The 71367-nt window shown below is 40.2% G+C and overlaps 2 protein-coding genes across 4 annotated transcripts in view; both read right to left on the bottom strand.

Moving 5' to 3' along the window:
* Nucleotides 1-570: 570 nt before the first annotated feature.
* Nucleotides 571-23321, bottom strand: LOC120236152 (cytochrome P450 2U1). Its single transcript, XM_039238781.1, has 5 exons — nucleotides 22823-23321; nucleotides 6505-7140; nucleotides 4390-4551; nucleotides 2198-2365; nucleotides 571-1456 (listed from the first exon to the last, which is right to left on the bottom strand). The coding sequence occupies exons 1-5, from the start codon at nucleotides 23310-23312 to the stop codon at nucleotides 1278-1280; spliced, it is 1635 nt and encodes a 544-aa protein (XP_039094712.1). The 5' UTR covers nucleotides 23313-23321; the 3' UTR covers nucleotides 571-1277.
* A 19742-nt stretch (nucleotides 23322-43063) lies between these two features.
* The window catches only part of SGMS2 (sphingomyelin synthase 2), an 85036-nt gene continuing 56732 nt past the window's right edge, over nucleotides 43064-71367 (bottom strand). The window contains exons 1-6 of one of the 3 annotated variants that reach the window (XM_039238793.1): nucleotides 65553-65717; nucleotides 63017-63706; nucleotides 59185-59302; nucleotides 54068-54221; nucleotides 49112-49278; nucleotides 43064-47568 (exon numbers count right to left, since the gene is read on the bottom strand). In XM_039238793.1, the coding sequence (XP_039094724.1) occupies nucleotides 47365-47568; nucleotides 49112-49278; nucleotides 54068-54221; nucleotides 59185-59302; nucleotides 63017-63471 (1098 nt within the window). In that variant the 5' untranslated portion in view covers nucleotides 63472-63706; nucleotides 65553-65717 and the 3' untranslated portion in view covers nucleotides 43064-47364. Of the gene's footprint in view, nucleotides 47569-49111; nucleotides 49279-54067; nucleotides 54222-59184; nucleotides 59303-63016; nucleotides 63707-63804; nucleotides 63939-65552; nucleotides 65718-71367 lie in introns of those variants that run through there. The other 2 variants (XM_039238795.1, XM_039238794.1) reach the window with 2 other exon arrangements.

The following is a 71367-nucleotide window of genomic DNA, read 5'->3' on the forward strand; positions in this document are numbered from 1 at the left end:
GTAGGAATTCTGTAAGTATACCAGTAAAGCGTTAAGTATGGGGCCAGCATGAGGGAAGGCTCAAAACAGTGGATGCTCATATTATCATGATTGCTTCTATATAAGGAGTACTATGGAAGAATCGAGGAAAGGGCTGGTCATTCTATGGAGCATATCCTCACTGGGGGAAATAACTGGCATACTAGGCAGGATTATGCCTCACTGTACACGTCTGCCCGGACATTCAGCATCCTGGCCACATGGCAAGGCCAATAACACCCTCATCATTGTGACACCCAAAGATGCACTTACACATTTCCAAACACCCCCTGAAAGGAGTCATTACCTTTTTTGAGCACTGCTCTTCTAGTGGGACTGTCTTTATTAAGAAGCAATGTGGTTCTTGTGGCACCTGGATGGCTCAGTTGGTTAAGCGACTGACTCTTGATTTTGGCTCAGGTCATGATCTTATGGTTTGTGAGATCAAGCCCCACACTGGGCTCTGTGCTGTCAGCACCGAGCCTGCTTGGGATTCTCTGTCTCTCGTTCTCTCTCTACCCCTCCCCTGCTAGTAAGCATGTGCACATGCACTCTCTCTCTCAAAAAATAGATAGACAAACATTTAAAAAAATTGTCTCTCTGTCTTTGAGAGTACTGAAAGAGGAGACATATTAAGCCCAGTGGAAGAGAGAACAGAAAAGGGATGTTCAGCACAGGTTGAATCTTTCCCTGATGAATCCCAGTATCAAAATGCCCAAGCTTACTCTTCAGGGCTCAAGTCAAAAGGCAGAGGCTACCTCTCTGCAAGTAGCTCAGCAGAAAGGAGCTCTGCCTTGAAGCCACCTCTTCAGCCAGGCTCATGGTTCCTATAGTTGAAAAAGAAGGTAGAGATATGGGGTGACTGCACAGCTCAGTCAGTTAAGCATCTGACTCTTGCTTTTGGCTCAAGTCATGATCTTGAGGTTCATGGGATCGGAATTTTCTTAACCTCATTTTACACATGGAATGACTGAGGCACTGAGAGCTGAGAAGAAACGTTCATTGGTGGGAGCCACTGGGAATCAACTGCAGATCCCTTCTTCCAGATCCAGCCCTTTGGCCCCCGACCTGTGAGTCACAGATGCACATTATAAAATGACGAACGTAGGCTATTGAAGAATCAAGCTCTACCCTCCTTCCAGGCTCACTCTCATCTGAGCCTGACCTGGACCCACTGCATTGCTGGGTCTGCTGTCAACTGCAGAGGAAGCATCTGCTTAGAAGGAAATGGATTTACATCCTCTTCTTGGGCATGTTCTTTATCGCTTTGAAATGATTATATTAAATGGATGTGGGGCTAACGTTAGACCATATCTTCCAGTCAGGATGGGCTTCTTGGAATCCTTCGGTAAAGCAAATGTGAAACTCTGCATTAGGCTCACAAACATCAGAAATAATTCCATCTTTGCCAGTTGTTCTCCCATACACACCCGCTTCCCTAAAAATGAGATCAGAAAAGAAAGTTGGGGTTATAAATACCACCCCTTTTCCTATCTCAAGAAGGGCAATTGGCAATAGTATATGAAATATCTCAATTCAGTGTTTTAAATGCAGATGTAGAGAGTTTTAAAATAAAATGGCCACATACACCTCATGGCCTCCCAAAGTACATCCTGGTGAGAATTTTTACACACTAAGTTCACATTTTAACTCCTGCTCATGAAAACTTATCCTCATTCTAGGCAGGAACTAGAGGCAGATCTAGGTGACCTTGTACCTTCCTCTGGCTTTCCTTTGCTCTTGACTGGAAGATTGAAGAGAGAATGAGTCAATAAGAATGGAGCATTCCTTTCTATAGAAAGAGCCCTACATGCACTCATCCAGGCTTCTAAAAGAGGGACTGGTGAGATTAGAGAACCCAGCCTCTCAGCCACCAGACAGCAGAAGGTCACAAGTTGCTCTTAATTCCAACAATTTCCTGGGCCTCAAACAATCCACTGGGTGGCTCAGAAAGGAAAATGTCCAGTCCTGTCTCAGGATTTAAAACCAACTGCTTTCACCTTGTTTTTAAAATCTGAAATAAACACAGGGGAGCTGCATTTACTCTAGATCATTTATCTCTTCTCTTATGTTTGCTTGCCAAGAAATAAATGTTTTTAAAAGTGTCATGAAATAATAAAAGATTCTTTTAGTCCTACCTCTTTAATTATGCCAATTAGAAAATAAAAGTTTAACTGACCTATCCCAAAAGGAATAAATGTTTCTTTTTTAATAAGGTGTCCCTGATCATCCAGAAATCGATTAGGGTAGAATTCATCTGGTTTCTCCCAAATGGCTGGGTCTCTGTGTACTGACCACAAGTTGGGTAATACCACTGTGCCTTTAGGAATGGTATATCCTTGGAGCACTAAAACAAACAGACAAACAAAGAACAGTGTCATTCAACATGTTCTTACTAATAGTTCTCTGTAAACATCACTATCTGGAAAAAAAATCTGGCTACATATCTAGCTACTTAATTTGTGCAGACTAATCACTGAGGTACTTGAAGGTACTGGCAATACCCTATTAACACCATCTCAGCACACAGCCCGAGGCAAGGCACAGGAATCGCTTTAATAGATGTTGAGTTCATGAAATAAATCAAGCAATTAAAACGTTACAATTAAGAGAAAACACTGAAACACAAATCATAGGACATTCCGGGTAAACTTTTCAGAGAATTACAAATTCCTAATATAGTTGACCGTTGAATCATGTGGGGGTTAGGGGTACTGAGCCCCTGCGTAGGTAAAGATCTGCATATGACTTTTGATTCCCCAAAACTTAACTCCTAATACCCTACTGTTGACTGGAAGCCTTACCAATAACATAGTTGATTAACAAATATTTTTGTATTATTTACTGCATTTTTATAATAAATAAAATAAGCTAGAAAAAAGAAAATGTTACTAAAAGATCGTAAGAGAGAAGTGCCTGTCTGGCTCGGTCAATAGAACATATGACTCTTGATCTAGGAGTTGGAGTTTGAATCCCACGTTGGGTAGAGATATTACTTAAAAATAAAAGTCCTTAAAATAAAAAAAAATTAGAAAATAAAACCTTATTTTTAAAGGTCATAAAATACAATTATAGTACTGCACTGTAAAAAATCTGCCTATAAGAGGACCCATGCAGTTCAAACCTGTATTGTTCAATGGTCAACTGTATTTTATGGCAGTAAATGATAAAATAAGTTAGAATCTACATATGTTTTTCATGCATTCATGATATAACTAACTTTTTCTTATTTCCTTCCATATTTCTAGGCTATGCAGTTCATTCATGAATTTTTTCAAACTGTCTCAAAACTTTAAAACTATTTCCAATACACTATTTTTTTAAAAATTTATTACATTTATGAGAGCACGAGCAGGGGAGGGGCAGAGAGAGAAGGAGACACAGAATCCGAAGCAGGCTCCAGGCTCTGAGCAAGCATTCAGCACAGAGCCCAACATGGGGCTTGAACCCACGAACCGTGAGGTCAGGACTTGAGCCGAAGTCAGACACTTAACCAACTGAGCCACCCAGGCGCCCCTCCAATACATTTACTGAGAAAAGTTCTTGTATAAGTGGACCTACTGTAGTTCAAACCCATGTTGTCCAAGGGTCAACTGTACAGAGAAGTCAACACTTGTCAGCTCTTACCACTGACAAGTTCATGTGCAATTTAAACAATGCCCATAAGATATTGCACAGTGTATCTAATTAGCACCCAAAAACCCCATGAAGTGATCCAATATCATTTATAAGTTCTTGCATCCCACAACTGTCTTATAACCATAGTTAAGCTCATTACATCATGGGCTGTCTCCAGAGGAGGTAAGTTCCTTGTTCGGAGGAATTTCACATAGAGTCTGAGGGCTTGCACGTCAAAGACATGACCACAAATGGAGACATTTCAGTGTTGGTGTGAAGTTGACCCAGGTGCCTTAGAATCGGATGGGCTCTTCTAATTCTTTAACATTTATGCTTCAGTTGTAGAACTCTAAGAGGTAAAGTGGGATGGTTCCCAGTTAAAATGCTTAATTTCATTTTCAGACTAGCTCTTCTGACCTCAAGAAGACTGAGAGGTGCCTTTGTTAATTCTGGAGTTTTTTCTGCCAATACAGCCATCTTACATGGCAGTGTAATTTGTTTGACAGTGTAAGTGTGCATGCTCTGAAGTCTAGAGAGCTATTTATAACATAAGCTGTGCTGGAATGCCAGGATGTAATAATGGACAACTGAGGGCTGAAGCATTCACTGGATATTTCATTATCCACAATACAACATTACACCATCAGAAGGGTCAAGCTGGGCAATGATCATCAGGCCCTCACCTCAACTCCTTTGGATTAGAAGGCTGGGCCTCCCTCAAGGGCATTCAGAGGAGAAAGACACTGGACTTGCCTGTTTTCTCTGAGGTCATATGAGGAATGGCAAGTGGCACCACCACAGTCAGCCGCTGCACCTCCATGATGGTGGCTTCTGTGTAGGGCATCTGGGCCTTGTCAGTGAGGGAAGGGACTCTGTTGGCACCAATGACCCTTTCGATTTCTTCATGAACCTTTTCTATGAAAAAAAATTAAAAAGGAAAGAATAACAAAGGATAAACCAGAAGATAAGCCAGAAGAGTTGAGACTGCCCTCCTGTGTATACTCCCCATCGAGTCGTCCACACAACTGGTAAGTTGGCAGCTCAGACCTGATTCAGCCTCAGAGCAGTAAAGCATTGGTTATATATTCCAAGAAGAGGCAGTGAGTCCCAGGGACTCTGTACCACCCTGTGATTCTGAAGGATAGCAGAACAGAAAGAAGGGTAAAGGAGAAAGCATTCTAGATTCAGGAGTACTCTCAATGATTCTTCATATGAACATTAATTTGATCTGTAAGCTTGTATGCGACAACATGAAGTAGCCCAACATGGCCCCCAATGATCCCTGCCTCTTGGTGTTCACATCCTTGTACAGTCCCCTTCCACTCTGTAACAAGTTGATCTGTGTGACCAACAGAATAAAGGAGAAGAGACCCCATGTCAGTCCTGAGCTTAGATTATAAAAGACACTGTGGTTCCTGTCTTGGTACTTGCTCTCATTCGGGGGGATGGCCGCTGCCTCCCCAAGCAGCCTTGAGGAGAAGTCCAAGCGGGGAGGCCTGCAGCCAATAGTCAAGTGGACGGGCCATCTTGGAAGTGGATCCTTCAGTCTCAGTCATTCCTGCAGATGACTGCAGCTCCAGCCAACATCTTGACTACAACTTCATGAGGAATCCTAAGCCAGACCAGCTGCGCTAAGCTGTTCCTGGATTCTTGATCCTCAGAAACTATGTGAGATTGCAAATGGTGGTTGTTTTAAGCTGCTAAATGTTGGGACAATTTGTTATTCAAACGTGAACTAATGCAGTCAGCATAATCTCATTTACTGTAGACAGAAAATGGCCCCTCAAAGATGTCCACACCCTAACCCCCGGAATCTATGAATATTCTACTTTATGTGGCAAAAAGACCTCACAGCTGTGATCAGATTAAAGGCCTTGGGAGGGGGGGATTACCCTGGATTTTCTAGGTGTGCACTAATTACTTGGGTTTTCAAATTGGAGAACTTTCCCCGGTTGCATTTAGAGTCAGAGGAAGATGTGACTAAAAGAAAATGGTCACAGTGCTACAACATCGCTGGATTTGAAGATGGACAAGTGGGGCCAGGAGCCAAGGCAGCTGGAAATGGATTCTCTTTTAGAGCCTCAAGAAAGGAATGCACACTTGCCAATATCTTCATTTTAGGCCAGTGAGACCCAGAAGTTTAAGATAACACATTTGTGTTGATTTAAGTCACTAAGTTTGTGGTTATCTGTTATATAATTGTCCTCTTTTGTATTCTTCTACTATGAACCACCAGACACTCTCTACCTACTGGTATTGACGTGGTGGAGCTAGCTCTGTGATCTTATGAAAGTTGCAGAACTTCTTTGGGTCTCTGTTCTCCAGTTTCAAAACAAGATGACTGCGTTCAGATAATCATGATTCCCTTCAGCTCTAACTTTTCCTTCTTCTCTAAGATTCTTCCTTTATATATATTTCACAGAGAATCAGACCTGTAGAGATTTAAAGCAGGGGCAAGCGAGTATGACATTGGTCTCACTAGGAGTTTCACTATTAATACCTTACCAACTCCCTATGAGATTCAAGGATTTCTATTTTGTTTTCCAGCCTGAAAACATGGTTTGGTGCTAGGAGCCACAGGATCACCAAAGTTGCTGATACTGACTTAAATAGTCTGGCTTTGGGGCACCTGGGTGGCTCAGTTGGTTAAGCGTCTGACTTTGGCTCAGCTCATGATCTCTCAGTTCATGAGTTGAAACCCCATGCTGGGCTCTGTGCTGACAGCTCAGAGCCTGGAGCCTGCTTCAGATTCTGTTTTCCCTCTCTCTCTGCCCGTTCCCTGCTCACTCTCTCTCTCTCAAAAATAAACATTAAAAAAATTTTAAATAGCCTGGCTTTACCTGAATAAAGGAGACATCTGTTAATTACCTTGTATGTTGGGGTTCAGTGACATATACAGAAGGCACCAAAGCAAGGAGTTAGTTGTGGTATCAGTTCCAGCAATGAAGAGATCCCCAATGATATAAAATAAATAATCTTCGTTAAAGCTACTATTGCTATTATTTTTTCTCTCCTCGTCCACGTGGAGAAGGTACATGTCTATGAAATCCTGAGGATTCTCCACATCCAGAGACTCTTGATGGTCTTTGATGATTTTTTTAAGGAAAGTGGTAATATCCTTTTCAATCTGTCTTAATTCTTTAAATGGTCCAAAGGGAAGATAATACAGCCAGGAGCATATATTGACCAGGAGGAGCTGGGTGTTCAGACAGATTTCTAACGCTCGTGACATAAGATTGAGCATTTTCTTAAATTCACTATTGGTGTAATCAAAACGCTGGCCAAAGCACAGGGAGCAAATGATGTTGGAGACAGCGTTGTTGAGAATGGGGAAGGGGCTGAAGGGGTCTTCTCCATGCTTCTGCATTTCCTCTTTCACATATTTAAACTCTTCAATAATCTTGGGTTCCAAGCTAAGTTTTCCCAAGCCAAAATGACGAAGAGTTGAATGAGAGAACTTCCTCTGTTGTCTCCAGACTGGACCATAATGTGCAAATACAATCCCTGCAAAAGGACACCAAGAAAAGGTAAGAATGAACAATGCCTGATAACACTTAAAAGGACTTAGAATGAAGTGTGTTTTGTGTTTGTCAAGTCACGTGTGCAAAGTTCATCGACAGGTAGAGATCACCAGTCAAGAAGAATGATTAGCAAAATTTAATTATCAAGATAGTATATGTTTCTAATAACAAAAATCCTATCCAATAAAGCTTATAGATAGGAACCCCCAGTGAAATGAAAAGCAATGAATTTCAATTTTTAGAGTTAGCATAAATTTTACTTATTTTAGTTCTTAAAATTTTTTACAACAATTATTTATTTAAATTCAAGTTAGTTAACATATAGCATAGTATTGATTTCAGAAGTAGAACTCAATGATTTATCACTTACATACAACACCAAGTACTCATCCCAACAAGTGTCCTCCCTAATGGTCATCATCCATTTAACCCATCTCTGCACCCACCTCCTGCCCAGCATTTTATTAATTTGTTTGTTTTACTGTTTATTTATTTTAGTATTATTTATTTAGTACGTATTTAATATTATTTATTTTAGTATTTTATTATTATTATGTAATTTACCCCCAAGGTAGTTAACAAATAGTGTGATAATGATTTCAGGAATAGAATTTAGTGATTCATCACTTACATGTAACACCCAGTGCTCATCTCAACAAGTGTCCCCCTTAATGCCCCTTGCCCATTTAGCCCATCCCCTTACCCCAAATCCCTCCAGCACCCCTCAGTTTGTTCTCTGTGTTTAGGAGTCTCTTATGGTTTGTCTCCTTCCCTGTTTTTATCTTAGTTTTGCTTCCCTTCCTTTATGTTCATCTGTTTTGTAACTTAAATTCCACATATGAGTGAAGTCATTTGACATTTGTCTTTCTGATTTATTTCACTTAGCATAATATACTCTAATTCCATCCATGTGTTGCAAATGGCAAGATTTCCCATTCTTTTTAATCACCAATAATATTCCATAATATATATAAACCACATCTTTTTTACCCATTCATCAGTCGATGGGCATTTGGGCTCTTTCCATATGTTGGCTATTGTCGATAGCGCTGCTATAAACATCAGGATGCATTGCACCTTTTGAATTAGCACTCCTGCATCCTTGGGATAAATAGCTAGTAGTGCAATTCCTGGGGCATGGAGTAGTTCTATTTTTAATTTTTTGAGGAACCTTCATACTGCTTTCCAGAGTGGCTGCACCAGTTTGCATTTTCACCAGCAGTGCAAAAGGGTTCCTCTTTCTCTAGCATAAATTTCTGAATCTTATGTTTCAGAAGAGTAAATCTAGGCTTAAAAAATATCAGGCTGGGGGGTACCTGGCTGGCTCAGTTGGTTAAGCATCTGGCTTCAGCTCAGGTCATGATATCATGGTTCATGGGTTCAAGTTCTGCGTGGGGCTCTGTGCTGATGGCTCAGAGCCTGGATCCTGCTTCAGATTCTCCCTCCCCCACTTGTACTCTGTCTCTCTCAAAAATAAATAAACATTAAAAAAAAGTTTTCAGGCTGGATATACCCATATTCTAAAGATTCTGAATAGAAGGAGGGCAAGCACAGTACCTGATGGTGCTGACTATTAAAATCCCAGCTTCTGGCATCATTTTGAGTACACGGGAGGAACTTGTTAAATATTAGTCAAATAAACCCACCATCTCACTGGATTCTAACACCCGGCATCAGTTTAGAACCAAATAGCTGGCAGGTAATCTAAAATGTCTGTTGCTGGCAACAGCCTTAATTTACAAACATCTGAACTCAAAGTCATCCACAACTATACCTCATTTGATTCTCACTTATGTTATACATCTCCCACCATTGAATGCAACAGAATTGTTCCCAGACGTCGTATCAATTTGTTTTCAAGTATTCCTTGTTTCCTGTCACCTACTTCAGGCTTTTATTTTCCATAGTGCTCTTTATTGTTCCAGCTGGTTCTCCATTGCCGTTTTTAATCTATTTCATTTCTGCTATCTTCGAGGACATGCATCACTTACTTAACAAATATTTCTGAAGGCCGACTCTGTACCAGATAAGGGAATGCTCTGAATCCAGCTGAGGATGAAATACAGACCTTTCTCTGTGGTTAAATCTTCTCACAGTCTTTAATACCTCTACAAAATGCCTCACCATGTAAACATCCATGTGGTCAAATGAATCAGACAATTTACCAGCTCTGCTTTTCTTCTTGGACCCTGCCACGCATCTGCTCAAATCGGCTGCTTTTAGGCCTTCTTTTAGGTGTGATGCCACAGAAGTCATGTGGGGCACCATTTAGGAATTACCTTAGATTCTCCTGTGTTGAACCCATTTCCAGGAATTCTACTTCTTCTTTCGTTTCCTTCCCTTCTTTTGCTAAAGCAAGAATGTATGGGTGGCAAATTTTGAAAGATTATTTTTAGAAAATGTATTCATTCTACTTTTTCTACTTCCTCAGAATTTTGAAGAAACTGCTAAAAGTGGATTGATGAGTCATAAAATACGTACTTTGGCAATGTGACTAGACTTGCCAAGTTACTCTCCAAAGTGCTTAAAGTGCATTGTCTTAATTACTGTTACTCTATGACATAGAAATAGACTTTACGGTGAGTCTTAACATCTAATAGGGAAGTCCCCCTCCTTGTTCTCTTTCAAAATTGTTTTTTGAAATTATTCTTGGCTCTTCACTCTTTTATAAAACTTTAGAATCAGCTTGTCAAATTCTATAAAAAAACACTTTTGAGATTTTCATTGGAACTGCATTTAATTTCTAGGTTTGAAACTGTCTTCTTTCTGGTAATTGAACCTGCTTGTAATAAAAAAATGAATCCAATTTTGGTTAAATAGTGTTTTTATATATTTTTTTAATTGATGGATTTGGTTCCCTAGTATTTTTTTTAATTCATATTCATAAATGAAAATGGCCAATACATTTGCTTTTTCCTCATAATGTACTTGTCTGGATATCTTGGCTTTCTAAACTAAGCCAGGGTATATTCTTTCTCTCTGGAAGAATTTGTGTAAAATTATAATATGTTCCTCTTTTTTCTTTTGAGTTTATGCTTTTATTCTTTTCCAGATATATAAAGTTGGCCATCTAACTTATTACTTTTCAGACTTTTATCCTAATACATAACTTAAGGCTCTACATTTGCCCCTGGGTACCATGTTAGCTGCACTCCACAAGTACTGTTTGCATGTGTTATCACTATAATCTTAAATTAAAATATTTTTTCTATTATGATTTTTTGTCACCTAATTTGTCTTATAGTGATTTTTGACATTAATGAGGCTTGCTAGTAGGTGATCAATTTTAATAAAATTTCCAATAAAATTTAGAGAATTTTTATCAAATCAATTGTTGGGTACAGGGTTCTCTATATGTTCAATATGAAAAGCCTGATAACCGTTAGGATCAAATCGTTTCTATCCTTAGCACATTTTGATCTTCTTGCTGTCTCGATTATTCAAATGCTTATGTTAAAATACTTTGCTAAAATGGTACATTTATTGATTTCTCTTTGCGATTCTGTAAGTTTTACTATAGAATTTTGCAATGTAGCTGCTTGTATCTATTCACTTATCTTTGCTGTTAGATACCTATATGTGCTAGAGAACACTGTTAGGTACATGCACGTTTCAAATTATTATATCTTCCTTGTCCTCTTCTCATCATGTAATTCATTAATTCTTTTTTTTTTTAAATGTTTTATTTATTTCTAGGAGAGAGAGAGACAGCGTGAGCAGGGGAAGGTCAGAGAGAGAGGGAGTCACAGACTGAAACAGGCTCCAGGCTCTGAGCTGGCAGTCAGCACAGAGCCTGACGCGAGGCTCGAACCCACGAACCGCGAGATCATGACCTAAGCGAAAGTCGGACGTTTAACCGACTAAGCCACCCAGGCGCCCCTTAATTCATTAATTCTTAACAACGAAGTTTGACTTAAAGTATATGTTGTCAAAAAGATATCAGTTTTTTCTTTTAAAAACATTTTTTTAATGTTTATTTATTTTTGAGAGAGAGACAGTGTGAGTGGGGCTGTCAGCACAGAGCCTGACATGGGGCTCGAACTCATGAACCGCGAGATCATGACTTGAGGCAAAGTCAGACACTTAACCGACTGAGCCACCCAGGCATCCCAACAGCTTTTCTTTTTAAAGTATTGCCTTGGTATAACCTTTTCCTTTCTTTCACTTTGAATTTTAATGTACCCTTATGTTTGCGGCATTTTTCTTTTAGAGGGAGAGTATGTCTCTTTTAAAATAACATTCATTTGGGGGCACCTGGGTGGCTCAGTCAGTTGAGAACCCGACTTCGGTTTAGGTCATGATCTTACAGTTTGTGAGTTCAAGCCTCACGATGGGCTCTGTGCTGACTGCTCAGAGCCTGAAGCCTGCCTTGGATTCTATGTCTCCCTCTCTCTCTGCCTCTCCCCTGCTCACGCTCATTCTCTCTCTGTCTCTCAAAAATGAATAAATATTTTAAAAAATCAAAATAACATACATTTGGATTTTTTTAAAAAAATCCATTCTAGCAATCTATCCTTTAGCCAATTTAGTTCATTTATATGTACTATAATCACAAATTTATTCCTAACACATTATTTTGAACTTTATCCAGTTGTATCTATTCCTTTTTCTCCTTCCTTTCTTGCCTTCTTTTGCATTAGAGAAACAAAGTGAATACTCACCCTTTAACTTTTGTTTTAATTAAAAAAATTTTTTTAAATGTTTTATTTATTTCTGAGAGAGAGACAGTGTGAGCAGGGGAGGGTCAGAGAGAGAAGGAGATACAGAATCTGAAACAGGCTCCAGGCTCTGAGCTAGCTGTCAGCACAGAGCCCAACATGGGGCTCGAACCCATGAACCATCAGATCATGACCTGAGCTGGAGTCGGACGCTTAACCAACTGAGCCACCCAGGCGCCCCTCACCCTTTAACTTTTAACATAGTTACTTAAAGTCCAGATTAATGATCAGCAAGCTTTAGCCCACAGGTCAAATCCAGCCTGCTGCCTCTTTTTATATGGACAGTCAGCAAACATGAGTTTTTGCATTTTTAAATGGCTGGAAAAAAATCTAAACAATATTTCATGATATATGGAAAACATTGAAATTTCAGGGCTTATAAATAAGGCTACTAGAACACAGCAGTTAAGGAGCCACCGTAATTCATTCACATATAGTCTCTGGCAGCCTTTGTACTAAAATGGGAGGGTACTTGCAACAGGGATTGGAAGTAGCAGAGAACACTTTCTCTGCCAGGGTCCAAGCCAAGACAGACAGATTTCCTTGTTTTCTTTTGCTAGTGGCCAGGTTGGTTGGGTGTTCCTTGTCAAACTCAATCTTGAACTTAGAGTGAAGCTCTTTAAGAGTCTTCCATCTAGAGCAACTTTTACTCTTGTGTGATGGAAGATCATAGATCTTTCTGCCCTCACTCCACCTGCTTTGCATCTCTGGCCAAGAAGTCATTTAAACCCAAGATTGTTCAGAGCATCCTACTTTCTGTTTTTTGAAGAGGTGGGTATGGTGATAAGGAACAGTCTAACTATATTTTGTATGCATTTCAAACAATCACTGTTCTAGCCCACTGGTTCACACCCATCTCCTGTAACCACTGGTGTCTCCAATTCCTGAGACTTTCTGGGGTTCTTCAGGGTAAACTGTCTCACACTGCACTAGTACCTGCCCCCAGTGTAGACCAATTAGGTCATCCTCCACTCTATGAAGTCACTTGCCAATCCGATGTCTACTTTTTGTCTTCAAATGTTGTGGTGCAGGACTGTGGATTCACTTCATCCTGGACGGAGCGTGTGCTTCTGTTAAAAGTCTCTCTGGTTTGGTGTGTGATTATCAAGACAAAGAAGAAATGGAAATGTCTTAACCATTCCTGAAACTAGAACTCTCCCTTTAATAAAGCCCCATAAACTCTTTCCTAGGCAACCACATTTAACCTTGGCCAACTCTTGGTGCATTCAGCATTCAGAGGTTAAGTATTGTTGGGCCTCCTTCTTTTTCCTTACAAAGATCCAGTCTCTCACTCTAACTTCAGGATTTGATACTAATTTTAACTACCATCTAATTAAGATATCACTTATGACATCTCTGTTTTGCCTTATTTCCTAAGGATATTTTTCTTTTATTAGGTTCTTAGTCTTTTTAATCTACTCACCAACTTTTAAACTACACATATGTATTTTAGAAATATTTTACCTAGCAAAAAACCTCTTTACTATCAGCTTTTCCAATATTTATTTAGAGTCCCCCATATACCAGTTACTAAGGGAATATCAATTGAAAGAAACATGTTCCCTCTTTTTAAGATGTTAGACATTAGGGGAACTGAATCAACTAACAATCCAAATACACTATTGTATGCTAGATTGTATTGAAGTTACAGATGGTATTGAACGTTGTATATTGGATTGTACTGAGGTTGCCTGCTTGGAATGCACAGTACTGAATGTTTTATGTTGGACTGTATTGAATGTTGCATTGTTATAATGCACTGGTTGAATGTTGTACGTCAGAGGTGTACTGAAGTTGTAATGTAGACAAAGGAAGGAGCACCATGTCAGCTGAGGAAGGCAGCACTTCTCAGAAGAAAGGACAACTGAGCTGATTCTGCATTTGTAAATAAAGATGTGCGTAGGGGCGCCTGGGTGGCTCAGTCAGTTAAGCATCTGACTTCAGCTCATCGTTTGTGTTTGAGCTCCAAATGTGTTTGAGCTCCAAATCAGGTTCTCTGCTGTCAGTGCAGAGCCCGCTTCAGATCCTCTGTCTCCCTCCCTGTCCTCCCCTCCCCAGCTCATACACATGTGTGCTCTCTCTCTCTCTCTCTCAAAAATAATGTTTAAAAAAACAGTAAAAAAATTAAAGAAGTGTATAAAGGTACATTTTTGAAAAATAAGTAATTTGAGCAAAGTTAAATAGGACGTTTAGAGAAGGACTAAATTATTTTTTTTTTCTTTCTCAAGTTAGCTAATATACAGTGTAGTCTTGGCTTTAGGAGTAGATTCCAGTGATTCATCACTTACATAGAATACCCAGTGCTCATCCCAACAAGTGAAGGGCTAAACTACCTTCAGAGGGAAATCAGGTTTAGACAAGGTAAGGAAGTGGAGAGAACCTTCTCAGAAGAGGCTAATATTGGGACATCTGACAACAGGCTGGCAGGTATGAAGTGCAGGACAAAAGAGATGACCAAAGAGACAGCGTCTGAGAATGCTCGAATGAGAGGCATGGACAGAATTAATGGCCTCAAGGTTCCGAACTTAACAAAACACCTGTGTTTTGGAGCCAGAATGGCTTACGGTCTTAGGAGCCTCTGAAAGAGGTTCAGGCACATCCTACACTTGCTGACATCTCCATTCTTAGCCCTGAAAAGCAATGGTATTTGTGGATGTACACAAAGACTTCACTTCGAGGAGGATAATACCACTAAAAAATATAAATGGCTCCAAAGCAAAAATCAGGATTCTTTTTGGTGAGAATGACAAAAATATATCCTTAAGGAGGTTTGGCAAAGAGGCCAATTAGGCTGTGGAACCCAAAAAACAGGAAGAGCCAGGTGTCATCACCTCAGAGAAGACTAAATGCCACACAACTCTTTCTCGCTGCGCCCATTTTTCAAATGCTTTCTGCCTGACTTCACTTCTTCCCACTGCAAACTAGCTTTTCCAAGCCTCAGGAGGTATCTTCAGATGCCTAATCTCCCATTTTCCCCACCAGAGAGGAAAGGCCTCTATTCTTCAGGTCTAAACTTAAAAAAATGCTGGGGGAGGATTCAGATGCTTCAGTCTGGTATCCCCTGGTGATACCAATTTGGAGCACCGTAAGCTTATTTTGTGACTTCCGGACTATGCCAGGAATATAAATTCTTGAGTTCTGTGCCCAGCCTACAGACTAGCCACTGGTACAAAGAAGTAAGACATTCTGATCCAGCCACTCTTGATAAGGGCTCTAACCCTTGCCTAATCACTGTGGCCAGAGAGGGGGATTCATGTAAAGATATGACATCTCATGTTCCAACCACAGGTAGTGGGTACAAATGAGTGGTGAGGACAAACAGCTCCTTAAAAGGGAGGGCTCTACAGAGAACAGGTGTCAGACAGTTGAAACAAAAATCCACTTCAAAACAAACACAGCATAAGCTAAACCGACTGTGACAGATTCTCACAAAGGTATGTTGTACAGCTCTTGGGATCTCTGCAGGAGAATATTTAATAATATGAAAATATGTTCAGAAAATGTAAGTGATAAAAATAATTTTAAAGAGTCTAGGGGTGCCTGGGTGGCTCAGTCGGTTAAGCGTCTGACTTCGGCTCAGGTCATGATCTCACGGTTCAAGGGTTCGAGTCCTACGTCGGGCTCTGTGCTGACAGCTAGCTCAGAGCCTGGAGTTTGTTTTTTCAGATTCTGTGTCTCCCTCTCTCTCTGACCCTCTCCTGCTCATGCTGTCTCTCTCTCTCTCCGAAATAAATAAAACATTAAAAAATATTAAAAAGATTTTTTAAAGAGTCTGAATATGATTCCATTTTAAAGAAGCAAATACATTGTTTAAAAATGCATGCACATATAGAAAAAAATACTGGAAGGTTGCCACAGGCTGAACGTGCCCCCTCCCCAATCCATATGTTAAATCCTAATGCTCAATGTGATTTAAATAAATGAAGACAGAGCCTTCGTGAAGGAGATTAGTGTCCTTATATCCTTATAAAAGAGGCCCCAGACACTTGCGGGGATGAGCACTGGGTGTTATATGGAAACCAACTTGACAATAAACTATTAAAAATAATAATAAAAACAAATGAAAAATTAAAAAAATAAAGGAAAAAAATTAAAAAAATAAAAAATAAAAGAGGCCCCAGAGATCTCCCTTGCCCCACTTCTACCATGTGAGGTTAAAGATGACCATCTTTGAATTAAGAAGCAGGCCCTCAGCAGACACCAAGTCTGCTGGTGTATTGATCTCAGATTTCCCAGCCTCCAGAACTGTAAGAAATAAATTCTGTTGTTTACTAAGCCCTCTAGCCTGTGGTCCTCTATTATAGCAGCTCAAATAGGCTAAGACAAAGGCAATACATAAAAATACCAACCATGGCTATCTTAAAATAACAGTGATCCCAAATGATTTTTAATTCTTTTTGGGAAGAATTAAAAGGAATTCTTTTTTCCTTTTCCACATTTTATGTTTTACAATAATAAGCATAAAGTAAAAGTACTTAAATACATTAAATCTGATGAAATTTACATTCATCGCATAAAAGTTTTCTTCCTCCTGATGCAGAGAAGGTGCTATGTATCCACTGATTACATTTGCCCTTTCCTTCCATGGGATCATTAAAGTGATCCTTTTACTCGGAATTCAGGCCATCTTGATACTAGTACATAACTATTTCAAATATTTATCTTACTGTACTTACTACAAGATTTGGCTATCCAGTTTTTCTTTATTTGATTTCAGTTTAGTTTTGAGAGAGCAAGAGAGTGAGAGAGCGAGAGAGAGAGTGAGAGAGCGAGAGAGAGCAGGGAAGGGACAGAGAGAGAGAGAAAGAATCTTAAGTAGGCTCCACGCCCAGCACAGATGACCCTGAGATCATGACCTGAACAGAAATCAAGAGTCAGACACTCAAGTGACTGAGCCACTCAGGCACCCGTCTTCATTCATTTTTAAATTCCCCAGATGAACTTTCATTTTCTATTTTCATTTCGCATCTTCTTCCCTTTTAAAGTAGTCAGTACTAACTGATCTATACTCTGCTTTTAAATTTCTTCCTAATTTCCTTTTACGTTCCATTTTTTTAAGGCTCTGCAATTTGCTTTCACTCTTGCTCCAAGTTTCTAGCAATCTCTTCAAATTAGAAATAATCTAATTTCTAGGACGTCTGGGTGGCTCAGTCAGTTGAGTGTCAGACTCTTGATTTCAGCTCAGGCCATGATCCCAGGGTCGTGGGTTCAAGCCCTACATCAGACTCTGAGCCAAGCATGGAGCCTGCTTAGGATTCTTTCTCTCTCCCTCTACCCCTTGCTCCTGCTCACGCTCTAAGATTAAAAAAAAAAGGAAGAAGAAAGAAAAGAAAGAAAATTTAATTCCTATCAACAGAGAAATAGATGAATCAACTAACAAAAGCTGGAATAGAAATGGTACTTTAAATATATGACAAACGTAAGTTTTTAAAAAACACACTAAATGAAGTATTGAAGTATTGTTTATGAATGTGAAGCAAATCTGAATGGTAGACAAAAAAATGTATATGCTCTCTGAACTTTATATTTGAATTATTTTATAATAAAACCGTGATGTACACAAACCTTTTAGAAGAAACAGACTACACTTAGAGTAAAGCACTTTTGGGAGCCTTGGCTCTGACTTTGTAGCTTTATTTTCTATTCCTGCTCAGGAAAGAATCAGACAGACTGATGAGAATGATGGGCACAGCTACTGTAAAATACCTTTATGGCATATCTAGCTTACTAGGGTTTTTATTGGCTTAAAAAGAACATCAACGTGTCTAAGCATATTTTGAAAAATTCAAATATAATAACCTCCCACGTTCTAGAACTTTTTGGCAATGTGTTAAGTCAACTATTTCCAGCCTGTCGGTGCACATCACTGTTTATAAAACATTTCTTTCTCTGCTAGTCTCACCAAGTTTAGCACCAACGTTCTTTAAAATCTTTTTTCAAATTTATTTTTTAATTTTTTGAGAGAGCATGTGTGTGCAAGCATGAGTGGAGGAAGGGCATAGGGAAAGGAAGAGAGAATCCCAAGCAAGTTCCGTGGCAAGCACAGAGCCAGACACGGGGCTCGATCTTACCACGACTAGATCATAACCTGAGCCAAAATCAAGAGTTGGCTACTTAACTGACTGAGCCAGCCAGGTGCCCCTAAAAATATCTTGTACTAACTACTTGCTAATGTTATTGGCTTCTAATTCCTGATTCCATTTCTCTTTCTCCTATTTCTACACATTTCTTTTCTAGACAATTTCACATTTTCTAATTCTGCCATTGGAAAGAAGTAGCCAAAGGTAGCTTGAGCTCTCCTAAAGTCGTCCCAAGCAGCCTAGCCCTTGGCTCTCATGGCCTCTCTCCTTCAGGCTGATAATTTCAGGCTACCCATGTCTTGATTTGTGAAGTCTACCCAGAATTTGTCTGGTCCCTCATCCTTTGATGGGCATCTTGAAATAAACTCACGTTCTCCCCTTTTGTTCTTCACCCTTGAACCGTTTCCATTAAAAAAAACACTCATTAGCCGTCTCCATTTTCTTATCCGGATGATCTGTTCTCTACTCTAAGTTAGCCACACAAGCATCTCCTTTGTGACCCACGGTTCTTCCCTTCCCTTGGCTTGTCAACTACCTTCCCCTGTCATAGCAACTTTTCTCAGTTCACAGCACATCGCCCAACACACACCCACTAGAAAACAAGAGCAGTATCACCTAAAGAACCCTAACTGTCTCTTGGGAGAATGAATGCTTTAGTTGAGGTGCTGAAACACCCTGTTACCCCAGGCTCCCAGGCCCTTCCTACATAGAGATTTAATAATATGTTGTGATGCAACTAACACTTAGAAACTGTCTTCTTACAAGGGCAGTGAGGTGGCTCAGTTAGTTAAGTGTTGACTCAGGTCATGAGCTCAATGTCCTGAGATCGATCTCGAGTCAAGATTCGTGCTGAGCATGGAGCCTGCTTAAGATTCTCTCCCTTGCCTCACTCTGCCCCTCCCCCGCACACACACCAGCTCATGCTCTCGTGCACTCACACAGGCTCTCTCTCTCATTCAAAAACAAATAAAAGAAACTGTCTTAGATTTTTGAGCAAACCATATAGCCACCAAGAAGGACCTCAGAGAAGAAAACCTAATTCACACCTTAAAAATATCTAGAGGAAAACATTGATGTGCAAAAAAATTACAATATAATGTGTTGAGTGCATCAACAGAGGTTTGTATGCATATATGCATTCATTTTTTGATTGCCTACTCTGTGCCAATTAGTGGGGTTACAGTGGGTAACAACAGAAACCAAATCTCTGCCCTCACAGGGTTTATATTCCCTTGGTAGGTAGAGCTGGTGATAGGCTAAATATTTTCAAAGTGTTTAATGAGTGAAATATGAACGAGATAAAAATAAGTTGTCACTGGGGCGCCTGGGTGGCTTAGTTGGTTAAGCATCTGACTTTCGCTTAGGTCATGATCTCGCGGTTCCGTGGGTTTGAGCCCCGCGTCGGGCTCTGTGCTGACTGCCAGCTCGGAGCCTGGAGCCTGTTTCAGTCTGTGACTCCCTCTCTCTCTGACCCTCCCCTGCTCACGCTGTCTCTCTCTCTCTCAGAAATAAATAAAACATTAAAAAATTAAAAAAAAAATAAGTTGTCATATTGAGCAGTGTCTAAAATCGGACTGAAAGGTGACACTTAGACTGCGAGAGGATGAGGAGTCAGTCATATGAAAAGTTACTCTGGGCCAATGGACAATAAACCCAGTAGACTGAGGCAGTCACAAGCTTGGCAGGAATCCGCTTAATTTTTTTTAAAGATCAGGTTGAAATGATGAGTAACGGCAGAACGGAAAGAGAGAAAGTCAGAAAGGCAGGCGGGGTCTGGATTCTTCAGGCACACCAGGTACAGGAAGCAGTTGGAGGCAACCAGTTTCCGCTGGGGAGCAACGTGGTTTGAATCATGCGTGTGGTTTTTTTAAGTTATTTATTTATTTTGAGGGAGAGAGAGGGAGAGAGAGAGGAGAGACAGAGAGTGCAAGTGGGGGAATGGCAGAGTAGGAGAAAGAGAGAGAAAAGCCCAAGCAGGCTCTGCAATGCCAGCACACAGCCCATCATGGCACTCGAACCCTTGAACCCCGAGATCATGACCTGAGCCGAAGTCAGATGCTGACTGAGCCACCCAGGCGCCCCTGTTTCATGGTTTTTAAGAGCTCCCTTTGGCTGCTGTGTGGAAAAAAAACTGGATGCGGTGCTTGGGTGGCTCAGTCAGTTAAACGTCTGACTTCGGTTCAGGTCATGATCTCGTAGTTCCTGGGTTCAAGCCCCCCATCAGGCTCTGTGCCGACAGCTCGGAGCCTGAAGCCTCTTCATATTCTGTGTCTTCTCTCTCTGTCCCTCCCCCGCTCATGCTGTCTCTCTCTCAAAATAAATAAATATTAAGAGAAAAAAAACAACTTGTGTAGAAGCAAATAGGAAGGTAAGTGGCTTCAAGTTATCAAATGAAAAATGATGGTACCTGGCATGAAGGTGCTGACAACAGAGGCGGAAAAAAGTGGATGGATACAGAACTGTCGCTGCAGAACTGACAAGACCTGCTAACTGACTGGCAGGGGTGGGAGGGGGGTGGGAGGGAAGTGGGAGGGGAGTGGGAGGGGAGTGGGGTTTCCGTCCGAACAGTGGTACAGAGAAAGGGTAGCTCACCTCTCCCCGGTAGGAGGAAGAGTATGCTAGGGAACACATTCTCAAAGAGGTTCCACTTAAGCGGGTATGAAAAACAGAAAACAGCAAGGTGAGGATGTGGGCAGACTGGAACCTTGTTCATTGCTGGTGGGGATGTAAAATGGTGCAGACACCATGGAAAACAGTAGAGCAGTTACTCAAGAAATTAAATACAGAATTGCGATATGATCAAGCAATTCCACCTCTGGGTAACTACTCAAAATAACTGAGAAGAGGGACTAGAATGGGTATTGTACCATGTGCATAGCAGCATTTTTCACAATAGCAAAAAGGCAGAAGTATCCAAGCACCCATCAGAGAACGAATGGATAAACAAAATGTGTTATAGACATTCAACGGAGCAGTATTCAGACTTAAAAAGGCAAGCAATTCTCACGCACGCTACAACATGGAAGAACCTTAAAACATGGGGCTAAGTGAAGTGTGTCAGTTACAAAAGAACAAATATTGGACGCTACCACTTACATCAAGTACCTAGAATAGTCACATTCACAGAGTCCAAAAATAGAACGGTGGTTGCCAGGGGCTAGAGAGAGGAAGGAGGGTCTTTTCGTTTTTGTTTTAAATTTTACATAATCTCTACCCCCAACATGGGGCTCGAACTCACAACCCCAGGATGGAGAGTCACATGCTCTACGAACTGAGCCAGCCAGGTGGCCCAAGGAGGGGATTTTTTAAATGTTTGTTTCATGGGTACGAAGTTTCAGTTTTGCAAGATTAAAGATTTTCTGGAGATAGTGGTAACAGTTTCATAACAATGTGAATGACCTAATGTCACTGAACTTAACAATGGCTAAGATGGCAAATTTTATGTTATGTGTATTTCACCACAATTTGTCTAAAGAGAGAGGAAAGAAAAGAAGAGCAAGCAGGAGTTCTCTGGGCAGCCATGAGATTGGAAGAGAATTCTAGGTAGAAGCAGCAGCATGTGTGAAGGCATGGAGATGGTGGGTTATGAACTGTGACATTTGTTTTTCAGTGGGATATTTAAAGTATTATAATCATCACTGCTATTCATTTAAAATCCTGAGGGAAAACTCTGGCTTAATCAGATTTTTTTTTTTTTTTTTTTTGAGAGAGCGATAGAGACAGCATAAGCAGGGGAGGGTCAGAGAGAGAGAGGGAGACACAGAATCCGAAACAGGCTCCAGGCTGTGAGCTAGTTGTCAGCACAGAGGCCGATGCGGGGCTCGAACCCACGAACCGTGAGATCATGACTTGAGCTGAAGCCAGACGCTTAACCAACTAGGCCCCCCAGGCCCCCCTGGTTTAATCAGATTCTTAAAAGCCTGAATCTCTTTATGTCACAGTCTACGTTCTCCTAGATGTCAGTCTAGTGGTAAAGACCCACATCTAGGCCCAAAGTTACAAAATTCTGTAGCCCCAGTTTTGATAAGTGCAGCCAAAAAAGTACTTGTGCAAAGAAACTGGTTCCAAAAGGGAACTAACTTGGAGAGGGAGTGAGAAAAATCTTCCAGAAGGAAAAGACTGATGAAAGGCAATTAAATTAACATTATGAACTCAGACAAAAAGATCTGGGACCTATGCCAGCCAGTAAGACAAAAGGTAAGACTGATAAACAAAGGATGTGGAAGGATTTGAGTTAGGGAGAGGGTAAATGTGGATAATATGCTTCCCAACCATCAAAACTGCCCAACTTGGACTTCCATAAGCAGAAATCACAGAGGTTACAAGCCAGGTAGACTAGGTTTGCCACTAGGCTCCTAACACGTTTTCTGGACTTTCTATCTTCTGGGAAACTATCTTCTTAAACTCTTTCATTCAGAACACAGAAGGTGTAATGAGTATCCCCGTTTCCTTCTAACACCGCCAAAGTTTCCCCCTGGGGACTCAGCTTTGAGGATGAAGCCTTGTTCTGGAAAGGACTGGATATCCCCGGAAGCATTGAGCCTGGCTTTCACACCGTGCCTCCACCCGCGCCCCCGGCCCCATTACCCTTCCTCAACTTTCCGGTGGGTTTCCCACCCCTTATCTCGGAATGAGAACGAGTCCCCCATCCATCACAGCTCGGTGAGATCTGAAAGGCACCAGAAAAAGGAGGCGTCGCCGCCGCCGCCCTCCTGCTTTGGGCTGCCTGCAGGTGAGCCGGGCTGGGTGCGCGCGACTGCAAAGGGCACAGGAACCACAGCCCGGTGCACCTGGCGCCTCACGCGCGGCATCGCGCGTTCACACGGCCCGCGACCCTCAAGGCTCCGGCGGCCGAGGCCCGGCTCACCCTTCTCCTTGGTTACGAGGGAGACGAGCGGCACCCGCGGGCGGTCGCTGAAGATCTCGGCCTGTTGCACCAGCGCCTCGCGCACGCTTTGGAAGTCGCTGAGGACCACCACCAGGTAGTGGCCGATGAAAAAGCTGAAGACGTTGCCGTATATGTGGGCCAGATCGGCCAGGAGCAACTGCGGGCCCAGGGCCGAGGGCTCCACTCCTGCGGCCGTCGCCCGGCGATGCAGCCAGCTCTTCCGTCGGAGGAACGGTGGCAGCAGCACGAAGCCGAAGTTGCCCACCACGGGCCAGGGCGTGGGCCCCGGGGGGATGCCCCGCGCCCGGTGCCGCCACAGCCAGCTCCAGCGGAGCAGCGCCGCGAGGCCGAGCAGCAGCAGCGCGCCGCCGACGGGGTCCAGCCGCGGCAGCTCGAGAGGCGCGTGCGGCAGGCGCAGAGGCCAGCGCCAGCCCTCGGCTGGGGGCTGCGGCGGCCTCGCGGAGCCCATGGCCTGCGCGCCTGCGTCCCCAGCCTCGGCTCCTTCCGCTCTCCGTCGGCCGACCCTTGGGAGAGCGCAAGCGGACAACCCCGGATTCAGACCGCAGCCGGCTAACTCCGCGGGAGGAGTGGGGCGGGGAGAAGAGCGGCAGAGGGCGCCCCGGATTGGCTACGCCCACCGCCATCCCCACCCCGTCTCCAATCAGCGAGCCCCAGCAGAAACGGGGACGCGCTCGCGCCGCTGCCAAAGCGGTCGACGGATAGGCCCGGCGAGCGCCCTGAAAGTTTGACCCCGGAGTCCTGTTGCGCCTCTTCGCCGGGTCGGGCTTGGCATTTACTGTCCAGGACACAAAGATGCTTGCGGCATCACACTTGCGTCCTGATTGGCTGTCAGATTCCCTCATGTCACCCATGTGTCATTTGAGGGTTAAACCGTGTCTCGTGAACGGCCCCCTGAGGACAGCCTCCACACCAGCACACCTGCCCTAAGGTGGGAGAGTGGGGTCCCCGCCCCGCCTCCGTTCCAAAAAACGGAATTCGGAGGAAGAAGGGATCCTTTCCTCCGCTCACAGACAGGAGGTTGATGGGAAAGCAAAGTGCAGAATTTGCCAGTGCAGGAGGCTAACGCTGCGGGAAGGATGGGCGGGTGTGGCGTTGGGTGAGGTGGGGGCAGTAAAGCTCTCAGAACTTGCCACCGGCAGGAAAAACCTTTTTATTCGGAGAGTGAAAGCTCAGCGTTTATTTTAGCAGGTAGCCTGGGTAGCGCAGCAGGCCTAATCCAGGAATAGATAAAAAATAATATGCTTGGAAGATTAAATTAGCTAATAATATAAAAAGGAAATTAATTGGGTGAAGAGGGATGACAATATTATTATTGGTATGGGACCAAACCGGAAATGCTGAGGTTGAGATATTAAGTATGAATTGTATAATACTTTTAAGACATAGTCCTTTAATCTTCCATGATAATGGCTCCTAAGAGCTTACCTTTCTATCTTCTGTAGGCCGACTCCTCTGGTTTCTTTTTAATGTTAGGTTGACATATAGAATTGTCAATATCAGACCCATAACTCATATGCTCTATAATTTCCCATTGTTAGTTTAGTTTTATCATTTTTTGAATTTAGAGAATTTTTAAAAATTAAACTGCTTGTTTGTAGATATGATCTTCAGCATATCCTGATTCTCTTCATGGCCTTGGTCTCTGAAATAGTAGCCACTTGACATCTTTCCATACGACCAACTTAAGTTCACAAATGATTTTAAAATAGTTAAAATGTGACTAACTTAACAGCTTAACAAACACCCTCTTGCCCAGGATATAATTGCATTTATAGACTTTTCCTAAATATTCTCTAATTTTATTAGGTTAACAGCTCCTGTGATGCACATGGGAAGTGTCATGGGCTGAACTGTGTTCCTTCAGAATTCATAGATTGAAATCCTAAACTCCAGAACCTCAGAAAATGAGTGTATTTGAAACAGGGTTTTAAAAGAGGTAATGAAAATAAAATGAGGTCATATGAGTGGACCCTAATCTGGTATGACTGGTGTCCTTTGTTAAGGGATTAGGACACAGACACAGGAGGAAGACCATGTGAAAACATGGAGAGAAGATGACTACCTAAAGTCAAGGAGAGAGGCCTCAGAAGAGACCAACCCTGCCAACACCTTGATTTTGGACTTGTAGCCTCTAGAATTGTGAGACAATATGTTTCTGTGGTTTATATACCCAGTGTATAGTACTTTGTTATGGCAGCCCTCACAAAGTAATACAGGAAGCTATACTGTTCACAATACCATGGATAAACTGTTTTTTTTTTTAACTTTTTAAAAGTTTATTTATTTTGAGGGAAAGTGAGTGTGGGGGAGGAGGGGGAGAGAGAGAGAGAGAAAGAGAGAGAATCGGAAGCAGCCCCCTTGCACTGTCAACATGGAGCCCGATGTGAGTCTCCATCTCACAAACCTTGAAATCATGACCTGAGCTGAAATCAAGACCCTACCACTTAACTGACTGAGCCACTCAGGTGCTCCAGATAAACTATTTTTTAAAAGATTTTAAGTAATTTCTACACCCAACGTGGTGCTGAAACGTACAACCCTGAGATCAACAGCTGCATGCTTTAGTGACTGAGGCAGGAGCCCCTGGATAAACTATTTTATTTTTATTAATGTTTATTTTTGAGAGAGAGAGAGACAGAGCGCAAGCAGGGGAAGGGCAGAGAGTGAGGGAGACACAGAATTCAATGCAGGCTCCAGGTCCTGAGCTGTCAGGGGCTCAAACTCATGAACTGTGAGATCATGACGTGAGCTGAAGTAGGCACTCAACCAACAGAGCCACCCAGGTGCCCTGGATAAACTATTTTAAATCGAACCACATAGCTCATCCAATGCTTTTAGGGATAAATTTTTCCAAATCATATTCAGGGCTTTCTTGCCAGAGAAAGGAATACTTTCTGCTCCATTCGTGAAACAGGTGAATAAAATAATAATCAGTAGCAGTAAAGGAAGAGAATACTAAAAGGTCTTTGGGGTAGGGACCAGAGGGGGAATGAAGACAAGAAGAGCGTTAAGGGGAAAATAAATCATTTTTTATTGATCCCCCAAAGATAATTTTAAACCGGTCACTTTCCCACTGAAATCCTTCTTGCCATACATGAATTTTGGCCAGAAGTGTTGGTAACAGTATAGCTAAAATATCTAAGTACTTACAACTTTGTTATCAAGAATGGTGTTAAATTACTCTATTTGTAAAACTACAGTTGCCCGGCTGGTTTGTAATTCCCTGGGAAGTAGATACTACACATTACACCTATCCCGAGTCAGTGAGCATGAACAGAGAGAGCTTATGGTTTAAGAAGAGCTTACAAACTGCTAATGAAAAGAGAAAGTGGAAATGCTATTTATACTATTTAGTTGCACAACTCCACAAGGCACTATACATAGAAGACACTCAAATGATATATATGAAGTAAATCATAAAAATTAGCCATTTCATTTCCTTTAGGTTTCTATGAGTCTCCACACTCATTTCAGTGTCTTCTAGTGTATAGTGTTAATGGACTTCTTTATGTACTTTCTGAGCATCTATATGCTCTACATGAAACGGGAATAATGAATGTACCCACCTCAAGCATAAGAATTAGGTGAAATAATTAGTACAATGTCTAGCATTTAGTTAAAGCTTGATAAGTATAAACTATACTTATAAGAATTATCACCAGGGCCCTAATAATGCTTTAAAGTGGGACTATTACTGCCCTTTTATTACCCTGTACAGCTTTCACTACTCTCTCCAAAATTGGATTGTGAGACTGGACAAAATATTAACTTGTTTTCTGCATTCAGCCTTTATGCCTTGTATGAATAAATAAACTTGTTGATCTTCAATGCCCACTTCATTCCTCTCCTGTTGCATGTATGTACTATGATTTTCCTGCAGAGGGATAGAGAGGGGGAGGTCCCTGAAAAATCGAAATATCAGTGGAAGGCAGAATCTCAAAAGTAACAAAATCCAATGTCCCAAACTTCTTTTGTTTAGATAAAATGATGCCGGGACTGGATCAAATTTTTTATTTAATGCCAGACCTGGAAATTGTCCGGATGTTCTTCAACAAACGAAAGGAGGAGGAAAACTGTTGGGGCACCTGGGTGGCTCAGTTGGTTGAGCATCCCACTCTTTTTTTTTTTTTTTTTTAATTTTTCAATGTTTCATCCATTCCCAGGAGAGAGAGAGTGACAGCGCGAGCAGGGGAGGGTCAGAGAGAGAGGGAGTCACAGACCGAAACAGGCTCCAGGCTCCGAGCTGGCAGCCAGCACAGAGCCTGACACGGGGCCCGAACCCACAAACCGCGAGGTCACGACCCAAGCGAAAGTCGGACGCTCAACCGACTAACACGCAGGCGCCCCTTGAGCATCCCACTCTTAATTTTGACTTAGGTCATGATCCCAGGGTTGTGGGATTGAGCTCTGCATTGGGCTCTGTGCTGAGTATGGAGCCTGTTTGGGATTCCTTCTCTCTCTTGCTCTCTCTCTCTCTCTTTCTGCCTCTTCCCTCCCCCAAATTAAAAAATAAAGGGGGAATAAGTTATGATACACCCCACAATATTTCTCAGAAACCATTATGGAAAAGCCAGACACGGTAGTGTGTCATCAGCATGCTATGAAGGTGCACACGCGAGTTGTGTCTTTCCACAATGTCACTTTTATTCCAACATAAAGCAAGGTTAACATAATTATAAAGCAGGTACAGGATTCCAAACTCAATAACATTTTACCATGTGATTAACTTGGCCTTTTACACAGTACACAGAGCAGAGCAGCCAACAGAGGGGTGTAGGAAGTTAATGAACCAAATGCAAAGTCAGTCTGTGGCCGTGCAGTTGAGATAAGGCTTGGGTGAGGTCCGGGTCAGCTCGTGGCACTTACTGTTTATTCTGTTCAAGCTGGCAAGGAGCTCAGTTCTGTTTGGAGATCAATCCAGCAGACCCTTGGGAGGCAGCTGCCTTGTTCAAGTGGTCAGACATAGAGGGGTCATATCTGAAATCCTCCCCTTTATAAAGAGATTTCATCAGTCTTGGGTCCTGCAGACCTCTGATGCTTTTGCTTATTATCAGTTCTAGGGTGTCAGCTCATGCTGGTCGTCCATGATATCTTTTAGCTGCTGTACCCTTAACTGCTAGTGTCATTGCTTGATACAGGCCCCTGCTTGACATGAGTGACTCCATCTTGTTCTCTACAGAATGTATTCTGAATAATTGTATTTATATGAAATTTTAGAGCAGGCATAACTAATCCATGGTGAAGAAATCAGGCCAGGGGGTAGGATTGAATGGGAAGGGACATGAGAAACTTTTCTGGGGTGGTGGGAATGTTCTATATCTTGATTAGAGTGTTGGTTACTTGCACGTATGTCTTTGTCGAAACCGAACTATGTATTTCACTGTAGGAAAGTTATATCTCAGTAGGACGAATTTTTTAAAAAATTCTTTGTCTTGGGAGAAGAAGACATGGTGAAGTAAGTAAAGACATGGTGAAGTAAGACATGTCTTTTCTTGGGAAAAAAGACATTAGCTACGAACTGGGTACGCCAGCAGTAACAGTTACACGATACATAGTTGTTATAACAGTGAGCAATGATGTGGTATGAATAAAGAGGAATAGAAGAAAAAGTGTTAAAGAGTCACATTCCTGTTAAAAATTAAATGTTCTGTCACTTCAGTTAGCCTGATTATAATTGTTACGGATTCCCGATGTTTGATTTTTGTAGGCTGATGCATTGCCCAGATGTGTTGTTCTTTTCTTCTCCCTCATTTCCTTCCATTTATTATGCAGAAGTCACTGTGGAAATCACATGGGAGCCTTGCCCAAACATAAGTGGGTTGCCGTAGACAAGTTGTTGACTTCTGACTCTTTTCTTCTTGTGGTAAAACAAGGCCTCTAAAGAGTCCCCCCAGTCCCTGATATTCACCCTGTTAATCAGGAGAGGGTGTTGGGACTTTGGACTTGGCCCTGGTTAATAACAACATGTTTAATCAATTAAATCTGAAAAAAATAAAATGTATTTACAAGGTAGATAAGCCAGTTCCCTCCACAAAACTAAGAGTTGTGACTTCCTGCTGCAGGTAGCATGTTTGGTCCTTGGCCTGATAACGAAGCCTCATTTCTAAGTGTCACAAAGAATATATTGTAGAAGGACATTGAAAGTTAACCCTCCAGGACATCTGGGTGGCTCAGTCAGAAGAGTGTGTGACTCTTGATGTTGGGGTTGTGAATTTGATGATACCCCACGATGAGTGTAGAGATTACATATAAAAACTTTTCTTCCTTTAGGCAAGAACATGCTCACAGCAAACCAGATATTTAGAAGTCAGTCTTTTATTTTGATTTTAACAAGAATACATAAAGATCCATAGAAAATTTGAAAATGCAGGAAACCGTAAAGGAGGAAATAATCACCTTTTAATTTTTTTCAGCTTAGGTAATTTGTAACATCTCTGTGTGAATTTTTCCAGTCTCCCAACCCCCCCATATATCCATGATATTTTAAATCTTTATAAATATTTCTGTTTACAGTATTCACATATTTAATAAACAAGTATTTAATAAATATTAATAAACAAGTATTTAATAAATACTTGTAAACAAGTATATCTCATTAACATTTCCATGTTGTTTTCCCACAAAGAACTTTGGATTACTCCATTTTAGTCCAGCGAGTCAGCAACCTTTTCCTGTAAAGGGGCCAAATAGTAAATACTTTGGGCTTTACAGGCCATATAGTCTCTGTCACAGCTATACTACTCACCCTAGGAGCAGGAAAGCGGCCGTAGACAATATGCAGATGAATGGACATGGCTATATTTCAAGAAAACTTTTCCTATTAAAAAAAACAAACACAGCAGCTAGACTTAACCTGAAGGCCATTATTTGCTGACCTCTAGATTAAAAAGAAATACATTGTTTAGGAATATTTTGAAGTTTATCTGACCAACACCCTATTGTCAACACATAGGGTACAACGTCTGGGGTTTTTGTTTTTTGTTTTTTGCTATTATGAACAATACTGATATATACATCTTTATTTCAGTGGGGTAAATATCGAGAAATAGAATTGGTACTAAGGCTATTGCTACATAAAACAAAATACTCACACACACGTATATACTTTGTCTTTCTCCTCTCAGAGATAATCTCTGTTAAGTGAGAAATACATCCTTTCAGATTTTATATGCTTACATACACTCCCCTGCCCCATAATTGGCATCATATTAACTCTTTTCACTACCCTGCTCTTTTCACATGATGGTGTATTTTGAGGATCTTGCCACATCAGTGAGTATCAATCTGCCTCATTCTTTTTAAACAGCTGTTTGGTATTTTATTAAATGGATTTATTCTCTCAATAAATATTTATTGAGGGCTGAGTGTCATGCATTGTTCTCAGCATTGAGAATACTGTGTGAACAAAACAAAGTGCTTGCCCTTCAAGGAGCTTACTTTCTAATGGAAGAAGATTAAAAGATGAACAAATGTATAGTGTCTGTCAGTGACAAATACCATGGAGGAGATAAAGCACTGGTATTGCTGTGTGTGTGTGTGTGTGTATGTGTGTGTGTGGCTGGGGGCTGTGGGAGGTTATCTTATATAAGGTATTCAGGGAAACCTCTTGAATAGACAGCTGATCACCTTCTAGAAGGCATGTAGGTACCTGGGGTAGAGCATGCCAGACAGAGGAAAGAGCAAGTGCAAAGGCCCTGAAGGTGAAGTATGCTGGAAGGGTTCCAGGAACAAGAGGCCATATGGCTAGAGTGAAGACGGTAATGGGGAGAGTAGAGAGAGATAACATCAAAGAGGTAGACTTGGAGGGCATTGTAGAGACTTGGGCTTTTACTCTGAGTGAGATGGTCAACCATGGAAGCACTTTTGAGAAAGAATACCATCATCTGGCTTAGGCTGCTCTGTAAAGGGCCAGAAAGCAAGACCATTAAGAAATCAATATAGATATGTCACACTTTATTAGCCAAATCCTTTGTTAATGAACACCTAAGATTATTTCCAGTTTCTTTCCATTAAAAATAGTGGTGGAAGACGGGGTTGTTTTTATTTATTGTGATGAAATTTACATAAAATTTACCATTTTAATAATTTTAAAGTGTACTTTTTCAGTGGCATTAAGTACATTCACAATGTTTTATAACTTCCACTGCTATCTACTTCCAGAGCATCACCATTCCAAATGGAAACCCTGTACCCATTAAATAATAACTTTTCATCTCTCCTGGCCCCTGGTAACTTCTCTACTTTCCTTCTGAATTGCCTCTTCTAGGTACATCATGTGAGTGGAATCATATGTGTCCTTTTGTGCCTGGCTTATTTCACTTAGCATAATGTTTTCAAGGTTCATCCATGTTATACGTCAAAATATCCTTCCTTTTTACGGCTGAGTAATGTTCCTTTGAATGTATATACTACATTTCCTTTATCAATTCATCCATCAATGGACATTTGGGTTGTTTCCACTTTGTACTATTGGGAATAATGTTGCTATGAACATGAGTGTACAGATATCTGTTGAGGCCCTGCTTTCAATTATTTTGGGTATATATCTAGGGGTGGAATTGCTGAATCATATAGCAACTTTATATAAGGAGTTACCAATTTTTTGAGGAATCACCAAACTGTTTTCCATAGTGGCTTATTGGCCATTTGTATATATTCTTTAGAAAAATGTCTATTCAAATCCTTTGCCCACTTGTGAATCAGAATGTTTGTTGTTGAGTTGTAGTTTTTTTTAAAAAAATTCTTCCAAGTTTTTATTTAAGTTCAAGTTAGTTAACATATAGCATAGCATTGGTTTCAGGAGTAGAATGGAGTGATTCAGCACTTACATTTAACACCCAGTGCTTATCACAACAAGTGCCCTCCTTAATGCCCACCACCCATTTAGCCCATTCCCCCACCTATCTCCTCTCCAGCATCCCTCAGTTAACTACAGAGACAGTTAAAAGTTCCTTATGGTTTGCCTCCCTCTCTGTTTTTATCTCATTATTTTATTTTCCTTCCCTTCTCCTATGTTCATCTGTTTCGTATCTTCATTTCACATATGAGTGAAGCAACATGGCATTTGTCTTTCTCTGACTTATTAGCTTAGCATAATACACTCTAGTTCCATCCATGTCATTGCAAATGTCAAGATTTCATTCTTTTTTATGGCTAATATTGCAGTGTGTGTGTGTGTGTGTGTGTGTATCACATCTCCTTTATCCATTCATCAGTTGATGGACGTTTGGGCACTTTGCATAATTTGTCTATTGTTGATAGTGCTGCTAGAGACATTGGGGTGCATGTGCCCCTTTGAGTATTTTTGCACCCTTTGGATAAATATCTAGTAGTGCAGTTGCTGGGTCATCAGGTAGCTCTATTCTTAACTTTTTGAGGAACCTCCATACTGTTTTCCAGAGTGGCTGCACCATTGTATTCCCACCAACACTGTAAGATAGTTCTCCGTTTACCGCATCCTCACCAACACCTATTGTTTTCTGTATTGTTAATTTTAGCCATTGTGGAAGGTGTGAGTTGGTATCTCATTTTGGTTTTGATTTGTGTTTCCCTGATGATGAGTGATGTTGAGCACTTTTCATGTATGTTAGCCATTTTATGTCTTCTTTGGAGAAATGTCTGTTCATGTCTTTTGCCCATTTCTTAATTGGATTATTTACTTTCTGGGTGTTGAGTTTGATAAATTCTTTATAGATTTTAGATACTAGCCCTGTATCCATATGCTATTTGCAAATATCTTCTCCCATTCCATAGGTTGCCTTTTAGTTTTTTTTTTATTGTTTCCTTTGCTGTGTAGAAGCTTTTTATCTTGATGAGGTCCCAATAATTCATTTTTGCTTTTGTTTCTGCTGCCTCCCAAGACGTGTCTAGTAAGAAGTTGCTCCAGCCGAGGTAAAAGAGGTTGCTGCCTGTGTTCTTCTCTAGGATTTGGATGGCTTCTGGGCTCACATTTAGGTCCATCATCTATTTTGAATTTATTTTTGTGTATGGTGTAAGAAAGTGGTCCGGTTTTATTTTTCTGCATGTCACCGTCCAGTTTTCCCAAGACCATTTGTTGAAAAGTGTCTTTTTTTGATTGGCTATTCTTTCCTGCTTTGTTGAAGATTAGTTGACCAGAGTTGTAGTTCTTTACACATTCTGGATTAATCTCTTATCAGGTATATGATTTGCAAATATTTTCTCCCATTTTGTGATTGTCTTTTTACTCTCTTATCATCATTTGCACAAGGTTTTTAATTTTGAATAAGTCTAGTTTATCTTTTTTTTTTTTTAATTTCTTATGCTTTTTGGTGTCATGCATGATTAGGCAATCATTGCAAGAAATGATTGCCTAATCCAGGGTCATGAAGATTTTCACCTCTTTTTTCTCTAAAGTGTGTTTTAGTTTTAGCTCTTAAATTTAGGTCTTTGATCCATTTTTTGAGTTAATTTTTGTCTGTAGTTTCAAACATCAGCTTCATTCTCTTCCATGTGGATATCTAGTTTTCCTAGCACTGTTGTGTGTGTGTGTGTGTGTGTGTGTGTGTGTGTGTGTGTGCTTAAGTTTTTTTTAACATTTATTAATTTTTGAGAGTGAGAGACAAAGCATGAGTTGGGGAGGGACAGAGAGAGTGGGAGACATGGAATCAGAAGCTGGCTCCAGGCTCTGAGTTATCAGCACAGAGCCTGATGTGGAGCTAGAACTTACAAAGTACGAGATCATGACCTGAGCTGAAGCTGGATGCTTAACTAAGCTACCCAGGCTCCCCTCCCAGCACTCTTTTGAAAACACTGTCCTTTCTCCCCATTGAATGGTATTGGCACCTTTGTTGAAAATCAACTGACCTTGAGGTGCGTCAAACTTTGGCTCAGGTCATGATCTCATGGTTTGTGGGTTCAAGCCCCGCATCCAGCTCTGTGCTGACAGCTCAGCCTGGAGCCTGCTTTGGATTCTGTGTGCCCTATTCTCTCTGTCCCCTCCTGTCTCTCTCTTAAAAACAAAATTTTAAAAAGAAAAAAAAATCAATTTTCCATATATGTGAGGTTTTATTTCTGGGTTCTCTAGTCTATTCTATTGGTCAATCTATGTGTTCATCCTTATGCCCATATCACATCGTTTTGACTACTGTATCTTTATAGTATTTTGAAATCATGAAGTGTGAGATCCCCAACTATTTCTTATTTTTCAAAATTGTTTTGGCTATTTTGTCAAATCTAGCTACATTGGCAACTTTGCTATTGTTTTCTGAACCTCTGAAATTCTATACGAACTTTTGGATGGATTTTTCTATTTCTGTAAAAAACATCAGTGAGATTTTATAAGGATTGCATCGGATTTGTAAATTTCTTTGGGCAACATTTTCACCAAAACAAAATAAGTCTTCTGATCCATGAACATGGGATGTCCTTCCATGTATTCAGTACTTTTTAGTATAGAAATTTGTTCCTATTTTATTCTTTTTATGCTATTGTAAATGGAACTATTTTCTTAATATCCTTTTCAGATTGTTGTTAAAATATAGAAATGTGACTGATTTTTGTGTTGATTTTATATCCTACAACTTTGCTGAATTCATTTATTAAATCTAATAGTCTTTTAATGTTTACTTGATCAATCAACTCATGACAGGAGAATATAATAAGCTAAACCAGACTATGGCTGATTCTAGTAACATGGGAGCCACACAGTAAGCATTTCAGGCGAGGGTGCTCAATAAGGAGCTGAGGTCCATTTCTAGGCAATCCCTGCATCTCCAAAAAGAGAGTGCCTAGGAGAAGACTATTTCCTCTCTCCCAAGCTCTATAAAATGTGTAAGACAGTACAAAATGCAACAGAATCTTTGTTCCTAAATAGCTATTTATTCCACTCCTGTATGCCTTCTAAGTATTCACATTTTTGTGAATTTGTCTCACCTAAGTAGGTAATGCCTGACAGATGGTATATATAATTTATACATCTTTTTAGAAAGGTCTGTACGTGAAGTAGAAGTTGTTGCAAAACTCATTTTACTCCTTGAGTTTCCTATTAAGTCTATTATTGAGTGACTCCTCTCTAATGTCCTTCTGTCTTCACCTTCCATTTATGCCTGACCCTTCTGCAGTGTCCCAGTGTCCTGGACTTTTCTTCTTGACCTTCGACATGAGCTTTCAGTCAAATGGTTCCACCCAGTTTTCTCCCCACTGCAGCTGTGTTTGGGGCTTGCAGTTCCAGGATAATTGAAAAGAGGAAAATAATCACTCCTAGTCCAAGCTCAGAATCAAATATGTAAAAGACAAATCTCTCTTTTGGTTAATTGCATTTAAACATTTTTTCCAGACCTGTTTTTTTTTTTAAGTTTTTATTTTAATTCCAGGTTTTTTAACATATAGTGTAATATTAGTTTCAGGTATACAATATAGTGATTCAACAATTCCATATATCACTCAGTGCTCATCCCAAATGCATTCCATAATCCCCCATCACCTATTTAAATCCAACTTCCCACCTCCTCCTGACTGGTAACTATAATTAGGAATTTTTTCTTGGGTTTTTCTATAATTAGGAATCTTTTTCTTGGGTTGTCTTTTTTTCCCTGTGTTCATTTTTGTTCCTTCTTAAATTCCACATGAGTGAAATCATATGGTATTTTTCTCTGACATATTTGCTTAGCATTATACTCTATAGCTCCATTTATGTTATTATAAATGGCATTATTTCATTCTTTTTATGGATAAATATACCATTTACACACACACATACACATTTTCTTTATCCATTTACCAATTGATGGATACAGGCTGCTTCCATCATTTGGTTATTGTAAATAATGCTACTGTAAATATAGGGTGCATGTATCCCTTTGAATTAGTGTTCTTGTATTTGGGTAAATACCCTGTGGTGTGATTGCTGGATCATATTTTTAACTTTCTGAGTAACCTCTATACTGTTTTCCGCAGTGGCTGCACCGATTTGCTTTCCCACCAACAGTGCACGAAGGTCCCTTTTTCTCCACATCCTTACCAACATCTGTTGTTTCTTGTGTTGCTGATTTTAGCCATTCTGACAGGTGTGGGGTTTTATTTCACTGTCATTTTGATTTGCATTTCCCTGATGGTGAGTAATGATGAACATCTTTTCATGTGTCTGTTGGTCATTTGAATGTCTTTGGAGAAATAAATGTTCATGTCTTTTGCCCATTTTTCATATTGAGTTGCAAACTTCTTTATATATTTTGGATACTACCTACTATTTATTGGATATGTCATTTGCAAATATTTTCTCCCATTCTGTAGGTTGCCTTTTAGTTTTCTTGATTGTTTCCTTTGGCATACTGAAGTTTTTTTTTTTTTTTTAATTAAGTCCCAATAGTTTATTTTTTTTAATGTTTTTTATTTATTTCTAGGAGAGAGAGAGAGAGAGAGAGAGAGAGAGAGCATGAGCAGGGGAGAGTCAAAGAGAGATGGAGTCACAGACTGAAACAGGCTCCAGGCTCCGAGCTGGCAGTCAGCACAGATCCCGACGCGGGGCTCAAACCCACAAATCGCGAGATCATGACCTAAGTGAAAGTCGGACGCTTTACCGACTAAGCCACCCAGGCGCCCCCCACCCATAGTTTATTTTTGCTTTTGTTTCCCGTGCCTCAGTAGTTATATCTAGAAAAAAAGTTGCTATGGCTGATGTCAAAAAGGTTCCCACCTGTGTTCATTTCTAGAATTTATATGGTTTCAGGTCTCTCATTTAGGTCTTTAACCCATTTTGAATTTATTTTTGTGAATGGTGTAAGAAAGTGGTCTAGTTTCCTTCTTTTGCATGCTGCTGTCCAAGTTTCCCAACACCATTTGTTGAATGAATAGTCTTAGTGTGTGTAGAATTTTTAGAGTTTTCTACATATAAAGCTATATTATTTGTAAACAGAATTAATTTTCTTTTTTCTTGCCTAACTCTTCTGGCTAGGATAGAAGCTCCAATACTGCTATTGAGTAGAAGTGGCAAGACTGGGAATCCTTGTCTTCGTTCTGATCTTACAGGTAAAACACTGAATATGTTGTTAGCTGTGGGGTTTTCATATATGACCTTTATTATGTTGAGTTAATTTCCTTTCAGTCCTAGTTTGTTGAATGTTTTTATCATGAAAAGGTGTTGACTTTTTGTCAAATGCCTTTTCTGTATCAATCGAAATAATTTTTTCCTCCATTCTGTTATTATGTTGATTTTCAGGTTAAACCACTCTTGCATTCCAGGAATAAATCTCACTTGGCTATGGTAGATGATCCTTTTAATATGCTGCCAAATCCAGTTTTGCTGGTATTTTGTTGGGGATATTTGTATCACTGTTCAGAAAGGATGTTGGTCTGAAGTTTTTTTTCTTGTAGTGTTTTTGTCTGGATTTGGGGTCAGAGTCATTCTGACCTCATAGGATAAGTTAGGAAGTGTTCCCTTATCTTCAGTTTGCTGGAAGATCTTGAGAAAGATTGGTGTTAATTCTTCTTTACGTATCTGGGAGAATTCACCAGGGAAGTCATATGGTTCAAGACTTTTCTTTCTTTGTTGGGAGGCTTTTGATTACTAATTCAGTCTCCTTGTTAGTTATATCGTCTATTCAGATATTCTATGTCTTCATGATTCAGTACTGGTTGATTTTGTTTCTGGATACTTGTTCATTTCGTATAGTTTATCCAAATTGCAATTACTCATAGTACTCTGTTAAAATTTTGATTTCTGTAAAAACTCTAGTAATGTCGCCAGTTTCGTTCTGATTTTAGTAACTTGAGTCTTCTCGCCCTTTTTCTTAGTCGTTCCAGCTAAAGCTTTATCAATTCTGTTGCTCTTTTCAAAGAACCAACTTTTGGTTCCATTGATTTCTCTCTTTTCTTTTCCTGTCTCTACTTTTTATGTCCTTCCATCTGCTAGCTTTGAATTTAGTTTGCTCTTCTTTTTATAGTTCTTTGTGGTATATAGTTAGGTTGTTGATTTGAGATCATTCTTCTTTTATAATGTATGCATTTATAGATATAAATTTCTCTCTAAACTTTCGCCGTAACCCATAAATTTTGGTAGGCTAGGTTTCCATTGTAATTTGTCTTCAGATATTTTCAAATTTTCCTCGTGATTTCTTCTTTGACCCATTGGTTAAAAGTGTGTTGGTTGGTTTCTATGTTTAAGGAATTTCATTTTAAATAGCTCTGGCAGCAGATTTCTCATCATTTCTCCTGAGAAGGCTGTTGTATAACAAAACAGCCTTTAACAACTTTTACTGCTTTTGAGTTTAACTCCCTTTAATATAACTTAATCTCAAGGCTGTTTGGGATATATATAGGCAGGTCATGTGAAAGTCAGCTCACTAGATTGGTTAATGGTGAAATCTAGTAACTTTGTTGGCAGTACAACATTGTAGCAAACATACGATCCCACTGCAATGACCCAGCTGTAGCTACTTATGATGAGGATAAAATGATCACTCTTAATCTCATGGTCAGGGGCAGCAGGGCTAGTGTGAGCCATAGTTTATTTTATTGAATTATTTTTATTAGAAAAAAAGTAATTCCACACTAGCAATTCATCACTCACTTTTCTGGATGTTTCTGGAGAAGTAGAGAAAAGCAATTCATGGGTCTGATTAATGTACAAAATGTGAAGCAGGCAGGCAGAGTGGGCCCTTTGGAAACAAGCTTACACACCTGACATGTTCTCATTTAAATCCAAAAGATTGGATGACATGACAAGCATTTGTATCTTGTATTAAGTAGAAAATGTTTCATTTTTAAGTTCTTACAATTTTTAAAACTCTCATATTCTTCACAATAAAATTATTTAAAAATTCCATGAATTTAAGATTAGACATTACATATTAATGAGTTAAGTATCAAGTGCTTTACGGTATACATTATTTCTAATCCTCACTGTGACATTAAGAGGTAGGTTTCTTCACTCTTCTTTTACAGAAGGGATAAGATGATCCAGAAAGGTAAAGTAACTTGCCCAAGGTTGTTTGGCGGGAAAGCAGTTGCCTTAGTAATCAAACATGGGGGTCAAGTCCAAAGATTTTCCACTTCAATCTTTATTATTCAATTCATACTTTTGGCCAGAATATTGCAAAATACATATGATAGTACTGAAGCATTTTTAGGTTAGAAATATTTGGTGGTTTAATAACTGCCTCTATTATTTTAATAGCAAATTATTTGGAGGCATGAAGGGCAATTTTCTTTTCAGTGAATCTTCATGAATTCTGTGAATAATTTGAATACACAAGAAGTCATTTTTAAAAATTCATTCAACATATATTTGCTGACTATCTTGTTTGTGATAGTAACTTTATTAGGTATTTAAATGAATACTAAGACTCCCTTCTTTCAAGGAATTTTAATTTGGTATAGAGATGGTATATATTTTTAAAAAAACACCTTACAGCAGCAATTTTGGCAATTAGCTTGTATGTGCATTTTAGGGAGAAATTAAAAGGAGAAGTAAAATAAAGCTGAAGTTTCAGGCAGGCAAGGTCTGGATATACATTAATAATTTCAGTGCTAGAGTTATGGTACTTAAAACACTTATTAATTGAATATTGTTAACACTAAATGTATATCTTATGACAAAACTATTTTTCATTTAGTCCTTCCAACAATTCTGCGAGAGAGACATGGACTATTTTCATCCTACAGGTAAACTGAGGCACACAGGTGAAGCAAGTAGTTTAACTTCTTCCACATACAGCCAGTCCTGGAAGGACTGAGATTTGAACCCAGGCGGCACAGGGCCGCCATATCATGCTGCCTTCTGTGTGAGGCAGGTGATACTCTGGGTGGGGGAGCACGCTGTGAAGGAGGACTGGGAACTGCAGTGCAGAGGACGGGGACGACCGGAGGAACAGGCAGACCAGGCAGACGACACTGTTGAAAGCAGTGTGGGAAAGTGTGACCCACAGACGGGGCTCCCAGGGACCCAAAAACCACTTAGGACTTTGTGCTCTAATTCAGCTTAGATGAAGTCATGAGGGGGAGGGCCCCATGATAGAGATTCGTGTGTTAAGAAGAGGTAGCAGAGACCTTGCTCTCTCTCCTCACGATCCCCCGCCCCTAACGTGTGGGGAAACCAGAAGAGGGACCTCCGCAGAACCTGACCATTCCAGTACCCTAATCTTGGACTTCCCAACCTCCAAAACTGTGGGAAATAAATGTCTGTGGTTTAAGGCACCTAGTTTGCTATTTTGTTACAGGACCCCAAACGAACTAAGACACCAGAGAAATAAATGCCTTTCACCCAATGTCAGATGCCAAACGTTCCCTTCAAACATGGGCGGGGAAACTGGATGTAGTACAAAACATGTCCAAAAGTGCCATCTCCTCACAGCAAAGACTTGTATACCTTTGGGTCGCAGGTGTGCCCTGGGGGTGTCTCCATACAGGCCCAAAGCCCCCCTGCCTTAAGCAGGTATGCGATGGAAGGAGAGTAACAGAGGCAACAGGGTTTTGCCCCATTTGCCACATCAATAGTCAAAATGTGGGTCAAAGACCCTTACACGGCTCACTCTCGAGCATTCCTCAACTTTGCTCTCAACAACACAAAAGCTGGTTGTCGAAGCTCTGGGTAAAAGCTAACCCTTCCTGGAAGAGTCTTTTCTTCTCCTGAATTGCTTGCTCACACAGGGGCATTCTGCCACACTAGTCCAACAGGAAAATGATGGGTTTTTGCATTCCTGGGATTGGTATCGCCATGCTCTTCATCCAATATTACCCCTGAGTTCCCTCAATTATAAAAGGAGTATTGTGTCTGGGCGCCCGGGTGGCTCAGTTGGTTGGGCGTCTGACTTCGGCTCAGGTCACAATCTCACGGTTGGTGGGTTCGGGCCTCGCGTTGGGGTCTGTGCTGACAGTTCAGGGCCTGGAGCCTGTCTTCGGATTCTGTATCTCCCTCTTTCTCTGACCCTCCCCTGCTCACACTCTCTCGCTCTCAAAAATAAATAAAAAGCATTAACGATTTTTTAAAAAGGAGTGTTGTGTCAAATATGAGTAAAACCAATTAGCAGTGCCTGACACCTGGTAGCAAACTTGTAAGTAGTGGCTTCTTTCCCCTTTACCCAAAGAAATACATCATTTAAGGAACTTAGAAAAAGAAACGAATGTTTCAATTTAATGCTGAAGTAACTGTGCATAGAAACTTGCCCAGAAGCAAGCACACATGTTGGCTTGGGCACATTTTTAGTACAGAGAACTCACCAGTTCATGGCAGGACCAGATATTCCTATGGCTTCACTTTGGTCCTTTGGGAAGCCTAGAATCAACCCAGACTACAATGACTCCCAAGAACCCTGTTCCATTTCCTCAGACTTTTGCTGTCTTTTGAAAGCAGGTCATCATGTCTCTCTCATTTTGGCATTCCTTTGGGAATAATTCCCGAGACAGTCACTTTTAGAGATAAAGTCTTATGTACTTTGTTGTCCCCTGTGTTAACCTGTTTAAGACAAAAGTGCATAATAATGTGCTATCCTAGAAGTGACACTTGTAATGAGTTTGCTATAGTCTAACAATGTGAGCTCAAAGACACTTGGGGATTCTTTTGCATTCAAGGCCATTTTGCACAAGAAGCTTGGACTTTTCTCTCCTCCCAAATGTAGTACATTCCAAGTATAAGAAAAAGTAGTAGCATTTGACTCCCTCTTCCCCCGCACAAAAATCTGTTCCATGGGACCAGTTTCCCTCTTAACAAAGTAACTGGCTGATAAGGTGATAAGGGAATAAACTCCCCCTCAAAACAAACAAACAAACAAACAAACAACAAAACCTCTAACAAATGGTGATGGTGGCCACAGTAATCATGACAGGGAGTCAGCAAAACAGAAAACAAAACTCAAGTTCCAGCTCTAACACTTATGAACTCTTTCATCTCACAAAACGGGGTCACCACTTCTTTCCTTACCTACTTCACAGGGTTTTATGAAGATTAAAGAATGTATGTCAAGCATAAAAACTGTAAACTGCTATGCCTTACAGGTGCCACACAGGAATTAAATATGTGCTAGTCACACAGACACAGAGTAGTCCATAATCCATTCCTACTCTAATATACATTAGTGAGGAATCCAGCGTCCTGCTTCTGACAGTCTTATCTATTAGAAGGAAAGGAAATGTTGGATGTCGAGGCCTACGGAGCATCACATCCATTCCTTGTGTAATGCATTCTAGCTGAGGGCAGTCTTAGACTGTATGGCCAGTGCAACCAGCAGGCCAAGGTGTCACGCAGGAGGGTGGGATCATCGATGAAATAAGCTTTCCATCCAAGGCTTGGGTGCAGGTGGCAGAAAAACTATTCTGATCTGCACTCTATCATGTCTGGATAATCGAAAGCAAAAACCTGAATTATGCCTGATAACTTAACCTTTGAACCATAGTATCTTACTCCCCTTGCCTCACTCAACTGCTTCTACTAAATCTGTCCCGGGGCATCATGCCTTAGTCTTTCTTCCTTTCTTTTCTTCCTTCCTTCCCTCCCTCCCTCCCTCCCTCCCTCCCTTCCTCTCTCTCCCTCTCTCTTTTTGTTTTTTTTCCTTTGTGGCTTCTTCATCTTTCATCAGGGGTTCCAAAACTAACTTGTAGAATCTATGGTAGCAGTGACTGTCGAAGTCAGGGAGAGGACATCACCTCAGTGCCCCCTTAGTGAAAGCATGAGGATGACATCTCTTAGGAGTAGCAGAAAGGACTCCACTTTCTTTGAAGAATTAATGGTTCTGTCCCTTTATGAACAATGTTAATCAGAATCCTGGAGTGTGTAGCTGATTTTTTACTTCCCATAAATGACCTTATATTGTTCTGAATTATTTTCCACCTTAAATCCAAGGGCAGGGAAAAAAAATAACACATTCCAGTTTACTTACAGTTCTATTAATTGAAGGTTACCACCTTATTTTAATAGTGCTTGGGGAAAATAATCCTCTTGTGGTTTTCACAAGCACTTAAAACCAAACAAAAATTTAAAATCTTTAAAGAAAATAGTTTTTTTAACTCGAAGGAAACAGGAATACTAATTTTGAAAAGACTGTTGATGTCACTGTGGTTTATTGGGTAAATACAAAGTAGAGGCTCTTGCTTTTTTGTTTTGTTTTGCTATTTTTTCTTAAGCAAAGCCAAGATTAGAAATCAAGTACACATAACCTCTTTCGAATAGAAACATAAATTAGTGTTAACTAACAATTAGGCACTTAAAATGTAAATGTAAAATGACATTTTTAGAAATATAAACTACAGTTCCATTCCTAAATTCCTTCTGAAATGTCTTTTACAAACATAAAAGCACAAGCATGGAAAACATTTCTAAACAAAGATAATGTCCTCTTAAAAAAAAAAACCAAAAAAACAGACTTGAATGCAAAGCCCATATGATAGACCAATGGTTAAGGTACTGGTGGGTAGGAGAAAAGAGCTTCTGAAATTTACATGTTTGATTAAAATATAAGCATTTAATAAAACTATTACAATAGCATACAGTATATATCATAATGAAAAATATGTCAGGAAAATAATGAATTCTAGACTTAACATTTTACTTTACAACAAGGCACTTAACACATTGAAACAGTACAGTAAATTTCCGAAAGAATGCAATTGGCTACCTCTCAAACCTTGTAATAATATATCTTTTGTGAATATACTGTAACATAACCATACATTTTGCAGCATTAATCATTGCATAGGAGGTAAATTAAATAATGAATTCCAACTTGGCAACTAGATTATGTTTACAGTTTCTTCTTTTTCTTTTAAAGGACAGTTTTTAAATAATTCCATAATAAAGAGCTATTCTCATTCATGATTCATTTAGAACACAGTATAGTTAAGGAGTAATAAAATAAATGAGAACTTATAAGGTGTATACCTGTATAAAAACTTATCTTTGGGTACCTTTGACATGATTTTCAGTGTTTAGGTACTGAAGTCAAGAGCACTTCTTAATAGAAGAAATATTTTTAGCAAGTAAGTCAAAGGAGTTAAAGTATTGCAACACAATGACATTTAAAAAAATACCAGAAATCTTTATACATACAAATAGAAGAGCCTTCAACACATGGCATATTACTTATCATATGCTCATTTAAAACTTGTAAACTCATTTATTAAGAAATTCCTTCTCACACTTCCTACAGAAGTGAGTCTGTTAAGACCAGCTTAAATTTTTAATCGGTTTTACAGTGTAAAACAAAAACAACACATAATTAAAAAGAAATGTTCAAAATATTAAAGAAACAAGATGTGAACCTTTTAATTAAAAACGAAACTGTATGAGCTCTAGCATGTAAAAATAATAATAATAATAATAAAAAATAAGAAAGACAGCCAACCTGGTGTTTCAAAGTAAACAAAGCATAGGTAGTTATAAAGGGAGACATTAATGATTGTGACAATGAGAGGTAAAATGGTCTGCAAATTTTCTTTGATCAAATGGATGAAAGATTAGAATTGCAACCCCCTTCGATCTGAGCACATTTTCCCTTGGGGCAACGTTTAACATACCTTTTAAGTTCCTTTTGCATGATGTTTTCAGACTATTGGCAAGAAAACCCAAAACAAAACAACCAACCAACCAACCAAACAAACAAATGCTCTTTAAAAACATGAGAATATACTTTTAAAAGTGGCCAAGTTTGCATTCTAAGTCATATAACATATTTCCACAAGGGGGCACTGGTATACAGCATAGAACCTTACACAATGTCCTCATTCCACCAGACCAGGGGCTTGGGCTCACTCAAAATAGCCTTCTTTCCTCAGCATAGCTTGTTTCTCAAGATGCCAGTAAAATTAAATAACAAATTTAAAATTACTTTGGGTGGAGCTGGGAACAATGCTTTATTTTCAGAGCTGTGGAGGAGCTCAAAAAAAAAAAAATAGAGGAATCCAATTCCACTTGAAAGAATTTAGAACAAATACGGCATAATTTACAGGAATTTTATGTGATAGATAATGTACAGAAGGACTAAATTACAAGAAAAACTTCAAACAGGAGCACTGGTTTACAAAAGCAAGGATAACAGATAAGATCTTGTACTGTAATTAGCAAGGAAATGGAGCTCCAAAAATTTACCGTTTCAAAAGCAAGATCATAATGGTTTAAGTTTTCTATCCTAAAGTGGCATGTTGGGTTAAGCCTCAAGTTTGCTTTCCTAAATGTAAAGGAGTTTCACTGCTTCTTTTCTTTCCTCATCTTGAAACTTTGGTATTTGCCCTCCTTATTTTCAAACCACATACTTCCTCAGGGTCTACTAGACATCTATGAGACATACATGTAAAGAACACGTGAACAATAGAGTCCACATGTGAGGTCAGAGAGGTTTTTAAAGTTCTTCAAAAGGTGATGTGTTTTTTTAAACTGTGTTACTTGACTAAAATGCAAGCTTTACTGTTTCAAGGGTCTCTGGCAATCCACGCACCGTGATTTTTAAATCCTACCTTTCCTTACTTAATTGAAGAAAATTAGGTTATCCAAGACACTGCTGAATAAGGCTCTCAGGTATATCAAGTTAGGAATTAGATGCTCAAGGAATATATCAATGTAAGGAGCATAAAACCCAGGCTTCAGTGTCAGATGCTTTTCCTCATAATCAGGGAGCAGGAATCTAAACTCCGTGTTTTCAAGCATAACCCCTTAAATATCACAAGTGTCAATATTTAATAAAAGGAAGTTATTATACAGAATTATGACTAAGCACATCGGAGAAGCTACAGATATATTTCTTATTGGTTTATTTAATAACAAATACCTGAAAATTCCTTGCATTTCAAAGCCTGACAAGGATGTTTAAGGTTTCGATTCTTGTTTTAAATAATCGGATGAAGAGTGTTTTGTTTCCTCCCTTTGAATTCAACTATCTTTCCTTTAGTGATTCTTCTGTTGCACAGAGAAAGAGCCATACTGAATACACACACAGAATTTTAGCACCAAAAATAAGGACTCTTCTGAAAAGATTTGTGTTGTGCTTCTTCAAGCAATCTGAAGGTCAATTTTGTGTATCAGATCAAGGCAAACCAGTTTGTAATAAATTTATGGATATTTCTCATTCCTAAGTGGAGGAAAATTTTCACCTTCAATATAAATGTAACTGCCCTCTCATTGGCCTCATTGGCCTCTCTGATTTTGTAACCACAAACCTTTTTTTAAACTCACTAGACGTCTCAAGAGGTTAACTCGGGACAGCATTGATCCGATCTGATTTTTAAAAATCCACCTTCTTTTTGCACCACTTCAGAGAACTTTAGAAACGATGATCCCCCTTTACTGAGGAGCTATAAGCTGTCTAACAGACCGATCCCAACAGTAGGTTATAGTGCAGCACCGTGGTGTGAGTTCAGGATCAAAGTAAAATTACTCAATTGTGGCATATGTCCTTAGGACCAGTTTATAAGAAGCTGAGTCTCTTGCTAAAAGGCAAGGATACATTACATTTCTGGACCCCTCCTTGGTTTCTCCATAAAGTACAATGTAACTAAAGAAGAAATCGTTTGCAGTGAAATGTGACCAACTGTATTTCTGCATTCCAATGAGAAGCTCTAAAACAGACCTCTCACAGGGTAGAACGGGAGAGAAAGGCAGCTTTGCTCCCCAGCTGGCATTATCATCAGTTCACACACCTATGTGTTTTCAGCAAGTGCTGGAGCAGCTGACTGCCCTGCCCTAGGGGTACCAGATGCATATCTACCAGGCAGATAGCATATAAGCGTGTACCCAAGGACCACCTGTTTAGCAGAAACAGCTCCAGGTGTCCTGTGTATGTGTCTTAGAGATTCTAAGGGAAAATATGTACACACACACACACAAAATCTGTGAGATGTGTCAAATACTTCCATATTTACTTAGATCACCTTTCCTTTACATATATATATATATATACATACATATATACACACATATATATGTAGGTATATTTATATTTAGATAACTATCAGTTAAAAAAATAAAGTAAAAGTGATACATAGTGCATTGGGTGGTAGCAGCAGTGCACATTCCCAGACCCGACCCTGACCTTCCCCATGACAAAGTGGAAACAAACTTCACGTCCAGTTTACTCCTAACCATGGATCTCCCCCTCATTAATAAGCCTAATTCTAAAACCACTTTCAACATTGGGTAATTCTATTTACACAGTAGCTGTATATATCCAGAGAGTTTATTTAAAACATTAACAAATTCTTCTGACCGTGGAGAAAAAAAATCCTGAAAAAATTCTGTAGACGGCTTTAGTAGAGATAGAATAAGGAAAGGTACAGAATGTTCTTTGGCACCTCTTTAACAAGCTCATTAGTAAAATCCCAGTGGGGGGAGGGGACCTGTCACCAATGAAGGAGAGGGTGCAGGAGAATATACCTTTCTCAGGATGAATCAGAAAAGCAGTCAAAGGGTAATACTTCGTTCATCTTTCTAATCCTTTACACAAAATTTGGTCCACTTCTTCCTTTACCAGCCAGTTCTTCTGAAATAAAAACCCAAAACTATGCCTTTGGTTACAGCGTTTTTAACTCTTTTGGTTTAAGAGCTGATGCCTTTGTTTTGCTCCTCAGGTAGATTTCTCATTATCTTCACCAATCTTCTGAACCCGTGAATACTTTTTGCATGAAGATTTAAAGCAGCCAGGGGGCCAGGAGAGTGGCCAGGAGAAGCAGCAAGGAATCGAGCCTTGTACGTTTTTCTCAAAAAAATAAAAGATGGGGAACCACCATGCTCGAGACAAGAAATTAGTCTGTGAAGAGACCTTCAAGTTCTGTAAAAAGTTAAAAAAAAAAAAAAAAAGGAAAATGAGACCTATTTTTTCATGATTTGCATCCAATTTTTTTCTTAATTAAATTGTCATTCATTGTACCATAACAGAGAAAGCAGCAGAATCAGGATCACAAGGCAGTAATTGTCTTTGTGCCTTTTCCCTGATTCTGACATGTTTCTGGCCTCAGCCCCCTCCCCCCCCTTCTCCAGCTCATGCAAATTCTTCTGCCTGCAATCCCAGTAAGAGTGCAGGCTCAGGAGTGGATACGAGAGTTAGCCAGGAGGAACAGGTCTGAGGACGTGTGTGAGCAGGTGGATGCAGGCTCGAGAAAGATGGAAGAGTGTAGGGCAAGCTCACAGGGTGGAACACATTGAAGGGGAAAGGTGACAGTTTTGGTGTGGTGGTGTCAGTAGACATTCAGATGGAAGTATAAGGAAGTCTATAAAATGGGAAGTAGATAGAGACAAAATAACCCCCAAAAGGCATCTATCAGTGGATACCGCTAAATGAGAATTGGATTTAGACCCTTTGGGGACGGCATATTTCAACCGCTCACAAATTATATGCATTGGACAATATGGCAAGACTGTGCAAAGTTAAGTTATGCTATACAGACTCATCCTATTTAAAAAAATTTTTTTAATGTTTTATTTATTTTTGAGAGAGTGTGTGAGCATTGGTGGCGCCAACGGGGTGGGGTGGGGAGGGTGGGCAGAGAGAGGGAGACACAGAATCTGAAGCAGGCTCCAGTCTCTGAGCTATTAGCACACAGCCTGATGCGGGGCTCGAACCCACAAACTGTGAGATCATGACCTGAGCCAAAGTAGGACGCTTAACCGACTGAGCCACACATATGCCCCTGCAGACTCACTCTCTTACATCAAGCTCACACACCTAGACTAGGAAAACACAGAGAAGGGGAGGAGTCTTCCCATTTTGGGATGACAGGAACAGGGGTTAGGAAGACTTCCTAGAAGATGTGGCATTTGAGCTAGCTCTTCCAATGTGAACGGGGGAAGAAAAATAGGTCATCTGGGAATGGAAGGCACCAGCAAGAAATAAGGAAAGGAAGAGAAGGGAAGCCAGAGAGCACCGTAGCACCAAAAGATGGACCAAATCCAGGAATTCATGGACTGCTTATTTTGCCTGACTTTTTAAAATAGTTTGTCTTTTCCTCAAAATTTCAGTTCTTTGAGGGCAGGGAGCATGTCTTACCTTGCTGCCCTATGATGTTTCTACAGAGAAGGCTCCTGAATTTTAATTTAGCATTTACACTTCTTCAATTCTGGGGTCAATGAGTTGAATTAGTAAAACACCATGCGCTATAATTATACAGCACGTTTATCCTTAAATGTCATTTATATTGGTGACATCATTTAAGAAGCAGTAATGGGTATACGTTTCAGTGAACTGACCCAGGCCACACACGTGGGTGGCGATGGTGGCTATTCCCACTAAGCTATCTGAACCCCCATGGCCTGAAAAGGGGGCCAGTGCATTTAAAGAAAAGAAGATTATCCTGGAGTAATTTGACTGCTCTCACCTTTTCATTGGCCATTGAATGGTACCACCAAAACAGCCGTGTTGTAATATAATAAGCAATGATCACATCGACAGTATAGTGTTCATGTGCTACAAGAATGCAGATGATCCCGGCGGCACTCAGCAGCCAGCAGATTAAATGATACCACCAGAAGTGACGAGGCGAATCTAGATGGCAGGAGAAGTCGAGAGTTAATAAGATTCCCAGAGATGGATTTAATGATTACAGTCTACGCTAATGATGTTAAGTAGAATAATCCAAGGTCAGGAAGTCACTGGAAGTAGAAAACTGATTAATCCAAAACGAGTCACTGTGAACAGCCCGGGATTTGCTCAGATGCGAAGAGAGAAGGAAGGGGACCGCCGGGAGCAGGTCTCTTACTCAAACATCAGGGAACTGTCACTCCCTGGGTATTCTAGACCTGAAATACCGGCTGCTAAGCTGTTCAATAAGGAAGAGAACAGAATTGTTTATCAGGTTGGTTGGAATTGCCTCATACTGGCTCACAGAAGGAGTCCCACTGGAAAGAAAAGCAGTCAAAAGAAAGGGTAGTTGTCAATGAAAATGTAAGGAAAAATTAGAAAGTAGGAGTAATGTCAGGTCTTACATAAACGTACTTTGATTTCTCCAGGGGGAGAAAAATGGCATTGTGGCCAGCAGTATTTTGCTTCTCAGCAATTTCATACTGTCATTGCTAATGGCAACTATGAAACACTCCCGACATAAAGCTTAGGGTTCTGGCTCATTCACTTGTGGATTTTAACCTTCCTAGAGAGTCCACTAACAAGGCCATTATACTGATCAGCTAGATGAGAGAGCCAGAGCACCCCTCAGGTGAGACGTGGTCATACGGCCCACGGCCCGCCCACACAAGTGGTGAGGACACAGGAGCAACCTCCGGTTGATCTCTAATAACTTTCCCTTTTCTTTTTTTTTAATAGCTGCTTCTTTTTTTGTTTTCCTATTTTAAAGCCTTCTTAGCTCACAAAGTTAATAATCTAACACATTTATTTCATATTTAACTGTGTTTATGTTCATAGCGATATTTATTTCTAAATGCAGGACAGCGGTAGAACAGCAAAAGGGTCCGTTTCCAGAAATCCAGATGAAATACCAAACCAGGTATCATTCAGATGAAGAGTATTTTTGGTGAAATAGCTGTTGCTCTTTTGGTTTCAGGTAGAACACTAAGTTTATAAACCTGTTTGCATTTGTTTTTTGTTTTTTTTTTTTAGTATTTTTATTTATTTCTAGGAGAGAGAGAGAGAGACAGCGTGAGCAGGAGAGGGTCAGAGAGAGAGGGAGACACAGACTCCGAAATAGGCTCCAGGCTCTGAGCTGGCAGTCAGCACAGAGCCCAACGCGGGGCTCGAACCCACGAACCGTGAGATCATGACCTAAGCGAAAGTCGAAAGTCGGAAGCTTAACCAACTAAGCCACCCAGACGCCCCAACCTGTTTGCATTTGAAAGTCTGCTGTTGAAGTTTTGAATGCCCTCCTTACTGCTTCTCAGTTGGTTCCCCCTGACACAGAGTTCTAGCAGATAATGGATAGACGCCTAGAATTTTAAAGCTGGAAGAGGCCTTACCCTTTACAGCCTGGGTGGCCAGATCTAGGCCCTGTAAATTCTGTTAGGCGGTGCCTACTAAAAATTGAACCAACACTTAGAAATCTGGAGATTTCATGAAATATCCTGCAGAACCACAGACTCCACCCTTCTCTGAAGCCTCATAGAAGCTCAGTTTCCTCTGCTTATAAGCTCATCTGATATTTATTACCTTAGAAGTTAAAAATGTTTGGGCAAACCAGAACTATTCCGTATTTGTTTATCTACAAGAAGCAAAGCTGAAATACACAAGGAGTAAAGAGGTAGGCCGAGTGGTCATTTAGTACTTGTGGAATTGAAAATGAAGTTTTAGGAATGGCTGGAAATAATACTAACACTGCTCTTCCATAAAAATGTAGTCCCAATTAGGCTACCATGTTGGGACCATAGCTCGCTCACTGGGAATCCTAGCTGAGCCAAAGAAAAGATTTAATATAAACTATTTTGAAATAGAAATGGGAAAATAGTAACTTTTTCTGCTTTCCCATTCTACCATAGGAATAAATAATATCAGGCTGAAAGAGGAGAACACAAATATTAATTCACACCACTGCCTGTGTAGGATCTTAGCTCTACAGACATTGAATCATACAGACAGTGGACTTTGTGTGGTAGCATCCTAGGAAGGAAGGAAAGACAGAAGGGAGGGAGGGAGAGAGGGAGGAAGGAAGGGAAGAAGGAGGAAAGGAGGGAGGAAGGGAGGGAGGGAGTTTTTCCCTCTCTACTAGCAAGGCGCTTGGCACTAACAGCTAGGCTGATTTCTTTAGGCTGATTTTATAAGGAACACAGGCCTGAGAATATTTGCACAACTGTATAAAGCTCCCCCGCTGTGTAAAGCCCACACAATGGTCCTGGTCCCAAGTTTTCATCTGTTCTCTTGACTAAATTAAAATCTGTTCATGACAACTGAGCAAACAAGGAAAGAGACCAAACAGATCAAAAGGCAGGAAAACAAAAAACATACAAATGATGCATCTGATTCTAGAAGCAGCCTGCTCAAAGAAACCATTTGGAGCCCCTGCTTACTCAGAACAAGAACACGTGGCACAATTTAGAAGGTGGTTGCTTCTCCTAACTGCATAAGCAAAGGGCACACACGTGGAACGCCCTGCTTGTGTACAGAACTGATGCTAGAGTTGGGTTTGTATTCGGCCTTACAGATTTGCCATTTCATTCCTTACCAACAAGTAGAAAAGTCAGAATGTAATTCTTTCACTGCTGTATGTAAACCCACACAGTTTTTAAAACCTCAAGCCAAAATCATGTTGTGGGAAGAAAATATCTCTACATACTGTAGAGCCTTCATAGAAATAACCACAAGTTGCCGTGAAGTAAAAGAACAATAATGAACCACATATCCAGACTGTTCTTTGACAGTTTTGTAAGAGCAGACAAGTTGGGTTCCCAAATATTCTAAACAGAGCTAAGAAATTAATAGCATAACCTCTGAGGTCAGCCTGCTTGAGTTTGAATACCCCATCCTCCAATTACCAGCTGTGGACCGTGGGAAGTCACTCTCTCTCTAAGTGTCCTCTCGGAAAAATAGGGAAAATAGTGCTTCTTTCATGGGGTGGCTGCAGGATTAAATGAGTTATTTTGCATCAAAGACTTATAATGTCTATAATGTCTATAATATCAAAGGGTATAATGTCTATTTGCTATTATTGTTAGCATCCCTTGGTCTTCGGTTATTTTCTAAAATTGACATTCAGTTTCCTGGGGTGTTTCTCGTCATTACTTGTAATTCACCATGGCTTCGTTCCAACATGCAGCTCCTCCTTACCCCCTATCTTCTTCTCTACGTTTCCTATGATTCTCAGATTAGAGAGAAACTCCTATAACACAAGTGCACCTCGGGACTGGAAAAGAATTGATCTTACACACTGGTGGAACTTTTTGCAGCAAAAGTTAGTTAGAGCCATCAACAACACAGATCACTCTATGGGTTCATCAGAACCAATCACTAGGTATGAGAAATGCAATGATGCACATTGAAGGAAGAGACAACCCCCGACATTGGTGCAGAAACAGACTTGGATTCCTTGCCATTACCACTTCCGGTAGAAATGTGAGGACAGAAATAAGGGAAAATGTCCAGAACAGCCGCCAGCTTAATGTCAGGCATGATAAAGGTTGTGCATCAAACATACTACTTTCCCCACTCTAAGTGTGTGTGTGTAGCATTTACAAAGGAAACAACTCAAACTACACATTTCTTAACCAAAAAAAAAAAAAAAAGACTTCCTCTCCTGCATAGAATCTCAAGCCTTTGTCCTAAAAGCCCTCAAAGTGGAACGGAACCTGAAACCCCAGGCAGCCTATGGGACGAGAACTCACTAATGTGTCACTGACTGATAAACTCTGATGTCCATACTGCCATGAAGTGAGGTTAACCCTGTTTGGATTAATGATAGGCCAAGAGAGGGGGAGAAGCAGCAAGACAACAGAAGGGCAGGTGACCATCGGTTGGTCTTTGCCAAAAGCCCTCTTTACTTTGCTGAGGAAGTGAAGGAAGTTAAGATAAAGCTCTAAATAAAAATATGGAGTATCTTGGAACTAAAGGGGAAAGTTAACCTGACCAGCTCTGCAAAAACGAAGGAAAAGGTATCACCTACTCTGAAAGGACTTTGGGATGATGGGCTTAGAGAAGTCCAACCTCAGAAATCTACAACGATGGGATCTGCTAGGCAGCTAACCTCAAATACAGCCCCCACGATGAACGAGGCACCGTGCCAGGCATGAAAGCTGCCGGGCTGCACAAGGATTTTGTATAATGGCAATTCAGTGTACAAATGTGGAAAGACACTGTACATTCTTGCTTCCATGTTGTTCTGTAGGTAGAAATGATCAATATTGGCAAAATGTTTTTCGAAGACGCCTGTTAAACCACAGAAGTCGGCTGGAAAATGATGAAACTGAAATGGGACAACATGTAAAAAAAAGGGGCAAACATTAAATTATCTGCAATGATAGAATGTAAGTTTCACACAAGGGGCATTTCACACTCATTAGTCATTTACAATTCAGCTTTCCAGTGCACAGATTCTGTTTGTAATAAACTTAACACCTGTTCTCCAACACTAAAGTAGCTTCTCGTACCTTGGGAAGTTCTAATGAAGGATTGAGACATTCTGGAGGCACTTTAAATGTTAGAGAATCCAGGGCCAAATCACCTCCTGTGTTCAAATCGCATAGGACTAGCTGAAATGAATTAAATACACTCAGACACACACACTCTCACACACTCGCACACCTGTACCTTCCATAGTTATCAATCCCAATGGGGTAAGAGGTCCCAGGGATCCCTCCCACTACAGCAGCCAACAGAGTGGGAATGAATTGGTACTCACATTCTTTGATGAACAAATAAGTAAGTGTCAGCACAACGGTGTGACCACTGAAGAGGAAGTCTCCACACAAGATATGGGACCCAGTTATGGACAATCCACCACCAGAAATCAACCGTAGAATCCGTTGTACTTTTGCCTGAGAGTCTCCATTGAGCTGAATGACACAAGATCAGAAAGAAAATTTACAAGCTGATAAAATCACGTTTCAGCCTAATTTGTAGGATACTTAGAAAGGTGAAAACACAACAAAACAGCAAAAAAAAAAAAAAAAGGTCACCAGGTGGTGTTTTTTCTTTTTAACTTAAAAAGTCAAAAAGAACCCAAGGCGGTAGCTCCTCAAACTAGGTTTTATTCATTTATTGGCGAGTTTTAGTGACATGTTTTAAATTATTCAATATGTTACTAATAATATGTTTTGGTGGTAGTGTGTCCTTGGGCAAAGCTTTTAAAAATATTAATAACCAATGACTTCACCACAGCTATACACTAAAAAAAAAATCAAAGCTACTTTCTGTCCTCTTTGTAGGGGGAAGTCAGGGTTTCAGATGGTTAATATTTGATTCAGCTGAATACCACATTACTAATATTCTAAAGTGTATTAAGACCTTGTGTTAAGTGGGCAGCAGAAAGTGTGCAAATAGTTGTATTAATATCTGATCAAAACTTTTCACAGTTAAAAAGGGGAGCTGTGACACATTAAATAAACAGGTTTGAAAATGATGGATTAGAGATGTATTGGCAGCTTCAAAAATGAGTAGCTTTGATCAGGAAAAACATCCTCCACAGAAATAATCTGCATGTTATGTTATCATAGAGGGTCAGAAGAGAGCTCCCGAGAACAATGGTGCAGAAGCCACCATGATGACATGGGAAACAATGATGGGCCAGGACAGGAGTTTGACTCAGTAGTCAAAAGTGTATATCCCATTAAAACTTTAGTATATGGGAAGGAGTAGTGGGCTGAGTTAGTCAAAATAGTAGGCATGGAAAATTGGAAAACTGAAATGCTTGGGGGCCAGGGTTTCACATTAGTCTAGCATCAGCTGAAGAGGCTTAGAAAATCAAAGAATAATATTCAGAAAAACATTCAGGTAATAGTACACAGGAGAAGAGAAATATAGAAAGACCACTAATGACTATTCATCTGAGACTCTGGGAAGACAGTTGTTTTATGACATGCTGTCTTTTATACTCAGTCATGATCCCTGAAGCATGGCCAGTCCAGGCTTGATGGTGGTTACACTGGTGGTAAAGATAGGTAGCACCCTGCCCAAGTGGATGCATGGGGGTGACGGTTGGGTAGGTGTGTACAGATGGATGGGAGCAGAGTGTGGGAGGAGAGAAATTCAATTAGCCTCTAAAGCAAGTAGAAAACCATCTTATCCAGTAGAGTCGGAATTGGGGCAAGATTCCTTGCCCAAAACTTGGGAGCCTAAACATTTCCTGATAAAAAAAAAAATTCATGGATCTGGAAAGCTTTCTGGTATTCAGACAACCCACATTAAAAGATAAACACACCATGGTTGTTGGTTTCTAATTGAGAATAAAGCTCTGTAACAGAAAATGACATAAACCATGATTAGAGGGGAAGGTGAGAAACAATCTTCTAAGCATCCCACTCCTGATTTCAGCTCAGGTCATGATCTCACGGTTTGTGAGTATGAGTCCTACGTTGGGCTCTGTGCTGACAGCACAGAGCCTACTTGGGATTCAATGTCTGACCCTCTCTGCCCCTTCCCCATTCATGCTCGCCTTCTCTCTCTCTCTCTCTCTCTCAAAATAAACAAACATAAAAAAATGTAGCAGGTGATCCTGCCTTGAAAAGACAGGATCTAGAAGGCTGTAAAGGATCCATATTTGAGGAAGAGAAGTACTGTGGACAGAACTACAGGACTCATTTCAGGGTCACCTCAGGAAATGTGTGCTGTAAACTACATAAAATTATGGATACGCCCTTCATGTGCAAGACAGAACCTAGCCTCGTGCTTTATCAGATCAACCATAGTCCTTCAGGAATTTCTTGTCACATGGTTGGGACAAACAACTGTCAACAGGGAGATCAAATAAAAAAGTACATACACTGCCCAACTGTTGTGTTTCCAGTTTAAAAGGACACATGACTCTTCATTTCAAAACCCTTATATATTTTTATCCGCTCACCCATCCCAACTCAATACTCTTTAATTTTCTAAGGGGAGAAACACTTAATGCCATCAGTCTCTTTACCCGGGATTAGATGGACCCAAAGGTATAAGCAAACTAGGAGGTAAACTATCACCACACATTCTTTTCTCCCCTCTTCCTTTCAATGGCAAGGGTGAATGGAGATTTCTGATAGCACTGGGTTCATTATGCCTTTACAGAATACAAAACAGAGAAAGCACTCTCTCTCCTTGCTCTGTCTTTTCTCAGTTCTTAATTCCTCGATCCTGTCACTGCTATCCTAGCTGTTAGTTCATGCTCGAGAAAGGGGTGGTAAAAAGAGCAGGGGAGGGAGGTAGAAAGGGAAGGTAGAAAACAATGGTGAGAGTTGCGATTAATGGATTTATTTTTCTAATTTTGTTCTGGTTCACTGGGACCCCCATCGCTCACCACCTATGGGCTTATGAGCACACCACTTATGAGTTCTTATTAATTTCCTGATTTTTCAGACACTATTCTATGCCATGACTGGATATGGAACGGAAGATGCAGACTGCTAAGAGGAGAAGCATTAATCACAAGAGCCAAGGCAGACAGAGGCTCAGTGTTCTAAAGGTTCCATGAACTGTCACCTCTGCATGTCACAGCCCATCAAAAAAAAAAAAAAAAAAGTATAAGACACCCCAACTTCATTGCTGCCAAACCAGAACTTACCCTGTAGACTGTCCCTTCAGTTCAGAAGAAAACTCCTCTGCACATCTATGGCCAGGGTGTGCAGAAAGCTTTCTCAGGGAACAGACTACAGCTATCTCAGCCCAGCATTTTGGGCTTGTATGTGACAAAATGGGTTTGAAAGGCTAAATAATTTCATGCACATCTTAATAACTGGGCCCAAATTGATTTAAACACACTTCTCAGAACACACATTTTATGACTGCAAACTAAAGCCTGTGTTGAGGCTTTAGTAAAGCAAATTGTAAGCAAAAGACTTAAAGCGAAGCCCAGGACAGATAAGGGAGAAGGCAACTGGGAAACCGAAAAGCCAAGGATTTCACCAATCTTGTGAAATCACTTGTGGTGATTGCATCTAGTGAGTAACAGGTTGTATTCGGCACTGAGGACTAGATTTGATACCATCTCACAGAGAGTGGTTTCGTATATGTAGTTCTGTCATTGCTCATAGCCACGAAGGGCATTCTGTAGACTCAGCAACAGAAGAGGCAGGTAAGTTACCTAATAGCCTTGTGACCACAAAAATCTAAGGAGCACTCAAAGCCAGTGGCTGAACCACATTTAGAATGCAATTCTCACTCTTGTTCCATAACACCCTATCACCTCTAGTCAAAATGATTTGTGTTTGTTTTACTGGACCATTATTCAGGTACCTACAGACTGCTTAGGCTTCAGAAAGAGGTCTTGACAAATGAACATGGGGGCTGTTTACTTAGGCTGCCACCAAAGCTTCCCTTGGGAGTATTTGTAGCTTGGCGATCCAGTGGTATGTTTACTGATGTGGCTTCTCAAAATTGCAACTCTTCCAGGGAGGATAATCTTTAATTTACTTTCTTTCTATAATCATAGCAATTCATCTCAGCAAACCTCACCCATTACCAGGATGGGCTTGCCTTTTTTTCTGTGCCCATTTATTCATTTAACACATACCAATAACCCCTTAGGAGTGTTTCCTACGTTTCTCAACTTCTCCCAGGCCTTAAATTAGTTTCGCTAAAAATCAGCCAATGTTTGAATTCAATATGTACACTGTTTTAATTACAGATACTTTCTGCTTTGATGGCTTTGGAAAATTATAGCTTCTCCAAACCACACCTATATTTGGTGAGGGAGACTGTTGACTTAGAACAACTCTATTTTTCCTTCCACCTTGGACATCTGCTTAGTGTTCAGTAAAATATGATGTTAGACTTCATTCCCTTGTCCAGAAAGCACATGGTTTGCACGTTTCTTTTTTTATAAACCAGGGCATTCTGGGGTCTAAGATGATTAACAGCTCTCTCAAGAAGTGACTCTACCTGGAGAGACTGTTAAATCCTGCTTTAGTAGTCAGTTTCAGTAGTCATTCCCACAATGTATCCCAGCAAAAGGCCACTGTAGCTTTCCAAGTGCTGAAAACTTTGGGGTCATCCTTGATTTCTTTCTCTTATGTCCATATCCAACTTATTAGCACGTCCTGTTGGCCTTACCTTCAAAATACATCTTGAATTGAATGACTTCTCCTTGCCTCTACCACCACCACTAAAGTTCATGTTCAGTCGGCCACGAAGGGCCTAGGGAACCCATGGCCTATACCACCTCCACCCTTCCCACTTCTACTCAGCCACAGGGGTCTCCTGCCACCTTTTGAATCTACTGTGACTAAGCTATTTCCTTGGCCTGGGGCTCCCCCCATCCACATGGCTCACTTCCTTATCTTGTTTCCTGTCCAAATGCTTTCTTACTACATAAGCCTTTCTGATCTCTCTATAAAGTAGTACCTATCCTCAGCATCGCTCTCACCCTTACTCAGCTTTTCTGTTTTTCATCTGATAGCAACCTGACATATCATCATGTGAGGAGTTAGGCATTTATTTCTCAGTTGTCATCCCCCAATAGAATATAAGCTTTAGAAGAACAACTTTGTTTTGATCACTGCTGGTACTATAATGCCGGCCTGGTACATAACAGGAGCTTAATACTTGAAGAATGAATGAATGAATGAATGTGTAAATAAGAGTGTAAAAAAACAGAGTTGACCACCCCACTGTAACTTTAGTTAGCAGAAAATGAACTTCTAATGCACAAAGACACACATTTTAAGAACAATTTAAATTTCTTCCCCCCAGGTCTAAAGAGAAACAAAAAATATACCAGATTGCAGTTAACACATATCAGAGTGTCTGAAGAGCATGTCAATAGGGAGCAGGTGTTCAATAACAGTTTTCTTCATCTCCTCTATATGGTAATTCAGAGGCGCTTACCTTTGGGGCACACTGGAAGTGCATTCCAGGCACAGGGAGAGTAGTAACATACATTGTGATACAGCGATACAGGTATAAAGTTCCAATGATAAAAAAGAATCTGCGCCCCACTATTGACCTAAAGGGAAAACAGGGATGTGGAAAAACAAGTTTACTCGTTGTTTCTGACCATAATGCATTATCAAACAATGTTTAACAGAATAAAGAAAAATACAGAGTGGCATTAACAGACCACAGTTTCACAGCTCAAAGGCTTATTTGTGAACTGCTCACCCCTACGAAACCATGGAGAAGCCATACTGCAGCTTTCAGAAACAAAGGTTCACATACTGTGATAAATCTCAGCGGGTTGGTACCCAAAAGGAGTGTCCTTGGGGAGCGGGTGAGTTAAAGTTGGTTGACTCAGGGTTCTAGACAACACCTCTCCTAAAAAAGTCACTCTTTGTGCCAAAGAATTCAATGAACTGCTCTACGTTTTCAGTCAACTCACGGCATTAATAAAACCTTCTCTTGAGAACATATCAAAGGCACAAACGAGCCACAGACACAGAGGAATTAACTAATGAGCCAAGGTGATACTATATAATTGGACACATAGGGAAATGGGACAACTAATTTAACCTAAGTTATATAAGCAAGTTTTATTTGGAGACCATCCAAAAGGATTTTCACAACTTGAGCATGAACTATTTTGTCTATAACTTAACATAGATTTTCAGAGAATTATAGTTTGAAACTGTCCAAAGTACCCTTCTGGATTTATGGACATTTAACAGTGAGGCTGTAAACTGAGCAGTTTACCCTTGTTTTATTCAACCTTGATCCAAAAAAGCAAAAAAAAAAAAAAAAAATTAATTAATTAATAAAAATAAATCCCGCAAGTCCTTTTACACTTTATATTTTTTGGTGGAGACAGTTGCCTTGACTGACATTAGTCTCTGTCCTGTTACCACGAAGTCCTCACTCCAACGCGGGGGTTCCCAGTAGTTGGCTCTTAACACACTGTCCTCCTCAGGGAAAGGGTCTGCCTGTTTGCAGCACTGCCTCATGGGTATCTGAGTGGGCTTCAAGGGTTCTGAGTGTCCGTATGTCCAGTTGAAGATGACAACTTATTTTATGCTGTCATTTTATGCAGTTAGGGGTGGGTCTATAAACTCTGGGATTCAGAGATGGATAGGGTCCATAAAGGCCCTAGAAATGCTACTTGAAACTTCTCTAGCACCTAAACTGTATTACTCCAGGTCCATCATTTTCAGAGCTCTCAAACTTTCAAAAGTAGTACTGATCAAAGACTTCTGGAAAAATAGGCAGTTTCAGGCAGGTGGCATATTTTTAGTGGTCTTCAAGACTCTCACCTGATTTGGATCAAGGTCTAATTCAGATAACCATCGGGACCTCTAATTTACATAATTATGTACAAATGTAATTTTAGTTGCCGGTTTCCAGTAGCTATTTTAAGAACATTCCAAGGTTTCTGGGCTCAAAATATAGAGAAGAAAACTACCTAGACTATTAGAGAAAAGTATTTATTTAGTGCAAGGCCATTTATTTCAAAGGTTTGCTATATTAACTATGCCTTTTTTAGTACTGAAAAGGAATGGGCGACAGACAGTGCTGAGTCTCTCCATTTGGTTAAGTGAAAAACCATTCATCCTTTGCTTCTAGCTCAGACCCAAAAAGTGTTGAACTGTGTGCTCCCTGCTATTAGACAAGGTGTAGTAATAAGCAGGAATTATTACGAGTTAATTATATTCATTCCAGCATTCTGAGTTCAGCTGTCCTCAGAACTGAAAATTAACTTAGAAGGTAAAATGTGCACTCTGCAACCTTATTTAGAAAAATAACTACAGCTAATGTTTTTTTCCCACGTCTTTGAAGGTGCTTTAGCAAGAGAGAGCAAGTAGGATTTCCCATTCAGCCAGGATGTTCAAAACAGGTTATAAAAATCATTCTCCTAGTTACTAAAATACATAATTCTACCTCAAAAATGAAAGAAAATTCGTATGATTTCCCCAACAAATTTCTGATGATGAGTTGTGACCAAAACAGTAGGTGCCATTAAAATTTGTGGTCAGCTATGGCATGGTAAAAATCTCAGGTGGTCATGGAGAGGCAGTTTATAACAACTCTTTAGATGAAGATTCAAATAAATCGAGACTGTGTCTCTAGATGGAAGCCAGCTACTTGCCAGACCCTGGAAAATGTCTCTTTTCACATATATACGAATAAAACATTGGTCTAAATTAAAGGAGAAAGCAAACACCTTTGGTCTATGCAGGCTGTCTTATTTTGAGTGTCAACTGTAGAAACTAAACAGAGAAACACTAAAGTTCAACAAATGTACTGTTTGCTTTTGGCATAAAGCATACCATAACTAACAACTCTGGCATCGAAAAGTTCTGGTAAAAGACAGTTGATAGCTGTCTTTTACTTACACATACTAAAAAAAATGTTTAGGAATGACTTTGGTTTGTGGCATAAGTTTTCAAAACTGCAAACCTGAATTTGGGGAACTCTTCAGCAAAGAGAGACTGAATTCTTCTATTTTCAAAGCGATAACCAATCGCAAGAACAATATAACATAAATTCTCTCTTCTAAAAATGATCTTGTGGGGCACCTGGGTGCCTCAGTCAGTTAAGCATCTGACTTTAGCTCAGGTCATGATCTCACTATCCATGAGTTCAGGTCCCATGTCAGGCTCTGTGCCAACAGCTCAGAGCCTGGAGCCTGCTTAGGAGTCTGTGTCTACCTCTCTCTTACCCTTTCCCACTTGCGTGCTGTCTCTCTCTGTCTCTCAAAAATAAAATAAAAAAACATAAAATTTTTTAAACTGATCTTTTGGTATTAATGTGAAAATCCTATTTGTGAATTTTTGAACAGCATGTATAGACTAAGTATATATTACATTTTCAAAAGCCTCAGTTTATGGGCAATGCTTTAATCAAACTTTTATTTTAGTTATTTAATTGCTAGAATCTTAGTAGAGAGCAAATATCTGACTGATTAATGAGGTGAAAAAGGGGGTGAAATTGAGGGGACTTGTTTTCATGGACTAACAGTGAGATTTCACAGGGAAGAAAAAATAACCACTTCAGAGCTATGTCCTATTTTTAAGTGTCTTTAAAGCAAAAGTACCTGGCTTCCTACTTCCTGATTGCTCCTGTTTCAAAACAAGTAAAGTACTGAAACCAGTAAACTAAGAGCTCCTTTGAGGCGCCATGGGGGAAGCTGGACAATGTGTTTACTTTCAAAGTCGAAAGCCCAAACTGCACGGACCCACGTCTAAATTAAATTTCTTAAACTCTTGTGACTGGGTTGCCAATAGGCAAAAGAAAAGGAAATATAAAATTTGAGAACTTCTGAATAGAACCAAACCTCAAATAATGCTACTGACTACAGACCAATATAGTCATCACATTATGAGTAATAAGAGAAAAACACTTCCCAGGCTACTCCATTCCCCACCTGTTAAAAGCCTAAAATAACAAAAGCATGATGAAGTGAATGCCATTCCTTTCCAAGCCTCTTGATTTATCATGCAGATAACACAGTGCCAAGTTGCTTGAAATCAGGAACCGCACCTTAAATTCAACTCTGAATCACCGACCACAGTGTACCTGTAGTGTCCTCATAGTTGCCCCTTTGATACACAGTTGCTCAACACATGCTTACTTATTCAATGAGGTAGATCTTTCCATGGCTTCCTGTTATCAAATGCCTGGCTAGACTGAATTTACCAGACAAAACTGAGGAAGACGATTTCAATTACACATCTACTCCCTTAAATACAAACTTATGACACCCCCCCCCCAAATTATTAGACCTACTTACTTGTATCTCAGAAACAGCCACTGAGTGATCCATAATCCAACTAATATAATCCCATTTATTTCTGATACAGAAAATGCCCATTTTACCCGATCAATGTAATCAAAAAACTTGTCTGGTAGTGGAGGGCTGAGCTCCTTGGGAGGCACCCTTTCGTGCACAACTGTGATCATGACGGTTGTTAAGACGAGGTTGAAAAGAGCATAGACAAAGGCGATCCCTGTTTTCCACCACTCCAGGGGAAATTTGTTCCTTGATTCGTTGGGCATAGCAATTTGGATATAGTCCGGGTACTTTTTGGCTCCCTTTCGCAACCCATTGGATAAGCTCTTAGGCTTACTGTTGCCATTTTTGTTTTCTTCTTCAACAGGTTCGGCAGGTCTTGTGTAAGTATTTGCAGGATCATTGGTTTGGTTTTCCATATGTTCCTCGAGTTTTGCTGTCTCTATAATATCCATGGTCCCCCAGTCTTCAGATCAAAGAGGAGATGGTAAAGTTCTTGTTCTTTGTGCAAAGTTAACTTTTTCAAATCCCTCTATTTCCGAGATCCACATGGACTCTTACAGCTGATTTTGTTTCCTAGCACAAAGCGAAGAAGGTGGCCATCTGATTACTGCTCCTTCCATGCAGCTACCCGTTATACACTCGCCACCTTCAAGAAAGGAAGCCAATTTTCTCTTGCTACTCACCCACCTGTAAAAATAAAACAAAACTATGTTCAGAAACGGTACGTGTCCAATTGTCAACCATCCAAAACAACAAAAGCATTATCAAAATAAGGAAGCAAACACCAAAGCCATTTGCTTTATAAATACATGGTCAGAACATGGTGAAAGCTGTTGAGATGGAGTTTATTTGTAAAATACTGAGCCGTTTTATCTTGGAATTCTAGTCTTTTTTTGAGCTGATGTCTGTATTAACAGGAACATTTTAATAATAAGTCCCTTTAAAATTTCTTTAAATAAAAGTCAGGCCCCAACCTGGCAAATACTTCATGAGACACTATTACATGTTGCTAATCATGAACTCACAATCAGTTAGAACCTCTCCAGAGACTACATCATTCTTTCCTAAGACTGCAGCTTTTCTATGAACCCAGAAGAATAAAAAACTGTCATGAGTTGCTTACGTGCATTGAATAATCGTTACTCTCTTCATTTGTCAAAGACTCAGCTTTTTATTTCCACATTAAAAAACTGGAGTCTTCTTAAATGACCACTTCTCAGAACACATTCAAGAATTACACGTTCAAGATACGTAAGACAGCACTGCCTCAGTTTATCCTTTTGTATTTAGAGACACACACCACATGTCAGGAACGCTGACAGCCTTCAGAATCATACAGGGGAAAGAGACACAAAGCCTTAGGTACGTTTCCAATCAGGGAACACATTCTCCATTTGTTACTCGAGAAAGGTCAAATCCTACAACGGACATAGTAAACTGGGAAGGAACAACATTTTGAAGCAGCCAGCACAATTTCTACTGCGGAATAGAAACAGTCACCCCAGGGACCAGCTCCAGGCACTCACCACTGCGACACGGAGCGGGAGAGGGTACCTTTGGCTGAGGCTCCACAAGCTTGAAAGAGCAAAGACTTCTTCACAGCACAGAGCCCCAGCACCGACTTTCTTATACTTGCTAGCAACACAGCCCCAGCTGTTCTCAATTTAGGAAAGCGGTATTTTAGTCGTGCCACAGAAACCACCTGAAGAGGTTTCTGAACCTCATAATTAGTCCCCACCCTGAGTACACTGCACAACGTCGGCATAATTCTTCACATTCTAAAGGCCTCCCTTTCAGGGGAACTTTAGGAAAAAAAAAAAAAACAGGGAGGAGGAAAAACTCAAAGTAGGACAGCTAAACCTTCGGTTAATGAAAGAAAAAGGGAAAAAAGTTAAAATGGCACCGTCAATAAGTACAGGCAATATTTGCGGACAGTATGGATAGCAAATAGATCAACCACACGCCTTTACTGTGCACCTGAACACCGCAGCGCTGAGAGCGTGACGTGGAGGCAATTAAAGGGAGTTTAGTAAAAAAAAAAAAAACATGCCTGACCTGATCATTCATCCAAAGAGCTTACAGTCTAACTGAAGAGACAGAGCTCAAGTGACAAAAAACTACTGGGGAAGACAGAAAGGTATATTGCAAAAGGAAGGATGAGGTGACTACTAGATAAAAACCTAGTTTTAGTTGTATCTCTGCTCCTCTGACAAGATGTGTCTGCAGAAAGGCCATTTCCAGGGAAGTGACAGCATGAGGAAAAGTGACCCGGAGAAAAATGGATGGTCACTGGGCGATGGACACAGGCTAAGAGGTATCACTGAGAAGCAGACATCTTACGCTTCTATGGTCCCTGTGAAAAGCCCCAGCCACTAAAACATTAGCGCAGGATGAGAAAGGACCAGCACCCCCATCTGGAAGCCGGGATTGACAGATATTCTTTGTAGAAAGAACCCTAGGTAGCACAATGTTGTGGGAAGAGTAAGTACAAATAGCAAAGAGGTGACTCTTTAAAATATTTGCAAAAACAAACCTTTGACACACTGGATTACCACTTCTAATGGAGGTGCCAAGACACTAACTCAGCCGTTGCCTGTCTCTTTTCACCAGATCTAGGCTAATCCACTCATAGCATCTTGCCCAACTCATCAAAATTCTCTCCAACTTTACTACTCCACATCTGCTCCTAGCTTGCTGTTCAAATGTGAAAGAAGCTTTTGATTTTGAAACCCAGGTCCACTGGTGGACGTACTGGCAGTCTCTATAAGATAGCTATCTAGTTCTAGAACCCAGAATGTAGAACAGAAGAAAATCCAATTAGTTACCTGTTTTGTTTTGTTTTGTTTTGTTTTTTGCCTAAGAGGAAGCACTCAGCCACTCACCTCATGGGACAACTGTGAGGATGACTGAAATAATTAATCAAGAAGAGCTTTGTACTACTGGGAGTAAGAGCTCTTGGTGAGTGCAAAGCCCATTTATCGTCATTAGTAGCAGGATTGAGACTTTCCTTGGGATTTCATTAAGAAGATTGAATATACAAAACACATTCATTCTGGGTCAACCAATTTTGCAACACAATGTCACCAAGATGATGACTACAACATATTCATGTCTATGGTGATCCTTTGCTACCAAGTACATATCTGGGAAAGTGACAAATGCCACAGTAGTTTCTCTCAATGGACAGAAATCCCATAAGTTCATTTGTTTTGGGTGCTATGCCAGGGCACATGGCAGATGGAAAATTTTCCAAGTCCTTACATTGCAAAATACCAGAAGTTAACCTAGAGAATATTTTAAAACTTAAAGACCTCTATAGACTAATCTTCCTTTAGAAGGCAACTGCAAAACTCTGAACCTTTTTACACTGATATTCTGTTAGGTTGTTTTTAGGACAAAGTATGATTTATTCCAGAAGTGTAAGTAAGGTTTCAAATTAGGAAATGATTGTGATAAAACACAAACTTATGTAAACAGAAAAGATGATCTTGAGTGAAGTCAAAAAGGCATTTGATACAAATTAACATCCACTTGGTTTCAGGGGGAAAAGGATTCAATAAAGGAAACAGAATTATCTATATAGAAACACAGTCTTTCAATGCCAGTGTCATATAATGTGTGTTCCAGTAACAGTAAAAGTAAAGTCTTTCACTGTTATTCCTCTTTTCGTCCCTAAATAAACTTAAGAATCTTTGTCAAATTACAAGAACACATTACTTATTATTATTATTATTGGAGGGGAGGGACAAATCGGTGAGAGTGGGGAGAGGAAATCCTAAGCAGGCTCCACACCCAGCGCAGAGCCCAATGCAGGGCTTGATTTCACAACCATGAAATCATAACCTGAGCTGAAATTAAGAATTGGATGCTTAACCAACTGAGCCACCCAGGCACCCCAAGAAAACACATTTTTAGCTTCTGTTTTATTTCTATCACCTCTATTCCATAAAGGGTTTGATGTTACCATATTCATACATACATTAGTTATTTCCCCTTACTAACCTCAATAGGATCTTCCCTGTAATTTGACAAAAATGATTCCAAGATTCACACTGGTAGGTATTAGGCTATATATTACATAATACTAGAGTAATGGCACCCAGTTATTCTATTGAGTTTATCCAAAGGAAATAAGAATGTACACAAATATGTCTACAAGTATTATTTTAAGTATATTTATTTAGAGACAGTGTATGTGTACATGCTCTATCAGGGGAGGGGCAGAGAGAAGGAGAGAGAGAACCCCAAGCAGGTTCCATGCTAATAGCACAGAGCCCAACATGGGGCTCTGTCCCATGAACCATGAGATCATGACCTGAACCGAAATCAAGAGTTGGACGCTTAACCAACTAAGCCATCCTGGAACCCTAGAAGTATGTTTTCAACAGTCACTGATAAGAGAAAATTCAAAATAATCTAATATCCAAAAACAGAGGGTTAAATGAATTACGATTATCATACTATTATAAAATATTGTTTTGAGATAGTAACTATAATGTGCGAGACAAGTATATAAATATTACATAAGACGGATACAGTTATCCAATTAAATGCAACCTTAGATTTGAATAGGAGATATAGAATTTCAGTAATTCACATCAGAGGTTATGGTTTTTAAAAACGGCAACAGGGGCCATGTGACAGATACTCAAGGCTATCGGAAAAGGTACGGTTGTCAAACTCATGATGCATGCATCTCCTTAGCAGTCCCGACCTGAGGCTCACTGATGGCATCCTGTAGTGGAGATTGAGAAGAGTCACAAGCTTCTGTCACACAGCTTAGAAATGCACTGCTTACTAGAGACCTATGACAGCCTGGTTGTGCATTTGCAATAGTTAAGAAGATAAGACATAGTCAATGTGTAAATGTAGTTTAAAAATTAAGGAAATTTATCTAAGTTTAAAAATGGGTTTTAATGTTTAGAAAGAGGTCATCTATTGAAGAAAGAAGTTAAACACTGATGAAAAAAAATGTGTTTTTAACATCTGCAAGTTACAATTATGAATAAAAGAAAATTTATACATTCAGCTTAAAGGCTTAGGAAAAACTAGGTCTTGAAACAATTTTAATGAATGGAAAATCAATGGAAAGAAACACGTGATAAGTTTCTTAACAGACATAAAAGCTTTCTCAGACTTAAAAACAAAACAAAACAACTCAGTCGTCACCATAAGGCCATTACAAAGTCACGCTGCAGGAGAAAACAACCACAAATAGTTCTCAGAGAATGATACTTATCTAATTAGTCCTCATAAAACACTAGGAAATATTTCAAAGAAACTGAGGTAAAGTGAGAAGCTCAAGGTCAGAGAGGTAGAAAGAGCAGAGCCCAGATTAGAACCAGGAATCTGACCTCAGGAGCCCGTATTTTTTTTTTAATAGTTTATTGTCAAGTTCATTTCCATATAACACCCAGTGCTCATCCCCACAAGTGCCTCCACGCCCATCACCCCCCTTCCCCTCCCCCCCCATCTGCCCTCTGTTCTCGGCATTCAAGAGTTTCTCATGGTTTGCCTCCCTCCTTCTCCCCCACTATTTTTCCCCTTCTTCTCCTCCATGGTCTTCCGTTAAGTTCCTCCTAATCCTCCTATACATGCAAAAATATGGTATCTGTCCTTCTCTGCCTGACTTATTTCGCTCAGCATAACACCCTCAAGTTCCATCCATGTGGCTACACATGGCCAGATTTTATTCTTTCTCATCGCCATGTAGTATTCCATTGTATAAATAAACCACATCTTCTTTTTTTTTTTTTTTTAAATGTTTTATTTATTTCTAGGAGAGAGAGAGAGAGAGAGACAGCGTGAGCAGGGGAGGGTCAGAGAGAGAGGGAGTCACAGACTGAAACAGGCTCCAGGCTCTGAGCTGGCAGTCAGCCCAGAGCCCGATGCAGGGCTCGAACTCACGAACCGCGAGATCATGACCTAAGCGAAAGTCGGACGCTTAACCGACTAAGCCACCCAGGCGCCCCAGTAAACCACATCTTCTTGATCCGTTCGTCAGTTGATGGACACTTAAGCTCTTTCCATGTTTTGGCTATTGTTGAGAGTCAGGAGCCTGTATTCTTAATAGCACACCACCACCTCTAGTGCCATTACGTTAAGAGGTCAACAATATAGTCAGGGAAAAAAATAACAATTATGAGCTTTTTTTAAAACCATTTTTTAATGTCTACTTATTTTTGGGAAGGGAAGTAGGGGAAGAAAGAGAGAGAGGAGACAAAGCTGGCTCTGTGCTGACAGCAGACAGCCTGAAGTGGGGCTCGACCCTCAAGATCATGACTTGAGCCAAAGTTAGACACTTAACCAACTGAGGCACCCAGGCTCAAGCTTTCTTTTTTTTTTAAGAAAATATACATAAATACATAGGAAAGTCCTCTAGATAACATCAGAGGCATTTTTAAATCTCTGTAATTTTGCAAAACTTTGTATAAACTTAGAGAAAACTTTAATATATAATTCACTCCTCTTGTGAGAGGAGGAAAATAGGAGCCAATTAAGTATGTCTCCTTACCTCGATCTACCATTTAACTATAGCCATTAACTAACAAACTACCATTTAAATATATATCACTTTATGTTAACAAGATCCATTTTAGCTATGTCATGCCTATAGTTTCTTCAGAGATCAAGACATCCTAGCTTTTCCTTATTAACAATCTTAGAGCTCAGCTTATATACAACTCTTCCCACATAAAATGGGTAAGTCCTAATATGCTTGCAGATAACGAGGACATCATATCAGTCATGGGATTCTATTTCAGAAGCACTCACAAAATTTGCTGAATATTTTTACTAATGAGTTCTTGAGAACTGAAAAGAAGATCTATAACCTACTAATAAATTATTGTGTATTTTTGTGACATACTTTCTCAACAAAAGTAACACAAAAAGAGTCCTGATCAGAGCTTTATAATAAGTTTTTATACTGCCACTGGGTCTGTATAGTTATGATGATAGACGTAAAGTTAGGCAAATGGGCAGGCTTTGCAGGATGGCAGCATGTAGGGAATGGATCTGGGAAAATAACTTTTTTAATTTAAATGATAAAATTGAACCTCTGAATTTTGGGAGAGATAGCTTGGGTAGAGGACAGATATCTTGATTTCTGGTACTGATTTAGTATCCTTCATGAAGGCAGAGTGGACATCAGTTCGGTATCCAGTTGTTATAGGAGAAAGATCCAGGCTACAACAGTGATTGCCTGGGGCTGCTGGTGGGAATGGAGAATGACAACTATAAATGGGCTGCAGGCTTCTTTTGGGGGGATGTGAAGGCCTTAAAGTAGAAGGTATGATGGTTGCACAATTCTGTAAATCTATGAAAAATCATTTAATCGCATCCTTAAAACAAATAAACTATGTATGTATGTATGTATTTTTGAGAGAGAATCATATGAGGTGCAGAAAGAGAGGGAGAGATAATGACAAGTGGGGCTTGAGCTTACCCAATGCAGGGCTCAAGCTCACGAACCAAGAGATTATGACCTGAGCTGAAGTCAGAAACTTAACTGAATTAGCCACCCAGGCGCCCCACAAATGAGTTTTTTACTATGTGGGTAATAAAGACCTCATTAAGTTAAAAAAAAAAAATACAGACTGTCAACTTCTTTCTAAGGAACCAGAAAACCAAGGACTATCCCACACTCATTATATTCCTGACTGACATATCCCTGTCAAATGTAGTACTTACCACTGAGCACTTCTTTAGCAGTAATTCCACAATGCACATTTCTAAGTTCTCTGCAGACAAGATCAAGAACCAACCGATGAAAATTAAACAGCTTAACAAAATCTGTGTCAACAGAGCTCCAAAAAACCCTTGTAACAAAATAATATGAAGTGACAAAAAAAAGATGGATTTTGCTCTAACAGAGTTAATCAAAATTTACTGAATTTATTAAAAGAATAGAAAAGATGGTCCATTGTTTTTCTCATTAAAAAAATGGGGGGGGGGCACCTGGGTAGCTCAGTTGGTTGAGTGTCCAACTTCAGCTCATGTCATGATCTCTTGGTTCATGAGTTCAAGCCCCACATCAGGCTCTCCGCTGACAGCACGAAGCCTGCTTTGTATCCTCTGTCCCCCTCTCTCTCTGCCCTTGCCCCACTTGCACACTCTCAAAAATAAATAAAACATTAAAAAAATTGGTCACTTTAACTGGTGGGGTGGACAATTTAATACTTGTTGAAAGGAATACTTATTTACCCAGAGCAAATATTAGCTGTGTCAATTGGAAAACCATAAACCGTGGCACGGGGAGTATTTCACAAGAAGGGATCATCTCCAGGCCATGGTGCAGCTTGGGGCGGCGGGGGGGGGGGGGGGGGGGGGGGGGGGGGGGGGGGGGG

This window comes from Hyaena hyaena, unplaced genomic scaffold, assembly GCF_003009895.1.
Source record: "Hyaena hyaena isolate Hyena2069 unplaced genomic scaffold, ASM300989v1 scaffold_146, whole genome shotgun sequence".
In the NCBI taxonomy this organism is placed as follows: Eukaryota; Metazoa; Chordata; class Mammalia; order Carnivora; family Hyaenidae; genus Hyaena; species Hyaena hyaena.

Excerpts from the sequence above, each read along its gene's own strand:
- LOC120236152 (XM_039238781.1), bottom strand. The coding sequence starts at position 23,312 with ATGGGCTCCGCGAGGCCGCCGCAGCCCCCAGCCGAGGGCTGGCGCTGG. Across the intron at positions 2,366-4,389 it reads TATGACCTCAGAGAAAACAG|TGCTCCAAGGATATACCATT; the intron begins GCAAGTCCAGTG and ends TGTTTGTTTTAG. Across the intron at positions 1,457-2,197 it reads ATTTATTCCTTTTGGGATAG|GGAAGCGGGTGTGTATGGGA; the intron begins GTCAGTTAAACT and ends TCTCATTTTTAG.